The sequence below is a fragment of the Benincasa hispida genome, chromosome 4 (genome assembly GCF_027475165.1).
Source record: "Benincasa hispida cultivar pf3 chromosome 4, pf3_genome.v1.1, whole genome shotgun sequence".
Classification (NCBI taxonomy): Eukaryota; Viridiplantae; Streptophyta; class Magnoliopsida; order Cucurbitales; family Cucurbitaceae; genus Benincasa; species Benincasa hispida.
The window spans coordinates 25087494-25156393 of record NC_143481.1 but is presented as its reverse complement, the minus strand read 5'-3'; the positions used below and the strand labels follow the sequence as shown (position 1 = coordinate 25156393).

The 68900-nt window shown below is 36.0% G+C and overlaps 3 protein-coding genes across 17 annotated transcripts; all 3 read left to right on the top strand.

The window, feature by feature from the left end:
• Positions 1-8391: 8391 nt before the first annotated feature.
• Positions 8392-17092, top strand: LOC120076024 (Cyclophilin-like peptidyl-prolyl cis-trans isomerase family protein). Of its 6 annotated transcripts, none has more exons than XM_039029804.2 (15): positions 8392-8505; positions 9738-9864; positions 10098-10152; positions 10487-10575; positions 10884-10908; positions 11959-11997; positions 12513-12582; positions 12937-13054; positions 13231-13358; positions 13522-13882; positions 14759-14877; positions 15009-15204; positions 15294-16061; positions 16173-16241; positions 16474-17092. In XM_039029804.2, exons 2-15 carry the CDS (start codon positions 9833-9835, stop codon positions 16781-16783), a joined length of 2379 nt encoding a protein of 792 aa, XP_038885732.1. In that variant the 5' UTR covers positions 8392-8505; positions 9738-9832; the 3' UTR covers positions 16784-17092. The 6 variants fall into 6 exon arrangements, with proteins under 6 accessions (XP_038885732.1, XP_038885730.1, XP_038885733.1 ...); XM_039029802.2 differs by having other exon boundaries at positions 12504-12582; XM_039029803.2 differs by having other exon boundaries at positions 8453-8611; positions 12504-12582.
• A 16389-nt stretch (positions 17093-33481) lies between these two features.
• On the top strand, positions 33482-39823 carry LOC120076360 (uncharacterized). 10 transcript variants are annotated; one of them, XM_039030169.2, is made up of 12 exons: positions 33539-33801; positions 33893-33948; positions 34481-34578; positions 34701-34815; positions 34903-34968; positions 35653-35689; positions 35856-35925; positions 36560-36664; positions 37851-38001; positions 38128-38210; positions 39221-39314; positions 39399-39823. In XM_039030169.2, exons 3-12 carry the CDS (start codon positions 34548-34550, stop codon positions 39493-39495), a joined length of 849 nt encoding a protein of 282 aa, XP_038886097.1. In that variant the 5' UTR covers positions 33539-33801; positions 33893-33948; positions 34481-34547; the 3' UTR covers positions 39496-39823. The 10 variants fall into 10 exon arrangements, with proteins under 10 accessions (XP_038886098.1, XP_090169053.1, XP_090169056.1 ...); XM_039030170.2 differs by lacking the exon at positions 33893-33948 and having other exon boundaries at positions 33482-33801; XM_090312928.1 differs by lacking the exon at positions 34903-34968.
• A 19466-nt stretch (positions 39824-59289) lies between these two features.
• LOC150036597 (uncharacterized) lies at positions 59290-59985 on the top strand. Its single transcript, XM_090313184.1, has 2 exons — positions 59290-59648; positions 59847-59985. Exons 1-2 carry the CDS (start codon positions 59290-59292, stop codon positions 59983-59985), a joined length of 498 nt encoding a protein of 165 aa, XP_090169310.1.
• Positions 59986-68900: the final 8915 nt, after the last annotated feature.

Below are 68900 nucleotides of genomic sequence, written 5' to 3'. Positions count from 1 at the left end.
ATGCAAGGTTGGTGGAATGAACGCATCAACGCATATCTCGGGAAAATTAAAAGATGATGTTGACATTTCACCTACCATGCCGTTAACAGCAGAGATTCAGATTCGGAAAGGAATAAACGCGCCGCGAATGTCAAAACCAGAGCAGTCCATTAATGTCGTCGATGATCCAGGCTCTATATAAAGAAGCGATGAGTAGAAATTCAACTTATCTAGAAGATTTCGCCTGAGGTTCGCCTTAGAGCGGATCCAGGGTTTATCCCTGCGATCTAGACAAATACGTGAGAAGAAGCTTAAAAGTTCTCCACCTTTTTCATCCATTCCGAGTGACGACCGGAGCCTTCGATCGGAGCTAGATCTCAAGAGAGTCAGTTCCTCCGCCCATCCATGGCACCACCGGCAGCCTTGATGCACATCTGCTGGAAGCAAGTCATTGCTTCCAGCTGGTCATTCCATTTTCTCTTCTTTTCTTATATTGTATTATATTACATTTTGTGATTAAGGAATTAATACATGACGTGTTCAATGCATTTCTGTGTTTCCTTCGACTTCATCTCCATCTTCTTTACTTAGCATCTTTAACTTTCATTGTATCACTTAGTGAGATTACTAAAGTATCGCATACTTAATCATGTGGATTAGAGATATGAAGCATGTAGCAAACCACCGAGAGGTGTGCGTTGTGCGTGTGTGTGAGAAAACCTTATTTGCTTAGTGTGAAGCTATAGGAACGCCTGTCTATAGGCTAACGCAATGCTTGTCTATGAGTAAAGTCAGCAACAACCAACTACCCGGGAGGGTAAGTGGTTGGTCGCATTAAGCAATGTAAGCTATTGTTCACTAAAGATAGGAATGATCTTATGTCAGCAAAGTTTATGCGGTTACCTTGTCTTATGAGCGCTTCATTTATCATTTAGGCATACTTGAGAGAGTAGTCTAAAATCCAAATCTAAGACTCGAGAGAACGGATTGGAATGCATAGGAAAGAATGGGGAACTTAGAGATAAGCTCCGTTTGCTATCACACAGCGTATGCACCCTACGGATAGGATATTACATGCGTCCAGGAAGTAGGATACGGTGGTATGCAGCCATCACGCTCATGTGGCGAGAGCACGTGAGCAGGTTATGGAGGTTTAGGCTGGCATAGGCTTCTCGGCACTATCACATATAAATCGTATACGTCCTAGAGTTAGGCTCAGTGTGTGTAGCATGATCGCATAACTTCCGTTGACTAAGGTTGCCCTTGCGATCACTCTTAAGCGTTGCAATGAAGATATATCCACATGTTATCTATTTTCCCATTCATTTGTTTCATGTCAAGAGTTGTCGTGTATCTACCTCTCTTTCATATTCTCATTGCGTTGTCTGTTACTTAGGAGTAGGAGTAGTGTTAGCATAGAACCCTCCCATCTATTCTTTTATTCAACCGCCTGCACATTACCGCATTCATCTAGGTACAAGTCCCTGTGTTTGACCTTGGATCACCCGAGAAACTTGCATTCACGTTATACTTGGCGTGAGCGCAAGAAAACTTGTTACAGGGCGGATGGTCATCGCATACATTTGTTAATGCAAGTCATTCCAACGCATGACCACGACCCATGATAATCAACGCCTACTTTAAGAACATGCATCACATATTGCGTCCACGGAATTTTAGTTGTTGAGTAATTGACATCTAATTTCTCGTCATCAATAGAAAGTAGTAAATAGTGTAGCAAACAAAGAGAGAGAGAGAGAGTGTGTGTGTGTGTGTGAGAGAGAGAGAGAGGGGGGGGGGGGAGAGGGAGAGAGAGTGTGTGAGAGAAATGGGTGAAAAATAGTAAATTCTATAGCGAATAAGATTTTGAAAATAGTATTTACTATACTTAATTATAAGTTATAAATAGTACACACCACTATTATATTTGGTGCACCAAACATGAAGTGGATTATAATGGCCCACTTTACCATCTCATCCGATAGATTGTGCATCAAAAGGACGTGATTGTCACGAAGATAGCTTCGGAGCACAACGTTGCTGATCCATTTACGAAGGCTCTCACGGCTACAGTGTTTGAGAGTCATCTGCAAAGTATGGGTCTATAGGACAAACCACGGCTAGACTAGGACAAGTGGGAGATATTGTACTAGGCGTGTTATGCCCTAGGTTATTGTTTTGTGTACTTGTAGTTTGATTATCTTATACACCCTACTAGCTTTAGGACAATTGGGAGATTGTTGGGGTTGATGCACTAAATCTTGTAGGGTTCTATAGTTCGTAAATCTTGTATAAACAAACATTTATCTGATTAATAATATTTGATATTTTTATTCACTTTGTATATGAAATATATGATATTTTAGTTGCATTAACCACAAACTAATAAATTAACATCCAAGGTTATCGTTGTAACTTAAACATGTATGTGGAGACATACAGGTGGATCATGTTTAAGTGATAACATAAATGTTCTGTAGTATATAAATAAGGCTAGGTACCTTATCCTTGTGACACTACGAGTATGGCCTGCTTTGTAGGTGTTACAAATGTTGTAAAGTGCTACAAATGATCTGATCCTAATCATTCATGTATTAGACATGTGAACGGGGATATTCTATACAGAGGAGTTTGTATGAGACCGGACCACAAAATGTTTAGTCTCATTATATAACGTCGTTCATAATAAAGATTTTTCATTTCACGAGGATGATCATAGGTAACATGACCTTAATCCCGAGTGAGCTGTAAACTCCTGCCTACGAGGGCGACCCTTTGATTTGTATGGGTGAGAGTAGATCACCGACTCAACAAGCCTACTATTGGATTCGTCTGATTGGGGAACTGGGAACTCATCTACACACGATGGAGTTTACTCCTTCCCCAAAGCAAGGGTAAGTAGATAAATTGCTTCCATAAGGGCTGATTCTAGGTCTTGACCAATGTGACACCACACTCTCTCTTTGGCTAGAGAGGGGTTTAGTCATATTGGGACTATGGTCTATTGTTCTTAGAGGGATCAGTGGTATTTAAGAAGTTAGATGTAACTATTGGGGCAAAACGGTAATTTGACCCAGGTGTACTTACAAGCAATTTGTGAATGGTCATCGTACTGTTGATTGGTTATATCAAATGGACACAAAAATATATTTGTAGTGCGAAGAGTGCAGTTGTCGGTCGTTAGTTAAGTGTCCGACAGTTAACAGATGGTGGATAGTGTAATTAAAAAGTTTAATTAATTATTCACGTACCATTAAAGCTTAAGTTACAGGTCCATAAGGTCTCCTTGGTAGCTCAAAATGATTTAGTTGAGAATTAGTTTTTGGGTTAATTTGAAACGTTCAAATTAATAAGAGGGAATTTAATTATATGATATAATTCAATTAATTCAATTATATATGATATAATTGACATATTATATTTGATACATTATAGTTAATTGGAGGAATAAATATTTGAATGTGATTCAAATATATTATCTATGAATGAGATTCATAGTTGTTAAATTTAATATAAATATGATTTATATTAAATGCCATAAAATAAAGAAAAAAAACTATATTTTATATTGTATATGATGCAATATTAAAACTATAGGTTATAAATATGATATGTTAAATTGGTTTTCATATTTATTTATAATTATTCTATTTTTTTCTCTCTGACCACCTTAGTGGGAAGTTAAGCAGTTTTTATGGCAAAATAAAATAAAATAAAATTTTATTTTATTATTCCAGATCAAGTGTGTGTTACACGATAGAGAGTTACATGAATAGTGGAGAGCCTATGCGATAGACTTGATTCACTACATGATTGGAGAGTTCTTTCTATGTGATAGCTTGTGCTCTTCTCTTCAATCGTTTTCCTCGTCCAAACTCCAAAACACCCTCCTAACCAAAATAACCAGAGCCCACTACTCCTGTGTTCTCACCCTGAGAATACCAAGGTAACTAAGTGGTAGTGTCCTCTCCCTTTGATTCGAGTTCTTGCTTCTGTGTTGAAGTGTTCGTGCTTGTTCGAAGTGTTTGAGTTGGTTCGAGGGACTAACGCGAATAATAGTTCTTCAAAGGTATAATCTCTCGAACTTTGTTTCTTATTTCAAAAGCATGTTGTAATTTATGTTTTGATGCATAATATGTATTGTTTACTATAAATGTTTGTTTCAATCGAAATGAAATTTGGACGATCTGCTTCCGCTCATAGGTTCTTTGTAAAATGAATTCCTTAAGAAATAAGTCACATGCTACTTTCTAACGCTATTTACTAGGTAACTCGATCTTAATCCTAAGCTAACTATGAACTCTTATTTATTCGGTATAATCTTTAGATTTGCATAGGTGAGGATTGGCTCAATGTCGCGGGTCTAATAAGCCTCCCATTTTAGGGGTAAAACCCAATAGATAGTTGGGGACATAGGGTGCAATAAAGAATTCACGCCTATACGATTCAGGGATAGAAGAAAGGTTATTCTCTTAACTACTGAATCCAGGTCTTGAAAAATGGGCCCCACCCTCCCATTGGTCAAAGAGAAATCTGGTTTAGTGATTGGATCACAAACCAATTATTCATTAGAGGATCAATGGAACTTAAGCAGCAAGATGTAATATCGGGGGTAAAACAACATATTCACCTAACAGTTATTACAAACAACCTGTGAAGGGTTGAATTGAAATAAGGGTTTGAATTTGAATAGTTCAAAATTCAAATCAGGGTTTGAATAATTATATTTAAGATAATTAACATTTAATTTATTGAAATTCAATGAAATTTGAAAGTTTATAATATTTCAATAATGATTTAAATATCAATTATATGAATAAGATTCATGATTAAAATTGGGTGTATGATTAATTTAATATTAAATATTAAATTAAGTGCGTTTAATAATATAAAATAATTTAATATTTGATATTAAATTATTTAATTAATTAAAAATCAAATTATTTTTCAATTTCAATTCAATTTAAGAAATTGAATTTTGATGTTTTAGGTTTAACTAATTATGAATTAATTAAATCGAATTTTAGTTAATTTTGGTATTAATTAAAATTTGAAATTGAAAATACAAAAATTTGAGACTTGGTTTGAGTGGGTTTTTACCCACATTCTACACCAACCAGGAGGTATTCCTCCCAAATTTAAACACAAATTCCACTTCTTCATCAAGTTGCTGCTGACATTTGAGCTGAGTTTGAGTGCTTGCATGCACTCTGTGTATTAAAGCTCTAAAATTGAATATTGAAAGTGTGAATTGTTGAGTACTTTAGAATACTGTTGCAAAAATTTATCTTGACCAAAAATCCACACAGACACCCTTCATAAATTCACTATAATTGGAGTTCCACCACTCAAATTTTAGGCTGAGAATAATAGAGAAGATCTCTTGGTGGTTCACTATTGAATCGGAGCTGGAATCACGTGAAGAGTAGCTCGAAGTTGGGAGAATTCATCAAAGGTATGTTATTAAGAAACCCTCTTCTTAAATTTATGTTTACAAATTAAATGTAACTAGAGTGCTTATTGATTCTATTTGCTTCGTTGCATGCTAGTATATCCTATCAATGTTGAGTACAACATTTTTTTTTTAGTTTTGACCTTGGGTTCCATTATACTGGTGGATGCAAAAATTCTATCACTTCTTCTTTTGTTTGACGTTTGGCATGGTAATTTAGCACGTATCGTTTTCCTATAGTTATTGGAATTAAGTCATGTAGGTCAGGGGTAGGTGTCTTCGATATGCGATATCCGAGACTCTTTCTCAAGTAGGTATAAGATATCCAGTATGCGATGCGAGATGCGCTTTCCGAATCTCTCCTTTTAATGATATACGAAGTATCGGATTTCACTAAGTCTATTCGTAGGAAATTTCGAACCAGACCATTTGTAGTTACTTCAACAAAGGAAGCACGCACTTCTTCGATAGAAGAGCTTTTTTTGTCTCGGTCCCAATCTCCCTTCCCCCTTTCCCCATTCTACCGTCCAAAACAAGGTCGTATGGAGTATAGCCAAGTGGTAAGGCATCGGTTTTTGGTACCGGCATGCAAAGGTTCGAATCCTTTTACTCCAGATTATGAACACCTGATCGAATCTGTCAAGAACGAGCTGACGACGACAGGGGAAGCGGCTGACTGCTGTCCCTGAGCCCTGCTTGTAGCAAGCCAAAAGTGTGACTTGAACCTACTTTTCTAAGAGAAGATCTCGAAGGGAAAAACAGACGACAGAAAGTAATCCCTTCCAACCAGCCAACCCACGGAGTTGAACACAAACCCTTTTTAGTCACGACCAGGAGATTGATAGAAAAACCTTGCCCTTCCTTTATAGTACTTAATGGGATACGATCAACATCAACGATAGCACCCAGAGGATACTAAACCTTGAAGGGAATCCCCTTTCTTCTATTCGGCCAGGGAAGTTGGTCAATCTTTAGCCAAAAGGCGGGGAAATAGGTAATCTAGCTTTAATTTGAAGTACTATGAACCAAACAGTTTACTAAAACTGTTAAAGTGTTGGGGCTCACATCGCTTCGGCCTATCTAGAGCACTACTTGGTGTGGGGGAGGACGGTCAAAATGGTCGGCCCATCAATTATCAATTGCAAGCAGCCAAGCTACGACAGTAACTGTCGTTTCAGTAATCTATGAGTCTTTTCGAAAATGTTCAAAGTCAAAAGCCAACCTCGACAATTTCGATCCCTGGTAAATAACTCATAATAAGTCCCCGCCAGTCCCATGTCTAGCCGGAGGACAGACTCTTCGTATCAGAATGGAGTTCTGGTAAGGGGGGTGGGACCTTACCTTCCCTGCCAATTGCTAAGAGGAATTAGTGAAAGAAAGAAAAAAAAAAGAAAGGCTATTGTGTATCAAATGATCATATGTATATATTTCATCACATATCAACATATAACAAATCTACCGAGGTAATGTATTAATAATCCCGAGTTGGCCAACAATGAACATTCCATATTGTCCATATCATCTTGGGGATAATTTATTGTTTGTGCAGTTTATTAACATATAGACACCTGTACATATTATTTCGTTTATATATCATAATACGTTATGAAATTAAATATCAGTACATATTTGTCAATTCCTTTGTATATAGCAATTAAACATCTATATAGTATGCAACAAATAAGCATCAGAACAGTTCCACTAACACTTATATAAGATAACATATGGCAAGTTAACTTCATAATAGCCCTATGATATTAAAAAGCCTTTCTATATATTCTTCATCATATTCATTTGTGAATTTATTTGATGAAGAGGTACAAAACAACATGTTTACTATCTAAATGTCTATACATAGTTAATAAACATCAACCGATACATCCCCTTTAATTAATTTTATGTATATATTTCGTCAAATATCAGTCTATAATAAACACACTGAGATAGTGTAATGAACATGAGCTGGCAAACAATAAATATTCCACATGATTTTCTATATATACTTCAGGAAAAGCTTTGGTTGTGCAATCTATTATTAACAAACACCAGTACATTTTATTTCGTTTATATATCCTAATAAACATTTCTATAGTGCTATGACAGTCTACCTGACGTCTATTCCTTTATATATGGCAAATATAGATAAATGAAAATTTCGAATTATTGTAATATCATAAAGAAGTAGTCATGTTCCACAATATATAGTAATATCATAAAGGGATGTGCCATAGAGAAATAGTTATGGAATATACCTCTTTTGATAGGAAATATATTGTATATTGAAGTCGATTGCTTCGTCTCCTTAATTTGGCCGTTGATTACAGTAGGTTGCCGCTTTCGTTTATGTCGATAGTGGAGGTCCAAAATAAACATTCGTTGGTTGTTGATATCTCGATAAAAGATGAAAACGTTGGTCGTGAATTCTCCGTTGGCCTACTGGTTAAATGTTGGTAGTCAAATGAAGAAGAATGGTCACCGAATATGGAAGAAAAACTCTCCGTCTGCTGTTGATATGCCGTTGACCTTGTCGTTAATTGTCGATCGCTGAACGAAGAAGAAGGAAGAAGAAGCCCTCGTACGTCGTCGATTGAAAGTGAAAGGAGGTGAGGGAGAAAGTGAAAAGACATGGAGAGAAGTTTCATTGGAAATAGGAAAATTTTGAAAAGAAATTAAAATCATTAATCACATTCAAACCGTTTTTTAATATATATGTGTGTGAGTGGAAGGATTTATTTGTAAATAGTCTATTATATTTGTGTAAAATCTAGGATAAATAGGTATTTTTTTGTATAAAAAAAAAGAATTTTGTAGACATATTATATGGGTCTCATTTTAAGGTCCAACTCCTTTATGTTTACTAGAATGGGCTGACAAAGGACCAATGACCCACTTCATAAGCCCAAAAGCAATGGAATCCGTTAAAGCCGAATCCATTAAAAATAGAGGAACTCTCAAGTCAAGTCCAGTGAGCATCTTAATTCTCTCATATATATTAACCTACACATACGTTCATCTCTCCTTAGGCTTCACTCTCATCTGGGGTTCACTTTATTCCGTGGTTCTGCGTTTTTCAGGTGACATTAGGGTTCCAACACTTAAATCTGTAACTCGTCGACATTTGTTTGCAATTCATCTTTGATCTGTGTTTCTCTTACTATCTTCAACTATCTTTCACTTCAGGTGGGATGACTTTACTGTTTGCCTCTTTAATTTTAGTTTCGTGACGCTGCTTATGCATCGGAATATATACTTGAACTCTATTTCGCTGAAGTTCATCTTCTATTTAGTTTGAGCGATTAGTACTGGTTATCTGCATGCTTTCTTCGTATCGTAGAATATAAAATATATTTAGGGTTTAAGGATTTGCAACCAATTGTTTAATAATTTACTTTACTGCGGATATCCAGTTTCCTTATACTGTAAATCAAATTCTCGGTTGATTCTGCTTCTTGCGCACCCACCTAGGTGAGCGTATAGAATATTTTTGTTCAAGTATTGCGTCGTTTTCACGTTGACGAACGACTGCTGTTTATTTGCTTCATGGTTTAACTAAGTGTTATCAATGTTTCTCTCCTCCCTTTGAGTTTAAGGTTATGTGATGAATTCTTGTGGGTTCGTCCCGTTTTCTTTCAGTTATCCATCTTGATCCACTTTTAAAACTCATTTATTCTTCCTGCTGTTGATTTCAACCATTGTTTTTTTTTTTTTTTTGTTTTTTTTTTCAATTGATTTACGATGGAAATTTACCATAGCGATTTCACACCAGGGTTTTATGGAAAGCTAATTCTAGCTGATTTGCCATGGTTCGGTAATTTAGTATATCATCGTGGAAGTGCAAACGATGTCTGCTCATTTACTTGTTTTCGTGATGAGAATATCCATGTACATGGATTAAGGAAAAAAATAATTGGGAAATAAATGAGTATGGAAAGTAAGTATGTAATGAAGTACTTCAAAGTTCAACCCACTCTTAAACCCTGTTTTGGTTTTTGAACTTTAAATGTCTATTTTATTTTGGTCCTTTAAACTACCGGATACTCTATTGGAACTGTGCATGATAATCTATTTAGTTTGTGGTTGCTGTCAGAAAGGTATGGGCCATATGGCTCATTGAGAATCTGGTCCACCTGGGCTTCCTTTCTTTTTACCTCTCCATTTCTAGCAGCCACCCCTTTCTCTCTTCTTTAGTGTATTCCAATTTTTCATCTTTTATTGTCATTATCTGTTTATCTTTCTCTTCCTCCATTTATTCTGATCCATTTGTCAATTAGAATGGTAGTGACTTGTATTCAACTTTTCAAATCAGGTCTATGATCGTAGTGCAAATTTGAAGCTGAAGGAAGTTAAGGAAGAAAATGACAAAGAAGAAGAGCCCTTTGGTTTTTCTGGACGTTTCAATTGATGGAGACCCCAGGGAAAAAATGGTTTTTGAGGTATTTACCCATTTATACATGCCAAATGCATGGATTAAGTACTTTGAACCATTGGTTGTGTGATACTCATTGCAGCCTTTGTTTTTTTTTTTTTTTTTGGTTTTTAATTTTTTTAGAAACAATTTCATTGTTCGTATAAAATTATAAAAAGGGGTTCCCTTTTTTTCAGTATGGTTATATTTTTACAACATTAGATATTTAATTTTTTTCTTTATTGTGCATGATCTGTTCAGCTGTTCTATGACGTTGCTCCAAAAACGGCTGAGAATTTTCGCGCACTGTGTACAGGTAAATCCTATGCCTAATATCAATTATTTTTTAATGGAAATGCCATATTCCATTCGGCATATCCTTTAAACCATTAATAATGATCAGACTGCAGGATATATAATGTTGGTAGTGTACAGGCCATATCATCTTATTCATATATAATAATTTTACAGAACTATGTTTGTTTAGCAATATCCCTTTCTTTTGAACCTCTGATTTGTTATTTGAGTACTAATGTTGGTGGTGCTATCTTTGCGTAAAATTTAATTAAGTTTTAATTATTATCGTGAACAGCATGCCTTTCTCGGTTATAACTATTTATGTAATTTTTGATATTTTATTTTAATTTCAGGAGAGAAAGGAATTGGCCCCAAAACTGGAAGACCACTACATTATAAGGGATCATTTTTTCATCGGATTATTGGAGGTTCTATGGCACAGGTATGTTGTCTTCATCGGGATGGCCATTTCCCCTAAATGTAACAGATTTTATATTGGCTTGTATGCCGTGTTTTCTAGTTGAATGTGCCTTAGAAGTGGTCTGTCTTTTAGTCAGTTACCCTTGTTTATGCTGTAGGCTACAGGGCTGATGGTCAAGAATCCTTTTCTTGTGATGTAGTTTTAAGGTTGTACTTGTTAAGTTGTCCATCATAATTTTTACTTAGTTCTCATCGATGCCCAAGTAATTTGTAGACATCTTATATTTTTCCTTCAATATGAATTAATGGTTCTTTTCTGTATCTTTCCAGGCTGGAGATTTCGTCAAACGAGATGGTACGTATTTTCTTTGGCCTGTTTATTTTTCTCATTTTATTGTCTGTTGAAGTCATATTTACTGCTCTTTCATTTTACACTTATTCTAATGGCACAGCAGTGAACTTGACTTTGTAATTGGGTAGAGATGCACTTGCAATCTTTGTAATTGGTAATTCTTGTTTTAGTTTTATTTTATTTTTTTTCTAGTTGTGCTTGCTAGGGGAGTAAAATAAATAAGTATTCATGCACAATGGGTGCTTCCTATGTTTGGTTGAAACACCTATTAGTGTTTATTTCCACTCCATCTCTTTGGCTTAGAGATTAAGGATTCAGATTAATGTAGGATAGTTTCATCTCTTCAAAAGGAGAAAAGGGTGATTTGGGAGAATTCTGTTAGGGTCTTTTGCTGGAATTTGTGGCATGAAAGAAACAGAAGAAATTTTGACAATAAGGATCTCCTCTTTTATAGTTTTTTTTAATGCTATAGTTAACATGGTTGTGACTTGGTGTAGAGGATTTCTCTTATTTAACCACTATAGCTTTAATACTGTTCCTCCCATTTGGAAAAGTCTGTGTGTGTATTGATAAAACCTTGATTTGATCTTATTTTTTGAGAAACCTTGTTGAAGATTGTATCAAGTAAATGTGAAGTTCTGGACATCTGATAACTACTTCTTCCGAGGTGGAGTTGCAATCATTTTGGTTTCCTAGAAAAGTTGTTTGAATTTTGCTATTCTATAGTTCTTAGAACATTGGCCCTAAACCCTATAGTTATTTATTATTATTATTATTTTGGATTGATAGCTGCCCTTGATTTGATTTGATTTGATTTTTTTGAGAAACCTTGTTTGAAGATTGTATCAAGTAAATGTGCAGTGCTGGACATCTGATAACTACATCTTCCTTGGTGGAGCTACAAGCAGTGTGGTTTCTTTGAAAAGTTGTTTGAATGTTGTCTTTGCTATTCTATAGAAGTTGTAGAATGTTGACCGGTGGTTGGTACCAACTTGTAGATAGGTTTTTGCATGATGATGAAAGTTAATTCTTCACTGCTCTTAACTTACACAGGTACTGTTGGAGAGAGCATATACGGTGGAAAGTTTCCAGGTGAATTTTGCATTTTCTAAACATTATTTTTATGTTTTTCAGGATGAAGTTTAAATATGATCTCATTTAGTTTGTATTACCGTTGTGTGATTATTAAGTGCATGGTTTGGTAAGAGACAAGAAATCTGTTGTTTGTTGAAATGGGCATTGAGTTTTTCATTATCTCGCCACAATGAATAATCTTCAAATTTTCAGAGTTAGGCAAACATCGTCTTTTTAGCTTAAGTAAAATATACGTTTTTTGTTTTTCAAGTTTTGTTACAATATGAGGAGTATGCAAGTAATTTTTGGTTGCTATGGATTTCTGTTACTGTTTCTTTTCATCCTTTGATTTATTTGATTTATTTATTTTTTATTTTTTTACTTTGCTTGTGTGGTTGCTTTATAATGGAATGGGTCTGCTAATGAAAATCTTGGTGACTGTGTTGATTTCTGTGGAATTGTTTATCTATAAAGTTCATTTAGATTCATTTCATTCTCATGATAAGAATATTTTGTTAACTAAGAAAATGCAGGTCACGGAGCCCCACTTCTTGTTTTCCATGAGGTTCTTCCCCTACATTGATAGGTTTCCTTTTCATCCAAGTATATTACTACTTTATATTCTTTTAAAGACATTTTACTGAAAGAACTTCTACATGTGATACCAATCTTGTTTTGGTACTCTTGTTTCTTAACATGATATGATCTTAATTCATCTGTTGTAATTTTATGGGATAGGTCTGCAGTGTCTGGCGCTATGTTTGTATTGTCACCATTACTGCATGGCTTTCTTCAAGTGTACATCTCATACTTAGTATATAGATTTTCAGATGCATCCTTTTGTTTAGATATTGTTTTCTGCACGACTGATTGTAGTTTCACGAGCTATTGAAAAAGTGTTCATGTGTATACTATTTTGGTAAAATCGAGGGTAACAAATGTTTGAGATTGGTACAGATGAACTTCCTCGGCTAAAACACGATGGACCTGGTCTTCTATCAATGGCAATTGCTGACCGTGACACTTTAGGCTCCCATTTTCTTATCACATTTAAGGCTAATAATCATCTCGACAGGTTTGTTAATGTAGTATTGTGGGAATTTCATCCAATTGTGAATATTTATCTTTGTTCCTCATACATTTATTTTTGATACTATCGTGTATATTCTATGGATTTGACTTGGAAGTTTGGTGTATTGCAAAGTTAGTATATTATTTACGTTGACTTGAGCTCCGGTACTGCTCTTTTAGGAAGCATATAGTATTTGGAAAGCTTGTCCAAGGTTTTGACGTACTGAAAAAAATGGAAAGAGTGGATGTTGAAGATGGCGTTCCAACTGTTACAGTGAAAATTGTCAATTGTGGCGAGTTTAATGAAGGTAGAAATCACCAAACATATTGATAACTTGTTATTTATTTTATTAATGTTAATTGTTTCTTGTGAGGTAATTTGTTGACCCTAAGCCCGTTCTTAAAGTTAGTTGACTGTTTGGTAGGCGTGTATCATTTATTTTTCAATTTTAAATATCATTTTGCATGCAGAAAAAAGAAAGATGAATAAAGTGAAAACAGGAAAGAATGCTTCAGATGATGATAGTCATGAAGAAAAGCGAAGAGGAAAGCAGAAAAAATCAAGGGAAAGGAAGAGGAGGAAGAAAAAATATGATACATCCGACTCAGATAGTTCTTCGGATTCAGAATTAGACTCCGACTCTGAGAGTGTTTCTGACACAGATTTGTCATCATCATCATCATCTTCTGAAAGTTCTTCCAGTGATGACAGGTCTCGAAAGAGAAAGAGGACATCTAAGAGAGGCAAATATAGGCGTGGGAGGAGAAAGGATAAGAGACGTGATCGAAAGAGACGGAGGCATGATAAGAAGTCAAAGAGAAAATCTAAAAGGTTCTTGATATTATGACTTAAAAAATTTATCTATATTATTTATTATTCTGATTCTTCATGAAAAATTGTTTTTCACATAATATTTTCCAACATAAACATTGAAGAATTTGCATAATTGGGGTGGGGCTTTTGAGCTGCATCATAACAGATGCAGCTTTAGTTGGCTATTAATTTAGGGTGAGTAACATGATGTTGCTCGTGAGTAAGGTTGAATATGCCTTTTCCAGCTATGGATCTACCTTGGGTTATGCAACAAACAACTTCGTTGATCCAATGAGATGTAGAAAAGTAAGAGTTTTCTCTAAGTTTGGATACTATCTTCCAGATTGCGAAAACAGACAAAATAGTGTAATTGGAAAAGGAAGGGTCTAATTGATTCCACCAAGCGTCTAGAATAAAAAGAAACCTCCCTCAGAACAACTCAAAGGAGTTTTCCTTACTAAAAAACACTATTTTTCTTCTCAAGCTATAGAGACTAGAAGAAAACCCTACCATAAGTGAGCCTCTTGAAATTGTTGCTCCGCAAATTTATTATTATTATTTTTTGATAGAAAATTGTAAATTTCGTCAAGTAAAAAAAATGGGCGTACAACACTTGAGGCTGGCCTTCAGCTCCCAGAATTACTTAGCTATAGGAAAGAAAAAGAAAAGGGGATATTGAGACCGGATTAGAAATTTAGAGTTGCTCTGTATGTCGAGACTTTCCTTTGAATTGGAAAGAGAAAATTAATTGGTGCTGGTTTGGGACGTCAATCTTGTGATGTCTTTGCTAGTGAACTTAAGAACTTCCAGTTTCCTCTGTAGATTAAGTTTCTTTCAATGCATTCCTATTCAAGATGGGCATTTTCTAATACTTAGTTTTTTTCTCTTCACAAGGGACTTGGACAGTCTTACGGATACCGAAAGTGATAGCAAGAGCAGAAACACCTCTGAGCAAGATGGCCTTGATGGTCAAGGGAAAGATGTAAACCGTAAAGGCTTGTCAGTGAAATCTGGTAATTTTTTTTCCCCTTCCATCATCGATTTTGGTAAATTATGATGATGGATGGTTTTTGATTTCATCTCTAATTTCTCCCAATTATTATTTGATTGCATGCATTATGCTGGCTTTTGTGATGTCCTGCAGCTGAAGATGTACCTCAAGCCTCAGATGCCCGCCACAGAAGGAGAGGAGAGGCAGATATGGTGGAAAATGATGTGGAGAGATCCCCCAAGGAGAATGGTGAGCGAAGGAGCAATGGCATTGCTGCTGTGGATTCTAAATCTGACAGAAGCTCAGAAAGACAACCTGATATTGTAGATGATCACCCTGGAAAATCTAGGTCCACTCTCCATTCTTGTCACACCTCAGTTATTCTTTGTGCTTAAAAATTGTTCCAGATCTGGTATTTTATTAAAAGTTGATGAGCAGGAGTCGAAGCATTAGTCCTAGAAGGACGTTGAGTAAGAGTATGAGTATTAGTCCCAGAAAGAGTCGCAGCAAGAGCCCTAGTGTTAGTCCAAAACGAAGAATGAGCAGGAGTCGAAGTGTTAGTGGAAGCCCGCCTCGAGCACCATTGAGGAGCAGGAGCATCAGTAGAAGTCCTGTTCGGAATGGTAGCAGGAGCATCAGTAGAAGTCCTGTTAGAAATGGTAGCAGAAGCCCAGGTAGAAGTATTAGCAGGAGCCCAGGTAGGGGAAGGAAAGGTAGGAGTATCAGTAGAAGCCCACTACGAAGCGGGCCTCAGAGAGGCATTAGCAGAAGCCCCGTGAGATCCTCCAATCCACAAAGAAGTCCAAGCAGGAGCCCGCCTAGAAGAGCCTCTAGAAAATCAATTAGTAGGAGTCCTGCAAGAGTTTCCAGAAGTATAAGCAGAAGTCCAGTGAGGTCCTCTCGTCAAAGTTTGAGCAGAAGCTCAGGTAGGGCACCTTCTAGGAGGAGTATCAGTCGAAGTCCTCGAGCACCAGTTAGGAGTCGAAGGAACTACTCTAGGAGTCTTACTCCCATCCGAAGGCCAAGGTCACCAGCATCTGATAGAGGGAGAAGTGCATCAAGAAGTGTTTCTCCAGAAGGGTCTCCAAAGCGCATCAGAAGGGGGCGTGGTTTTAGTGAGCGTTATTCATTTGCTCGAAGATACAGAACACCCTCTGCATCTCCTGTCAGGTCATACCGTTACAGTGGAAGAGTTGAACGTGACAGGTGAGTTTTTGATCAGCATTCAGTTTGTTTAATGTCACGCTCCCAGTTTTACATGCTTCTCAGTGAAGTGCGCAGATAACTGATCTTTTGAGTGCTTGCTTGTGTTACTAGATATTCAAATTACAGAAGATATTCTCCAAGGCGCTATAGAAGCCCTCCTAGAGGAAGATCTCCGCTAAGGTTTGTCATCTCTCCTATATTTCACTATTGAAGTTCTGATGTAAATCTATTCATGAACACTGGTGTTTCTTACCCATTTGATTCAAAACCCATCATATTTTCAATTTTGAGGCAATTGCTCATTGACACACGACCAACATAAAGGCTTAAATGTTTTAAACAATTACAAATGCTTATGGTCTTGCCAACAGGTTTTGATTTAATATTGCTCGGTAACTTCTCATTTATACAGATACAGAAACAGAAGCAGGACTCCTTCTGCATCCCGTAGTCCTCGTTACCGTAGTCGTCGTTATAGCCGTAGCAGAAGCCCGATTAGGAGCCGTTCCCCAGTCGAGGGATCCAGGTCTCGTTTGTCTCCTAGAGGAGGAAGGCGGAGATCTCCTTCAAGGAGCAGATCCCCATCAAAATCAAGGTCCCCTGCTGATTCACAATCCCCGAGAAGAACGAGCAGAGACAAGTCCAGATCACCTTCTGGTAGTCCACAGGGGAAGAAGGGTCTGGTTTCTTACGGTGATGGATCTCCAGATTCAGAGAGGTGATCATTGAAACTTGAAAGGAAGGTGTTCCAGCTCTCTCCTCTCCTTCCTTGGAAGGAAAAACAAAAACGAAACCTATATCATGATTTCGTGGAGACCCTCCAAAATGGATTCTAGCCTTTGTATTAAATCCGGCTTAGAGTTGTATCAGAGTATGCTTCCTAGGATATGTAGTGAATAATATTATCTTGGATCGTTTTTTATTTTTGGTATTCGGACAGTGTTTGTATGTTTGTAGGTCGTTAGCCAGTTTGGTGAGATATTCGATATCTTATGTTGATGATTAAAATTCGAAGATTCTAGTTGGCACAATATTGTTGCTTACTTCTAATTTTTTTTGTGCTATCCGAAGGGATTAATTTGAGTTCTCAAACTTATATATAGGTGTAGTAATTGTAACCATTTTATAAGTTTGAGGTTCAATTTTTATTGTTCGGGAGTTCAGTTTCTACCGTCCTTGTATGTTTGAGGGTCTAATCTTAACACATTGAGAAGTTTGAGGACTTAATTTTTATAATTAAAAATTAAATTTTTTGAGGTTGCAATCTGGAGGTAATTTTTGCAATGTTTCTTTTTCTCTGTTGAAAAAAAGGTTATTTCAAATTTGACTATGAAATTTTTAATAAATTTGTAATGTTTATGCTTTAGCTAAGGCATGTGTTTGTTTGCTTGCTTGGGTGTTATTTTGTCTGGCTTTGTTTCAATTGCCGGAATAATAGTTCTTGTTAAGTTACAAGTTTATTAGAAGGTGTTACTATGTATGTGTGGAATGACAAAGGATTGAAATTGTGATGCGTTTCTTAAATGGCTTGTAATTTGAGTTTTGTTTGGAAGAAGTCCCAAGTAAATTATTTCTTTTCCTTTTTTTTTGTAAATTTGAGTTTTTAAAATTTTACTTTTTCTTTGGATTCAATATTGAAAAAGTTCATGGTTTTACTTTAGTAGTGCGTCAACTTGAAGATGCCAAAATCATATGAAAACCTTAAAATGTATCCGACAAAAGGCATATGCACTAAATTTATATACATTACCTTTAGTTTAATTTCAATCCAAACCCTTGTATCATTTAAATATCTAAAATGTAATATAAAAATCAAGTAGTGGCGACAGCATCTATATTATATACAAATAAAAGGATTTGAAGGCGATTAACAGATCTGTTTTAGTCCCATCGTGTATTATTCCAAAGATCAAATACCAACTTAGTAATACCACAAAGGATTTTTTTAGTACCAAAGAGTTAACTTTTTTTTTTAAAAAGCAATATCTTTATTTCTTTATGTTTTAAAATATACATTTTTAACCAAAGTAAAAGTAATGCCTCATAACTTTAGTTTTGAAAAATAGCATAACTTATTTTATCAAATAGTCAATTTTCCATTATGAGAAATTTGACTTTTTGACTTGGAGATGACAAATTTCCCCCCAGTTGCACAAAAATGACATACTTTCTATTTGATTCATAAGGTGAAATAAACATATTTTATTTTTCATTTTTCACATAAATAACATATATATTCATTGAACACCCGTCAAATCAGAAAATACAGAAAAATCTTTTCATATCCAATATTTTTCTTGCTTGTTAGCAAGAATATTTTTTGGGTATAGCATGCAAATGATGGGAGTGCTAATGAATAGAACAAGAAAAATTGTATTCGAAATATTTTGGATTGGACTATTGATGTAATGAGAAGCATTAATTCTCACTACAAGATTTTTTCTTTTCTTTTCTTTTTTTTTTTTTTTTTCAAAAGGACAGAACAAGACGCCAATTTGGAAAAAAGTTCTCTCTCTTTTGTAAAGAACCTTCATTTTATCTTTTTAAAGTTGGAGCAATTGCTCTCTTTAAAAATTTGATTATAATGTTGACTTATTGGAATGTCCTCACTCCTCACAAGAATATAAAATTATATAATCGTATATAAAAGATTCTCTGAGCTGAAAGAAAATATATAGCTTTTTTATTTTCATTTTTACCCCAAGCAAATTCTTTAAATTAATTTTAGGAATATTTTTCATCCCTAAGTTTTATTGGATATAATTTCGATTCCTTCTTTAGATTTCAAAATATTATACATTTACTTCTTAATTTTTAATTTTATTTTAATTAGCTTATAGACTTTAAAATATTACAATTTTACACTCAAGATTTGAGTTTTATTTCAATTTAATCTTTAGATTTTAAGGTTTATATTTTTAATCTTGATTTTCACAAAATACAAGTCTTATGTCTTTAGTGTTAATGTTTATTAATTAACTTAAAGAAATTTAAAAAAAATTATAATTAACTAAGTTTCGTTATTTTTCATCACTATCAAACTTTTTAATTTCAAATTCACTTGATAATTATTTTTATTTAATTAATAGACATTAACGTTAATGAAAGAAATCAAGCACAATGAAAAATCGAGGTTAAAAGTATAAAGCTTGACACCTAAAGACCAAATTGAAACAAGACTTGAATCTCAAAAGTAAAATTATAACATCTTAAAATCTAATGACTAAATTGAAATTAGATTCAAAACTTAAAAATTAAACGTTTTGAAATTTAAGGGTCAAATAAAAATTAAATACAAAATTTAAGGACCAAATCCTTAATTTTAACATTTAAAGGGCCTTGTGTGTGTGACTATGCTCTGTTTGAAAAGAGGGGAAAAAAAAAAAGGGAAAAAAGGATATGATAATTCAGATAGTTGAAATTGATACAAAAATGTTGCAGAAGAATCTTTTCAAATTCAAGAAATCAAATGAGATCTCAAATTTTATTAGCTGTCTTGCATAGGCTTTCATTCTGTAATTGACCAATTTTTGTTTTTCCTTTTATCATTGGGGTTTATAAGGAAGTAGCTTTCTTTCAAAGTATACATATAATATATACGTGTTGCGTATTGAGTAACACTATAAAATGTGCATCAATTAATATGTCTATTTCAAATTTGGATAAAATCTCTCCCTTTGTGACATTTCAATTGGTAAAGTTTCTTTCAACGTTTTGCTTTTCAGTTTAAATTTTCCATTTTTGTATTACTTTTTTTTTGAAATGCGCACACACACACTTTAGTATAGATTCTTAAAATATTATGATTAGGACGGCAACGAAAAAATCGAAAATTCAAACCAATTTAAATCGATCAAATGGTTTGGTTTGACTTTTTAACATAAAATTGGACATATTTTTTTGTATTTAGAGAAAACAAAACAAAATATATTGGTTCAGATCTATTTTTTTAGAAAAACCAATCAAAACCGAACTGAAGCAATGATATATATATATATATATACCTTTGAAAGTGAACTATTCATTAGGTATTTTTTAGTATTTTAATTATTATGGTGCATGTGTATTGGATGTTTATATAAACCAATTATTATGGAGCGTGTATTTTTAATACATTTAGAAAAGTGGCAAGAAAAAAAACAAAAAATTGTCAAATTTAAATGTATAAGTAGAAATAGACTCAATTTTAATTTCTAGCAAAAAGGAGCGATTCAAAACAAAGTGAAAATAAAAACAAAAAAGTTTGGAGAAAAGGAGAAAAAGTAAAAAAACCGAGACCAAATCGAGAACCAAACCGATCCAAATAAAACAAATCCATTGATTTTGTTCTTTATTGGGCATTGGTTTGGATCCTTTTTTTTTATAAAACCGATTGGTTTGATTTGGTTCTTGATTGACTCCAAAACCCAACAAACCGAATCGACTATCATTCCTAATTATAATCTATACTATATATAAAAGGGAGTATGAGGAGAGAATTGTCCTTATATCTTTTAATAACTCATATTTTGTCCTTTGTCATAACTATTCAGCCGTAGTTACATGCAAAGTAGTATATTATTTAGACCATTAATACGAAGTATCACGATCTAATATTGGAAATATGTTTTGAATAAACAATCATGTCGTTTGCTTCATTATAACTATATGGGTTAACTTGATGTATCCTTTTCATGTATGAGTGTGATTTAGAGCATAAATATAAAACATCATAATATAAGATGTACATATTTTTAGATGAACAATCACGTTATTTACCCTTTTAAAATTTCATAAGTTTCTCTTCATTCATTAATTTGCATATTTTTGCACGTGTTATATATGATCTAGTTTAAATAAAAGTTGCAAATTTGTTACTAAGATTTCTTTTAATATAAATGTGAGGTGAAAATTTGAACTTCTTATCCTAATAGGTACAATTTATGTTTTAACAATTGTGTTATACACTTTTTAGAAAGTTATTAATGCCTGACCAATTAATAATGTGTTTTGGAATAACTTTGGAAAAATGGTTTTTCTATAAACACCTAAATAATAATGAAAGAAAAGTAATTTACCTTTGGAAAGTAATTTTTTAGTAAATAACTTCAACTGAATAACAAAGAAAGCCGCATCCTTATTATAATTTAAATTCTTGTCCAAGCAAAACACCATATCTTTTTGAAAAATTGTACCAATTATCTCATATTTCAATCATATATATATATACCATTTGAATTAAAAATTTATTCAATTTTAGTCGAATACTTTTAAATAATATCGAATTTTAGTTTTCTCCTTTCAATAAATCTTAAATCTAGTTCATATTCTTATTTATTGTTGATATTTACATTTTTTTTATCTATTGATACTTTTACTATAAATTTTAAAATAGAATAACATATTATATTTTCTTGTACGAATTATTATTGTTTTTAGCTTTTTTTTTTAAAAAAAAAATTCTAAAAGACTCAATTTAAGATTTATTAAAAGTATAGGATTATGATGCAACATTTAAAGGTTCAAATATTAAAATTGATCAAGTTTCAAAATAGAAACCAATAATATTTTAATCCACTTTTTTTTCTAAAAATTACTAAACAATCCCTACCTTTTTTTTCCCCTAAATTAAAAAAAAAAAAATCTTTTTTTAATAACTCGCAAGCAATAGTGCTAAAGAAGAATTGATAATTCGCAAAACCTATTTTTACTTATGCATTGAGGAAATGACACGTGTTTCGATAACATGATAGTTTCCTTTACCAAAAAAATTAATTCTAAAATTGAATTTTATTTTTTGGCCCAATAATAAAATAACGATCGATTCCAAAAAGAGGTTGCACTCATGAATTCTCTCGAAAAGAAGATACTTCTCATAAAATTTCATTCGAATTATATTTTAAATAAATAAAGTCCGTATATTCTAAAATTTTAAATATTGTGATTCGGAATTTAAATTAATATATGAAAGCTTTAATCAATTCATTCTTTAATTTTTAAATTATCGACAAATAAAAAATTAAACCAACTAACATCGAAATTATATGTATAACATAAAACGAACAATTATATGTATAACATAAAACTAACATGTAATTGTTAAGAAAATGATTGTAACTGAATAGCGTAAGATCACACCTAAAATAGATTAAGAATAATAATGAAGAAGAAGAAGAGAGAAAATAATACATAATGATTTTACAAAAAAAATTCTTAATTGTTTAAGATAAAAACCACAAGTAAATATAGAAGAATTTCATTATAAAAAATAAAAGTATAAACTTTCTTTAAAACTCCCTCTATTTTTTCTCCTACTTTGCTCACTTGGTTTGAGATTTTGTGATGATTTGACAATCATACGTCCCCATCTATCTATAGTCCAAAAAAAATTTGGTTATCAAGCAAATCCAATGACCCAAATTGTCTTCCAAGAAACTTCTCGACTAGTAAGAAAACTTGATAGAGAACCTTGGATATTATATAACAATAATAAGTCAAATTCAAATTTATTTATTCTTGTACTAAATTGCCAATTTCATTGTAGTTAGTATAGCTCAATTTACAAGTACTTATACTATCAACCTCAAGGTCTAAAGTTTGATTTCTTCAATAAAAAAAAAATACTAATTTTATTTTACAAAAGTAAAAAGCTTTTGTAGCATAGTAAGGATCAAAAGAAAAACCACATATGATAGAGTTCTCTAACTTTTTAAATTTATCTTATATTAGATTTTGAACTTTCGAAGTATTCATATTAGGGTCAAAGTAGCAATTTCAGTTTGTATCGTTGGTTGTTTAATTGGTAGACAAACGTGATCTCACACCATCACTTCTTTGAGTATTTTCGATGTGGCACAACTACTATTCTAATATTTTTCTAAATCCCAACAAATTCCACCATGATAAGATATTTAAAGAATCCACAACTCCTCTGATATCCATTGTCTTCATCACAACCATAATTCTAAACCAAGAGAACTATAACCTACTCTACCATAAAGAGCAGATCACTTGGAATGTTACCTTCCAAGATTTTTCTTTTTTTTTTTTTGTCACATAATGATTAACCCTGTTAAAATTTATGGTGCAACTTTCACCTACTTGACTAACCCAGAAGTTCTTCAACCATTAACATAATTTTCACCACACACCTTTCATAATTGCCAAATCAATACCCATGTGAAACCACTAACATCACATCATTTATCATGGTAAAGTGGATATATCATAAGGATGAATTTTGTCTTTTTCAAAGGGAGTCACTATCTTCTCTAACGAGAAAGACAATGTCAGCATTTGACCAGAGTCCTTTTGTCAAACCTATTCTATTTTTTATATACTCATACTGTTTGTGTTCCTAACAACCTATCTTCTACTTGAAGACTTTCTTCTTCGAATTTCTATTGGAATCACCCCTTTGACACCACTGGACCACCACCATCGCTTAACTATTCAGGAACACTATTGATCGATCTTTGTTTGTAGCCTTTGTGTAACCTAGATTTTATTGCACATCCTTGATTTGCACTTGTCACAAACCGAACTTGATCATTCCATCAAATTTCTCCACATAAAACTTTATTGGAATCATAAAGCTTAACATATGTGCTTCCCTCATAGCAAATCAACAAACAATGAACAACTCATACCATTCACAATATCATAGCATGTTTTAAGAATATTTTTTTTCTTTAACGTGGAAGCTTAAACAATATTGATATGAAAAAAAACTACATACTTAAAACTCTGATTCCACTTGTTGGGAAGAATCTCCCACTACTATTGTAGGAATAAACATAAAATAATCGAGAAACTAAAAGAAAACAACAAAACTAGGAAACATAAAATCTTACATGGAGAACTCCCAACCCGGAGAAAAGCCACGCCCGAATGAATTAGTTGGTACTAGAAATGTTAGAAAAAGTGAATGAAAAGAGTAATAAGAAATGAAAAGGATAGAGACACTTCTCAATCAGAAAACAAAGTTTCCTCACTCTGACATGAGAACAAAGAAAGTCACACGAGATCCTTGTAACTTTGCTTGCTGCTTGGGGAGCAAGTTCAAGACTAAAGAAAGCCAAAGCATTTTTTCCTTTTCACCTTGCCACATCATCACGACTTTGGCCACAAAACCTTATTAAAAGAGGAGAAAACAAGGTTTAGAGTCGATGAAGTAGCTCGACCAAGTTTACGAGGAAGAGGGGCAGAATCGAAGAATTATGAGTTCATGCCATGATAATCTATATGATCGATCAACCCTAGAGGACTCGATGGCTTAACAGTCTAGTGAATAAGCTGATTCAGAGAAATATTTGGTACTTATACTATATGTCAGTCTCATTAGAAAATAGTAGAGCTCAACATGGTAAACTTAGAGGGCACCCGCCTCCACTTCAGACGTGTCCTTGACAACTTGGTGGTTGTTCGGCCTTCACTTTTGAGGGTGGAAGTGCTTGGTCGCTGGTTTTCTGGGTGAATAGGTAACTAGGGAGAGGTGTCATCTTCAACCAACTATTTTTCTTTTCATATTTTGCAAGAGTCCAAGTAGGATGAGGCACCAAAGATTTTTAGTTGTGTCCAACTCGTATGGTTTTGGTTATATCTAGGGTTTTCCCGTGCTATTGTTCGTATTTCATCTACGATATCTACAGAATCGTCAAAAAAGAAACCCACAATGTGAAAACTTGTTACAATCACATAAAATAATTCTCTCCCTATCCCAATTACAAGAATACTCCATTTTTCTGATCCCAATTACAAGAATACTCTCTCTTCTTGATCTCAATTACAAGAATGCTCTCTGTAAATTTCCACACTACTCACATCCTTTTCCACTCTCAAACTAGAGAATAAAGAAAATTTAACGAGAAAATTAGCACATCTAAGCTTAAAATGTTTTTAATGGAGATAGTTGAAACCAAAGATTGAGACTCATTTTATTGTGTTTGGAGTCTATTACTTTTTTGATTCTTTTCGACATGAGATAACTACTTTTCTAATATTTTGTCAAAATAATCTAACAAAGTAATGCATATGAGAATGTTGGGTGAAAATTTATTATTATTATTTTTTTTAAAAAAAGAGGGAACCAACCATTGGTTGGAGAATCCCACATTGGAGAACATTGAAAAGGAAGTCTCCCTTTTATACTCAAACCTTGGGCTATGGGTTTGGGCCCCAAGGGGTACCCATGTTTTGGAAAGAGTGAAGAGATAGACCAATGTGAGTTTGGTGGACATTCGCACGTGTGCGTGATTATTTTTCTTTAATAAAATTATTATTATTATTATTTATCTCATTTATTTTTTAAAAAAGGAAAAAAAATTCCTAGTTGGTTGCATGGTCTTCCACGTACGTGTCTTTCGCACCCATCTTCCAGCCGCTCTTCGCACGTTCAGAGGTTGCCCGCGCTTCTCTTTTGCGATAGTTCAACTCTAAAGGCCTATAAAAGGCGTGTCCTTTAGCAATTCAGAACATAACATTTTCTTACACTTCCTTCCATTGCTCTCATCTACTTAATTTCTTTTCCAACTTTCGTTTTTTGAGCATTCAGTCAGAAGGGTGTGTGTTTTAGTCGGTAACGGTGCATTTTTAATCAGATGTTCTTTTTGGGCTGTTTTATCTAGGGACGATGTGGCAGTATTTTTGACCTGCTTGCACACTTGAGCAATGCGCGAAATGTCTTAAAGAGAGCGAGTTCCGCGACTCGGCCTATAACGAGCTTTTGTTTTATAGGTTTCGTTCTTTGCCCGACTGTCATTCCTAACCGTTTGCTGTTGTCTTGTTCGTCGTTTGAGGGTGTTGCAGTTTACAACAGTTTAAGATGATCTCTGCCATATCACTAATGGCTCTCACTAGCAACAACGATATTATGACATCCGACCTCAACCGTCCATTCCAGTTTGAAGGAGTGAACTTCAAACGGTGGAAGCAAAAGATGCTTTTTTTCTTACCGTTAAGAAAGTTGCTGACACATGTACTAGAGATAAGCCGATCGTCCCTTTAGAAGAACCAACTGAACAACAGATAAAAGAAGCTGCTGACTGGGAGGAGAAATATTTTCTATGTAAGAACTTTATATTAAATGGTTTGACTGATGATTTGTATGACTACTACAACACATGAAGATAGTGAAGGAGGTTTGGGATGCCCTGCAAAGAAGTATGACACCGAGGAGTCTGGGTCAAAGAAATATGTTGTCAGCCGTTATCTCAAGTTCCAGATGATGGATGACAAATCTGTGGATGGCTAGTCCTATGAACTACAGAAGATAACCCATGAGATAATTTCTGAAGGTATGCCTCTAGACGAACAATTCCAATTTGTTGTTATTATTGATTAATTGCTCTCTTTGTGGAAGGATTTTAAGAACATTTTGAGACATAAGACCAAGAAGTTTTCCTTGAAGAGTCTTATCACCCGGCTAAAGATTGAGGATGAAGCCCAGAAGTAGGACCAAATGGAAGAGGTGAACGCCGTATCTGAGAGACTTATCTTTGCTGCGATAAATCTGACAAAAAATCAAAGGGGACAAAGAGGAAAGGTCAGAACCATGGCTCCAACAATTAGAACCAACAGAAACTCCCTTAAGGAGAAACAGTACAGTTCCTTTGCTTTAATTGTAATAAACATGGATACATGACCAGGAGCTGTAGGAACAGGCGTCGTCCTGCTGGACAGGCGAACCTGACAGAAGAATTGTTAGTTGCCACCAAAGCTGGATTTACTCAAACCATAAGGGCAGACTTATACACCCTTACCAAAAATAATGTATTCGTAGGGAAAGGGTTTGCAACTGAGGGAATATTCAAATTAAATTTAGACTTTAATAAAATGAAATCTTCTGTGTATATGTTATGTTCTATGAATTTTTTGCATTCTAGACTCTATGAATAAGAATCTAACTAGTAACATGATTAGGTAAAAAATGACAAGAAAGATTTTGATAAATGCAAATATTGTAGTTAGGCTAAAATTATTAAAACTCCGCATAAATTTGTACTTAGGATTTTTTAGCCTCTATATTTAATTTATTATGATTTATGTGAATTTGATGGTATCTTGACTAGAAACAGTAAAATATATTTCGTTACGTTTATTGATGACTACTCTGATTTTACTTTTGTATATTTGATGAAAAACAAAAATGATACTTTTGATGCCTTCAAATTATTTGTTTCTGAAATAGAGAATCAATTTAATAAAAATGTTAAAAGACTTCGGAGTGATAGGGGAACTGAGTACGACTCGGACAGTTTTAATGAGTTCTTTAACTCACATGGAATAATACATGAAAAGATTGCACCTTACTCTCTTGAAATGAACAAAAAAGTCGAAAGGAAAAATAGAAACTTTAGCTGAGCTAGTAGTTGCTATTTCACTTAGTTCAGGAGTCATGTCTTATTGGTGGGGGTGAAACATCCTTACCGTGTGTTATGTCCTAAGTAGAACCCAAAGTCTAAAAACACAACTTCACCTTACGAAATTCTCAAGAATAAGAAACCAAACCTGTCTTATTTTAGAACATGGGGTTGTCTAGCCTTTGTAAGGATTCTAGACCCGAAAAGGAGAAAGCTAGCTAGTAGAGCTTATGAGTGTGTCTTTATAGGTTATGCCTTAAATAGTAAAGCCTATAAGTCCTATGATCTAGTACACCAAGTGATCATTGAGTCAAATGATGCCGACTTCTTTGAGGATAGATTTTCTTTTAAATCAAGGAATAATGAGGGCTCGAGATCCAGTGGTCTAACCCCAGTTAGAAATCCTACCTCTATAGAGGAAACTGACCCAGAACCTAGAAGAAGAAAAAGAATTAGAACCGCCAAGGATTTCGGAGATGACTTTTAGACCTATAATGTAGAAGAAGATCCTAAAGATCTAAAAGCTGCCTTGTCCTCCGGAGATGCCAACCTATGACAAGAAGCCATAAATGATGAGATGGACTCATTTGAGTCAAATAGGATTTGACACTTAGTAGATCTACTCCCAAGTTGCAAGGCAATAAGGTGCAAATGGATCTTAAGGAAGAAACTTAGACATGATGGAACCGTTGACAAGTTTAAAGGCAGGTTATTGGCAAAGGACTTTAGACAAAGAGAAAACATAGGCTTCTTTGTCACCTTCTCCCTGTCACTAGAATTACCTCAATCCGCTGTTTTCTCTCGCTGCCCTTTATAACCTCGTAGTATATCAGATGGATGTAAAGATCGCCTTCTTAAACGGTGAACTTGAAGAAGAAATTTACATGGAACAACTTGAAGGTTTTGTAGTCCATGGTCAAGAAATTAAGGTGTGTAAATTAGACAAATCTCTCTATGGACTGAAACAAGCTCCTAATCAATGACATGAAAATTTCTATGACCTAATCCTATCTAAAGGTTTCAAGGTTAATAAAAGTGACAAATGCATCTACTATAAGTTTGAAAATAATCTTTGCACTATCCTGTGTCTATATGTAGATACTTTGTTGATCTTTGGGTCGAACTTACACGTCATAAATGATGTAAAATCAATATTGAGTGCAAACTTCGACATGAAAGGCTTAGGAGAAGCTAGTGTAATCTTAGGCATAAAAGTGACTAGGTTTGAAAAGGGAATTTCTTTGGATCAATCTTACTATGTAGAAAAGATTCTAAAGAAATATATTTATTTTGAATGTAAACCAGCTTGTACTTCTTATGACCCTAGTGTTAAGTTGTTCAAGAACACTGGTAATAGTGTTAATCAATATGAGTATGCGAGCGTCATAGGCAGTCTTAGATATGCTGCTGACTGCATTAGGCTTGACATAACTTGTGCTGTAGGATTACTTTGCAGGCTTACAAGTAAAGCTAGTAAAGAGCATGGGAATGCTATATAAAGAGTTATGAGGTACTTGAAGAAAATCTAAAACCTAGGATTACATTATCAAAAGTTTTCTGCTGTCCTGGAAGGGTTCAACGATGCTAAATGAAACCCTCTTTCGGATGATTCCAAGGCTACAAGTGGCTATATCTTTAATATAGCAGGCGGAGCTGTCTCTTGGAAGTCCAAGAAACATACTATTTTAGCCCAATCTACGATGGAGTCAGAAATAATAGTACTAACAATAGCTAGTGAAGAAGCAGGCTGCCTTAAAAGTCTACTATCAGAGATTCCCTTATGGGAAAAGTCAGTACCGGCTATATTGATCAATTGCGATAGTACTGCAGCAATCGCAAAAGTTCAAACCATTACTATAATAGAAAGAGATGACAAATACGTCGTAAGCACAATACCATTAAAGAGTTTCTCACTGTTGGTGCAGTTAGATTGGATCTATGAAGCATAGACACATATATGGCTACACGATATGGATACGATCAATACGACGATTTGTCAATTTCTAAAAAACTAAGACACATATACGTCTAAAGATGCGTCATTTTTTTAATATATATATTTCTAAAAAACGAGGATACTGATATGTTGAAGATACATTTTCTTTTTCTTTAAAAAAATCTAGGATATAGATAAATTTAGCATATAAGTTAATAACAATAGCACAAAATAGAATACAAATACTGAAATACAATTAAAAAAGCAACATCTAAGATGTTGAAGTACAATAATTAATAAAATGCAATAGAAAAGTGACTCATATTGCAAAGAAGAAGAAGAAGAAGATTAGAGAGAGAAGTATGAATTTTGTGGAGACTCAAATGTGAAGATGGAGATTAGATGATTATAGTTTAGGGTTTGGTTTGTTATTTATTTTTTTCCTTTTAATTTTGGACTCGAGTAGTGAGCTTTTTAAATAGGTTTCCTAGTTTTAGATTGGGAAAGATTAGATGAGTTGCTTGTCTTTTTTCTTTTAAAAAAAATACGTGTAGAAATAGATACGTCAAATCGCGTGTCAGATACGTATCTGGAAAGTATCTGGAAGTATCGGTATCTGATACGTGTCTGATACGGATTCTTTGCCTCACATGAAGTATTTTGCTTCATAGAGTGGGTCATATACAGACTGATGAGGCAGATCCTTTGACGAAAGGACTGGCCAGAGGAAGGGTTTCAGAACCTTAGAAAGGATGAAACTCGAGCCTATAGAAAGATGAATCACTGTGAGGAAAACTCAACCTGTAGACTGAAGATCCCAAGAAACAGGTTCAACGGGTAATAACTGACCATAAGTGATATATAGTGAATCATGCTAAACTAAACACAGAGTTCCATTCCTATGGCTTAGAGTCTGAGCATGATATCTTGAAGCGTAAGAAAGGTTGAACTCAGTTTTTAATGAGATCTATACTTGATGACAAGTGGGGTACCTAATTACATGAGTACTCTTGATAGACTCACCTATGTGAATGTGGAAGTGTGAGCCGCTTCCTATGGAGTTTTTTTTAGGAAAACTCTCTAGAGCGTTCACTAAACCGAGATATACGTGCTAGGCCTTAAAGCACGTGCTTTCGAACCACACCCTAATGACATTCTGTGTGAGATGCTGTTAGAGATAGAGTTCAAAACCAAGGGTTACTCTAGCGTATTCTGAATCAACTACACTACGTAAAGATTCAAGTCATAAGACACCTTTGCTTATGCATAGTGTTGTATAGACTGAAACTGCTCGACAATTTTTTTTTTTTGTTTCTCTTATGTTTAAATTTTCAAGTGGGGGATTGTTGGGTGAAAATTTATCTTTTTTTTTTTTTTTTTTCAAAAATAAGAGAGAACCAACCATTGGTTGGAAAATCCCACATTGGAGAATTTTGAAAAGGAATTCTCGCCTTTGTACTCAAACCTTGGGCTATGGGTTTGGGTCCCAAGGGGTACCCATGTTTTGGCGGGAGTGAGGAGATAAACCAATGTGGGTTCGGTAGACATCTCACACACGAGTCGCCGTCGTCCGATCGGACGGGCGAGACGAGTGTGTGTATGATGATTCAGATTATACTAGAGTAACCCTTGGCTGCGTGGTCTTCCACACTCGTCTTTTGGCTCGCCTTCGCACGTTCAGAGATGCCCGCGCTTCTCTATCCCTACTTTCTTTTCCGGCTTTCGTTTTTTGAGCATTTAGTCAGAAGGATGTGTGTTCCAGTCATTAACAGTGCATTTCCGATCAGATTTTCTTTTTGGACTGTTTTATCCTGGGGACGACATGACAATACATGACAATATTTCTGACTTGCTTGCACACTTGGGCAGAGCCGTGAAACGTCTTAAAAAGAGCGAGCTTCGTGACTTAGCCTATAACGAGCTTTTGTTTTGCAGGTTCCGTTCTTTGTCCGATTGCTATTTTCTGATTGTTTACTACTATCCTATTCGTCGTTTGAGGGTCTTGCTGTTTACAATAGAGAATACTACTAACACTCACTTCACTCATCTAATTTCTAAACTAAGGCCTAGAGATTGCGAAGGGGACAAAAAATCATATGTTTTGAATCATTACATTTTCTTTAGAAAAAATCTCAAAATTCTAAACCATATTAATGAAAACATCATTACATGATTGAAAAGTACTTTCCCGAATGCCTTTTCTTTTCCCTCTTGATTAGATATTTACATTCAAAACACGTAATTATTAGAAATGTTTAGAGGATTTGGAGGAGGAAAAAAAGGTTGAAATTTAATAGGCCTATTGGATAATTTTCTAAATTCTACATTTAAATCTAACTTTGTCTTTGTTTTTTAAAGTATCTATTTTAATATCTTTTTTTCCAATCTTTGAACAGAAAACAATCATTTTTTTTTCTTTAGTAAGAGATAATGCGGCCTTGAGTACTTGTAGGAGCAGAAATATTAGCAATGGCCAAAATTGCAAATTCTTTTAATTCTTTGGACTGGTAGATAATTTAGAAGTTTATAAACTAAAATGTTTTTTTAGTTCACAAAAACAATATAGATCGCCTAAAATTTTAGAGAAAAAAAAATAATCTAAAAAATATAAACATAAACTAAGGTTATTTTTAAATATAGAAAAAAGAGTTAATTTATTTATAAATATAGCAAAATGTTACTATCATCATAGATGTCTATCGCAATCTATCAATGATAGACAATGACATTGTGCTATACTTACAATTTAAAATAATTACCCCATAAAATATGGTTAATAGTATTTTTTTCTATCTATTGGAGTATAAACATAAAATATAAATTTAGTGTTTTTTTGAGAAAATTATTTTAATTGGCAAAACTACTTAAAAATATTTACAAATAATAACAAAATATCAAATTGTGATAAACCGCGATAGACTATTATCTGTGTCTATCATAACACAAATAGATATAAATAGTAGTTTATAAAGATCTATCGAATATAGTAAAATATCACTATCATCACATTTATTCGAGTTTATTAAGTTTTCAATGATGCTCCTACATTCACAATGCTTATCAAGTCATCTAATATTTCTTTTAAAGATGAGGATTATATCAATCAATAAACCGTTGGCACAAGTACTCCATATCAGGTCCATTAATCCAAAATTTATTTTATAGGCAGAACCTTTTTACATTAATTTAAGAAATCAATAAACACCCAATAGTATCTAACATTAATTTTATAATTCAACCTTTTTTAAGAATATAATTCCATACGTAATGACATTGACAATGTCACTTTTACCTAACTTTAGAAGGTTAATTAAAACATTTATAAATTGATTTTTTTCGTATGTTTAATTAGTAAAGTGTAATACATTGAAATATGTATTGATTAATAATAATAATATTTCTTCATCTTATCTGACGAGACAGTCGTTTTACTAAAAAATGATAATGATTGGTTATTTGTTTTTGTAGACACCCAAAATTTTCATAAAGTGGACATTTAGATAACTGGGTTTATTTTGTAATAATGTAAGATGTTTGAGCATCTTGAGATTTTCGGACATCATAAATGCACTTATGGAGGAAATCTCGAGAGTTTTTGATGCTTTATTGAAACTTAGATTTTCAAACTAAGTACATCTCCTTTTTATTTTTTAACAATTTCTTTCATATATATATATATATATCACTCTTTTCTACTTCCATTTTATAATGAATATAAATATTGTGAACTATGTATTTCATTCTTTTTCGTTATATGGTAGTTTTTATTTTTTAAATAAATTATTATTTATTTCAATAAAAAAATCTTAAATTAATGTATATTATTTTTCTCAAATAATAAAATTATATTAATTAAAAAAACATTCGAATGAATGAAAACAAATATGTCATGTAATTTTAAATTATATTAAATAAATTATAAATACCGAACAAAAATCATACAAAACAAATCAGCTATATAAATATTCCCAAATATTTAAAAAAACGTTCTCTCAAAACAAACATAGTTATATAAAGATGTTAAACATCTATAATTTTGGATGTTTATTATGGTTGACATCTAAAGATTTCGGTTACCAACGTCGAAAGAAAAAATAAATTGCCCCTAATGAGTTATAAAATTACAGATTTTATACAGGGCCCTCAATAGAAAATCAAGCAAGATAGGTAGTAGAGTGAAAATGGAGGAAGTGCAAATAAGTAATTTCAAGAGGAAATCCATTGTAAGAGAGTAGCCGTTGTTTCTGGACTTTCTGGGCCACATTGGTTCCTTCGGCATTTGAAGTGGATATGAAAGAAACATCAGAAAAAGAAAAAGAAAAGTAAAGAAAGAAAGAAGAAGAAGAAGAAGAAGAAGAAGGGAAAGCAGTGTGAAGAGAAGACGAAGAAAAAGTTTTTACAAAAGAGAGTGAAACTGGAAAAGCGCTTATGCTTTTTGTTTGTTAAACAATTGCACCTCAAATTGGTATATATAAAATACCTTAAAGTAAACCCTCTTCACTTTCTCTTCTTCACATTCATATTTTAACCAAATTTAAACAAACCCATTATTCCAGATCTTTCCTACCATTTCTCGCCTTCATCAATGCTTGGCTGAACATTCAACTTTTGGGTCTGTAATTTGATGGCTGTCTTTTCAAATTTCTTTATGTATTGTATTGTATCGTATCGTATTGTATACCCTTTTCTTTTTTCCTTTATTTTTTCCCCTTTGGTTGAAAATTTTCATTAGTTGCTATATTCTTGTGTTGCTGTAGTTGAAGTGCTTTACCCTTGTGGCTTGTCCTGTGTTTACGGGCATAGATTCTTTTCCTCTCGCTCTCTTGCCCTCGTAATCCCTCTTTTTATTGCTCCCTCTTTGGCATTTATAAACTGAAGGGCTGTGTCAGCTCAGCTCGTTCGTTTTCTACATCGATGCTTTAATCTCTTGTGGATTCTTCTTTGCCCATAAAGAGTTCTTGCCTTTTTTCTTCCCCCACCCACCCTTTTATCTCTCCTTTTTTGAGATGCCCTTTCACTTTTTTAGTATTTTAGGACTGTGATATCAGGAGTAGCTAATGTAAAATTCATGGGTTTAACTTCCATTTTCTCCCTCCCAAGTGCATATAAATACAGTTGGTCAATTCTAAATCTCTTCATTGCAGGATCTAATTCCAACGTCCCAACTTGTGGCTTGTGTTGCTTTGCTTCCAACATTTTTGTGGAAAAACAATGAGCTATAACAGCTCTACTGTGGGTTCTGGTTTGTTCATTTTCTGTTCATTTTGTTTTATTGGTTTACCGTCCATAAAGATAAATTGCTTAGCTTACTTTCATTTATGCATCTGGGTTTTTCCCCCTCAACTTTTTGCTTCATTATGTCAGGTAGTAGAACTGGCAGGATGACCTTTGAGTTTGGGAGGACCCATGTGGTCAGGCCTAAAGGGAAGCATCAGGCAACTATTGTTTGGTTACATGGCCTGGGTGATAAGGGCTCAAGGTACTAATGGCTTGTCTTCTTTATGTTCTCCTCCCTGTTTGGCCAGTTTAATAGAGTTATTTTGTATTTCTGGTTACTTTGAATAAGGTTAAGAAGAAACGGGGTACTGATTGAGTATGAAACACTCACTTTGAACTCTATGGTACATTACATGTAAGTTACAAACTTTCCATTCTAATTTGTGGGTTATATCTGAGCAGAAGACTTTCTTTTTGTCTTCCATGCCAAAAGGAAAGAAATGGCTGAGTGAGAGAATGTCAGTGTCTTGTCCTATTTTCTTGTGTATGTTCATATATAGAAAGTTTGAAAAATTCTATATGCCTTTACTAGAGATTCTTATTCTGATTTTTTTATGGGGGAAGGTAATGGTACATAGCTTAAAAAAATATTGCTAGTTGGCATTTTTATGTCATATCTTTGATTCTAAGCTATATTGAGGTTTTGCCTCTATATGACAAATTGATGAATGGGGACCACATCATATTTTTTGTCCTTGAGAATTAGAAAAACCAAAATCAATTTAAAATAATGCTTATTATTATAATGTATAAGCCTAGCTGATATCAGACATTTACATCATTAAAGAAGGGATGGTTTCTTCATTATTGGGTAACCAACAAGAGTGTGGTCCCAGTTCCAAATGTTTGTGAATCTGTTTGGAGGCTGTTTTTGGTATTCTTTCCTCGTAATCTGCAAACTTCAGAAGTCCTTTCAGAATTGTTGTTATTGAATTTTAGAAAGCCTAGCTGCATAAGCATCTTTACCTAGTTAAAATGATGGAAGTTATGGCGTAACGAGGACATCTAATTTATTATTTAATTATTTTTAATTTTTCAGTTGGTCTCAGCTCTTGGAAACTCTTCCTCTACCAAACGTAAGGCTACTTATACATGGACCTAATACCATTCTTTCTCAAGATTCAAGAAAATCTAAATCCTAGTTTCACTATGTTCCAGCATGTAAACTTGTAGTAACCTTGATTATCATAAAGTTTTAGGTGTTTAATATGATCAACTAACAAGTTACAAATTCGGTTGCAGATTAAGTGGATTTGTCCCACTGCTCCTACTCGTCCTGTGGCATTATTTGGTGGATTTCCTTGCACTGCTTGTAAGATATTCATCTTGGAATCTGTAATTACTGATATGGTTGAAAAAAGCCTTGACTTTAACAAAACCTAGTTAGGAGGCATTAGGCTCTCGAGTTAAGGCTCTCGAGTTAGGCTTGAAGCCTAACTCAAGGTGAATCAGTGTCCTATGCCTCGTAAGTTGATTTTTTAACTCCAGGCTATGAATTCTTTAATCTCACAAGGTACATAAATCAATATTATATAATGGGTTAAAGGGTGTTTGGCTCACGAGTTAGGCTTGTGTAACTCAAGGTTAATAAGGCATCCTATTGGTAAGTTGATTTCTTTGCCCCAGGCTAGGAATTTTTTAATCTCACACGGAAGATAAACTCATATTATATATACTCAAGTTGATGAAACTCACCTTTCGTACTATGTGCTAGTGTTTACCAACTAGAGAACTCATATCAAACAGAAATTATTCAAATCTAGATTTTCTTAAATTTATTTTGTACAATTTAGAAATAGACTACCCAAATTTCATAAACAAAATTATTAAGATTGGGAGCCAAATATCCCTATTATATATAGTGTAAATGAGAAAAGTATATTTGTTCTTGGAATTAGTTCTTCTCAAATTTTAACATTATGAGGACCTCCCCTGTTTCGTATCAGGGTTTGATGTGGGAGATATTTCCGAAGATTCTCCTGATGATTTAGAAGGCTTGGATGCTGCAGCATCACATGTTGCTAATCTTTTGTCTACAGAACCTGCTGACAGTATGTTTCTTCTTGAAAAGCTTTTTAACTATCAACTATTATGTGGTTACCTGTTGAAACTGCTGATACTTAATATCTTCCCCTCATTATATCATCTCTCTCCCCCCTCCCTTTCCTTCAGCTGGCCTGCTGTTTGCCACTTAACTTATGCAACTATTATAGCATTAGTATAACGAGGAAAAAGTTGATTAGTTTAACCAACTTGGGTTGACCTAGTAGTAGTCAATAGGGCAAGTGGACAAAGTAAAGACTTTGGAAGAATGAGTTCAAGCCTTACATGGCTACCTGCTTAGGATATTAGGGAACTAATATTTGTATTGTAGGGTCAATTGGTTGCCCTGCGAGGTGATTAGTTAAGCTGCAGGTACACTAGTTTGGACACTCACAGAGATCTAAAATGATAATAATAGTAATTAGAGTCGTTAGTTTTCAACTCGATCGTGGCTAGGGAACTATTATAGTCACTAGTTTTGAACTTGGTCATCAGTATGATACTCTCCTGGTTTATCAACACATGAGAGATGGAATCTCTTATTAGATTATCCAATATTGTTGTGTCAAGGACTTAAACCGCAGTTCTCATTTTAAACCATTTAGGGGGCGTTTGGGGCAAGGAGTTGGTTATTATACTCTCAGGCTATTATAGTTGAGTTTTAAGAGTTTGTGTTTGGGATGTAGATTATTTTAGTTTGAGTTATAATAGTATGTGTTTGAGGTGTAAAGTATTTTAGTTTGAGAAGGAAATAAATGAATGTAAAATAGTAAAAACTGTAGCAAATAGTAAATACTGTAGCAAATGAGAGTTTTAAAATGGTATTTACTGTAACTAATTGGGGGTTTTGAAATAGTATTTACTGTAGCAAGAGGTAGTTATTATAATCTTATGATAATCTTGGCTCCAAACGCCCCCTCAGGATATATGGTTTCAAATCGAATCAATTCTGATTCATGAATTATATGTTGGTGGGTATAGATAGAGATTTCATCGACCATCTCATATCATTTTTACAGCTGATACTTAATGTTTGATGTACAAACTTGTTTTCTTCTCACTCTATTTCTGATTTACGCTAATTGGAGGACATTCTGTAACCCTCCATAATTCTTTTTCTCACTCGTTAAGATGTAGTTAGGTTGTTCTTTTCATTTTTCTCCAGTTTTAAGTAATTCTGCTATGATTCAACAGTTAAACTGGGTATTGGAGGCTTCAGTATGGGTGCTGCAACTGCTATTTACTCTGCGTCATGTCGTATTCTTGGACAATATGGAAATGGAAACCTATACCCCATTAACCTTAGTGCAGTTGTTGGGCTTAGTGGCTGGCTTCCCTGTTCAAGGTTTGACTTTTGTTGTGTGAATTATGAAGTGGCAGATGCACACAGTGCAGTCATTAGAAAGCCTACATAGGTGGTCTTTGTTGTTAATTACACTTCTTTTTTGTAATCAAACACTTTTTGCTGTAGATCTTTGAGGAACCAGATCAGTATGTCGCATGAAGCTGCAAGGCGTGCTGCGTCTCTGCCCATTTTACTCTGTCATGGTTCAGGTACTTGTATTCTTGTTATATGTTGACAGAAAGATAGGTACCCATAATGGATGCCTACTGAGCACTACATCCCAATTTCTGCTCCATTCATTTTTGGTCATCAAAAGTGCTTTATCACTGATTAGTCTGCAATCCTTTTCATCACTGTTTTTGCTAGATTGAGTAAAAGCATTAATAGTCTCTTGCGAGAGATGATTTCTCTCAGTTCCCTTAATCCTATTGACTGTTTATGGACGTGGTGTAGCATACTGATTTAGGCCCCGTTTGGTACATTTCGTTTTTGGTTTACTTTTTGAAAATTAAGCCTATTAACGCTCCTTCCACCTCTAAATTTCTTGATTTGTTGTGTACCCTTTACCAATATTTTTAAAAACCAAGCCAAAATTTGAAAATTAAAAAAAGAAGTTTTTAAGAAGTTTTCTTCGGATTGGGCTGCCCATGATTCACCATTTATCAATGAAATCGTTTCTTATAAGAAAAAAGAGAAGTTTCTCTTTTTGTAATTTGACTAAGAATTCAACTCCTGTAATTATTGTAAGAAATTGAGAGACAATAGATTTAATTTCCGAAACCCAAAATAAAAAAACGAAATGGTTACCAATCGATGCCATAATTTCTTGTCTTTCAGGCTGTAGCCATTATTACAAAAGACATTTGGGCTTCTGGTTTAAGTCTTTAGTTTATGCAAGTCATTTAGCCTTAGCAATCTCTCCGGCATTTTGGTGGCTTAACTCTTGCTAGAACTGTCTGTTGTTTACGCAAAAGTGTTAAGGGAATGATTTTTGAGATTGGTAATGATGGGTGCAAGACCTAAATTTTCTTCTCCTTCGACCAAAAATGGTACCTTTCTTTCCAAATGCCCATGCTTAAGTTTAGCTGTTATTATGTACATTTGAGTCAAGTTTGAACTGCTGCTGGGTTGAAATGTTCTATATCAGGTGAAGTTTGTTCAAGATAATACTCTTCATTACCATGAGAATCAACTTTATATTACATACTGTTGGTTACAGGTGACGATGTTGTTGCTTACAAACATGGGGAGAAATCTGCACATACTTTAAGTTCAGCTGGATTTAGAAATCTAACATTTAAAACCTATAATGAGTACGTTGGTATCTCGACTTTCTAGTGCTTCTCGTTTTGTATGTTTGATAATAAGTAACGAAAAGATGGGATCTTGCAATGCAGGCTGGGCCATTACACCATTCCTGAGGAGATGGATGTCGTTTGTAATTGGCTGACAGTAATTTTGGGGCTAGATGGCTTACGGTTGGTTGACCACTGAAGTCATTGCAGAGAAGCATGGAGATAAACAAGGAAGACCATTTTTAGGTTTGTAACAAGAATGGTAGAGATGGTCAAGCATAGGGGCGGCGGTGTGAATGGCCATAGTTATAAGTTCTTTAATTTTGGTTGCTTCGTTCGTAAAAAATAAACCATTGCCTTTCTGGTTTATGGTCTTTAGCAAATCTGATAGATATTGTCTACGTTTTCCTTTTTCTTCGTTTTTTTAGCCTAAGTTTGGGGGTATACGAATCTAAGAAATTTTTCAATGTTGTAATCTAATATAAACCTTTTCCAAATCTACATATTAACTACCTATTTACCACTAATCTTTTTGGAGAGATGCTAGATATCACAGTGAACTTGCAATTTTCTAGTCATAATTCTTGATCTTGCTTTAATCATCGCCATTTATTTCTTTTAGAACTTACAGCACCCCTTTCTATTTTCATTCTTACGATTTCCAGTTTATCTATAGCTTCGTTAATGAATGATTTATTTCAACCATTTAGATGTTTTAAAAAGTTCTTATAGAAAAAATAGATGTCATAAAAAGTTGAAATACGTTTGTTAGATCTCATAGAATGATCAAAAGAATTGCATTACATTGGTTGGAACATATTTACATCAATAAAAGAGTCCACAAATCAATCCAATGCACATTAACTAAAAAAACTGAATATCGAAAAACTCAAATAATATGCAACCTGTGTATATATGTCTATAATGTTGTTCCTCTATCATTGAATGGCTTTGGATTGGTGCACCACCAACACTCCAGTTGGGTCACCTTCCACTCAAGCCCTAGTAGCTGCTAGTCTTCGTAGATATCAAATCATTTTTGTCATATTCAAAATCACCCTGAAATACATCTTCAATCATTCAAAGTTAATTTAACGTTTAGTTTTACACTTTTAAATGCAATTCTCATATCATCAAATTAGTTTTGAATGATTAAAAACATATTTAAGAGTGATTTCCAAACATGTCTTTCATTTGTTGCATGGGGTGAGAGGCGGGAAGGGAGGAATTGACTTCAATACATATCTACGACTCCTCAACCTCTCCAAAGAATTATTCGTCCCAACCTCGTTTTGGTTACTATAAAGAGGAGGCAAAACTACCTTTTTCTCTGGAGAGCTTCCATCAATACAATTAATGGATGGCATGGTACCTGCCTGAATTAGGGGAGTGTCCGGTGAACGACGAAAAATAATAGAACTACCACTGATGCGTAGCTCGCCAATACGTGAAATGTTTGTACAACCCCTCGGCTTGGAAGGTATGTATGGAGTTGAAGAGGTTCCACCATTATCACAATTCATCTGTTGCCATTTAAAAGAATTTACATCTAATATGTCTGCCTTTGTTTTTACGAACACGTCACTGTAATCCGGAGAAGATAAGCTTGTAGAATCAAATTGGGGCGAGGGGAGACATCTTCTGGATATGAACCTGGATTTTGGGGAATCCTTTTCATGGCTACGTTAGGAAAAAGGAATTAGAAACAATCTAGATAGAAACTACCTTTTATAATAGTCACCATAATAATAGAGCCGCTAGATTATTAAAAAGAAAAAAAAGTTTAAATACTACTTTGGTCATATAGTTCATTTTAATCCATATATTTTCAAAATGTTCATTTTGATTCTGTATTTTCAACTTTGGTTCATTTTTATTCTTGAACTTCCAAAAAGTGATCATAAGAAAATAAAAATGAAAATGAATGGACCAAAATGAACCAACATTAAAAGTATAAGGGCCAAAATGAATATTTTGAAGTTAGAGGGACCAAAATGAACCAAAACAAAAAATACATGGGCTAAAGTAATTCAACCTTATAAAAAGTATCCTTGAACTTTTTTTTTTCCCCCAAATTATCCCTATTGTTTCAAAAGCTGTAATACTATCCTTACCCTTTCATAAAGGCTTCAAAATTGTCATTTGATATAGAAAAATCGTTTGAATATTGGACAAAAAAATTAATGTATCTAAATGGTGTTAATATTCATTGTTACATTATTACATGTCATTGACTCATTAATTTTTCTGTCCTACATTTAAAAAAATTTCTCCTTCAAAGATAGTTTTGGAAATATTTATGAGAGGTGAATGATATTATTGTAACTTTTAAAAGAATAGTAGTATTTTTTAAATTAAAGAAAAGAATAGAAGAGTTTTTTTTTTTTTTTTTTTTTTTTTTTTTTTTTTTTTTTTTTTTTTTTTTTTAATTCAGCCTAATAGAACCTTACTCTGAGTACTGAAATGATGGTGGTTGTGGAGTGAAGTTGTGTTGTTGACCATAAAACTCAGAATTTAAAACATCTTTCCTTAATGGTGTCGCATCATAGTCATCACTCAACCTGGCTACGAGCCTTCTTCCGACATCAGCTCGACCAGTTGCCACCTCTGGTGTCACATAATGTTATTTTTCATAGATTATACGCATAAGAAATTTAGACCAGCCAAAAGTAATCAAATTAACCCACCACTTTAATTATATCTATGGAAATGGAGAATGAAAGAATTCAAGAACACCATACCTTCTCTCGTCCCATGGACATTTTTGCAGTTGTTACATCGACATCTTTCCGTGCATCCAATATTAGCCTTCGATGATAATCATTATTAGAATGCATCGAAAGAGAGATTATAAAGGTAAATTACAAGTTTAGTTCTTAAAAATTTTATTTGATGGCAATTAGATCTCTTAACTTTTAAAGAGTATCAAATGCTCATCAATTTTAAATCTCAAGAATTTTGATTTTGTTTCTAATTAGCTTATGAGTTTTTTAATTTTGTGTATTCGATATCTAATAAACACAAAATTAAAAGGCTAATGTTTTATTAGACATCAATTTCAATTTTATATCTTATAAATTCTTTAATTTACAAAAATATTCAACATTCTCTAGATTTATTGGATATAAAATTAAAAGTTCAAAGATCTATTTGACATTTGTGGAGTTTAAGGTCCTATTAGACACAACCACAAAAGTTTGTGGACTAAATTTGCAATTGAATCTATTCATAATAGCATAGCGGTGGGTCATAAACCTGAAAGCATTCACAGTATTGTTTAGAGCACTTGGATTTCTTGCATTTGCACCCTTTTTTATGTCTAGCCAAGGATGGAGTCGATAGGCTTCCGTTCTGTGGAAAAGTCGATAATGAACACCAATATAAGAGTAATTAACTAATCGTACCCTATAATCGTACCACGCACATTATTTACTGGAAGCTCGTTACGGTCCTCAATAACCTTTGGAGCAAATGCAAATGGATCTCGAGATTCAATTTGATGCCTCGCCTCAAGAACAATACGTACATTCTCAGGTTTGTTAAAGCACACTTGACAAGAACAAGACTCAGAACAATACATTCCAGCGGCAAAACAATCACAATACCTGAGAATAAACAAGCCAATATTTACAATAATGAAATATAAGCAAAAATGGGAGAAAAAAAAAAAAAAACAAAGACTGACAATTTCAGGCATTCTATTTTTCTACAGTTGCAGCAACGTTTTGAATCATCGCCACTGTTGTTGACTGAGCTTTTCTTCCCGAATAAAAATTGTAATCCACTTGGCAGCTTAGAGAAAAGTAGAAAAGAGGAGAAAATTGAACCATGGGAAATGATTTATAAATTACCTTTTCCTTTTGGGAAGAAAAGTATTGATCTTCTCAAGATTAGAAGGTTGGTTGCACTCAAATTTTTTTGTATCATTTGGAGTTCTAAATTTCTCCGCTTTAAGGGCGTGGCAGGACTGCAATTTGATGGAACTTGTCAACGAGATGGCCTTGCCTTCATTTCCCAAGCCTGCAATGGGTCCATGATTCTTCATTACAATATCGATGATGTTATTTAGGTGCAACCCAATGCCTGAAGGGTTGGAAACTCCCAAGAGAGGATTGCTAATAGAATCAGGATATAGTAGTGTACGCAAGGAACGAGATGAATTGGCTGATACTCTGTTATTAAATGCTGCATTTAAGTTCAAAACAGAGAATTCTGGATCATATGATGTTGCTGCCACGTTACTTGTAAAATTTGAGGGAAAATTGTTTAGAGGAGCATTTGCAGAAGCTTCTTTGAACTCAAGGTAACGTTGACTCATTCCGTGAAGGGGTTGAGGAACTGACAGAGGCTGTTGCAACATTTGTCATCAGAGAAACTATCAGTTAAGGCTTGTTTCTATAACCAATTTCTTTTTCCCTTTTTTGTTTTTGAAAAGCCTACTTAATATCTCACCTTTTCTTTATCATAGTTTTGTTTTCATCTTTCTAAGTAAACCTTGGAATTTTTAATAAAATTCCAAAAGCTGTTTCGAATTTTGAAAATACTCTTAAAAAGTAGATAACAAAACCAATAAATCATATCAATGAGTAGAAACAAGGTTTATAAGCTTAATTTTTTTTTATAAAAAATATATGATTATCAATCCAAACTTAAATGGTTGAGAATTTATTAGTTTGAAAACCCTAGACCTTATAAATATTATGATACCACAACATGTGAACTGCATTAATAAAATCTATATAGATATGCTATATGTCCCATCTATCTAACGTAATATATCTAAATTATCATTGCATGCCATTTGCACTCAGGTTTCATAATTAGGAAATGTAACTTTCTGAGTTTAAAAAAGTATGATAAGAAACGATAAAACTAGTAAAGCATTGCATAGAAGATCCTTCAAATGACCAAATGACAAACAACAGCTAAAGCATTCACTAATTGCCATTACGGTACCAAAAATTTATTTATTTCTCTTTATTTTTTATTTTTGCTAGAGTAATAACTAGTGCTAACTTTATATTTGATTGATTCGTCTTTGGGGTGTTAAAAAACATAGAAAAAGTCTTTCTAAATGAAAATTTGTATACAAAGAAAAGCAGAATCAACATCTTAAAAAACTAAAAAGACAGTCATGCTTTTTCTTACGTCAAAAGTAATAAATTTGTTGAATTGAGCCCAAAAGAGAAGGTAATATTGTTCATACGCCAAGACTAAAGAAACATAACATATAAATTCACAGTAGAACATAGTGAAAGTGAGCCAAACGAGTAACTAGTGAATAACATACAACCATGCAAGAATGTTATTTTAACAAAGAGTCGTCATCCATTCTGATCTTTAATTAGATTTTTTGATTTAATATGAATATGCGTCATACAAAATAATGTCAATAAAATTGAAAGATGTATTTAACCTGAAAGGCTCACCCAAATTTTTCTTTGATATTGCATTCATGAAAACATTGAGGCCTAAAAGCCAAGCAATCCTGATGGATACTACATGAATTCTGCATTTTCAAGTGATCAAGATCAATTCACAGAAAATATAGAGAATTCAAAATAATCTTACGACATTAGAGATCCTATTCCTCAATTTTTATTTTGGGACGAGGAGCATAACAAAGCTTGGAGTATTCTTCAATATGGCATCTAGATTATCCTGATATGTTGAAGTTATCTTAAACATTTGTTTAACGAATGTATATAATTAACATATAGCCCTTTTCAAAATCCCCGAAAAATTTGTCTACAAGTTTCATAGTACAGAGTTCAGTTTGTGCAGAGACCTTACTGTTACATTCCTGTGATTCAGCAACTAATTCAGTATTAGATGATTGAGAATTGTGAGTCCTGGATTAAAAAAACATGATAATTTCATATCAATTGAAAAGCCAGAAATCAATGATGATACAACACCACTAATTTGTGATAGAATAAAAAAGAATGATGGTTTCAGCAACCAAGAACCTTTTCATAAGATTTGATTCAACATTTGGAGGAGAAAAGACAAAAGGAGAGGATTCAAGCCCAGAAGACCCTGGGGCTGCAAAATCACTCCTGCCAGGCTCTATTGGAAACAAGTTATTAACCGAGTCTGAAAAAGAATCCTGGTAACGAAATCAAAAGGAAGATTGAAGAAAAATTACCATGATAATCATTACTAGATTATGCACGAAAAAGGAATCATACATGCTAAGAAAGATTTTAAAATTATTAAAATCACTTGTTCAGTACAAAATCACTCCGAAATACGTCTTCAATCACTTTTAAATATAATTTTTGTATCATTACAGTTACTTTTGAATGATTAAAAACATGTTTTAGATTAATTTTGAAAATCTCAAAAATGATTTTAACCTAAACTACACATGATTAGCGAAAACTATGTGAAAATTTGACGAACACTGATGAAGTAGCAATATATAGAAACAGAAAGAAAATCATGATTACATTGAAAGAAGGAAGCTCAAAAAACAAAAGGAAGAATCAAGCGAATGCACACGATAGTACAAGTGAAGCGAAATGAGAAATCTTGTATAGAGAATTGAGAAAATGATACAAACTGAAGAGGATTGCGACGGAGAAATGGGAAAAGTTGGAGTGGCTCCGGAGACGGTGGTTAATGTGGAAGTAAGATGAGCAGTTTTAGAGGAATCCATAATGAAGAAAGATAAGTTTTGTATTTAACCTAACGCTAATTCTTATAATTGGTTATACAGAAATTTTGGTTGAATTATTGTGTCTAATAAGAAGAGGCAGGCGAGGCGCGAGTGTGAGCGTGAGCGTGATCGGAGAACGGGAAGAGATTTTTAAAAGAGAGCGGGAACTTTATCTGTCCACATTTGGGCCTCAGGGTTACTGATGGCCCATAAAGTGGCTTTTTTACGTATATGTGCGCTGCCGTTACAAATATTTACAAAATGACCAATTAATGTATATATGCTAAGATTCAATGGTTCCATCATGTCAAGGTAAACTTAACTAATTAAAGGGATATGTCATTGATTATAATTACAGTTGAATTGGAAAAAAAAATGCTAAGGAAATAATTAAAAAAAAAGAGTAGGAAATCACCACACGTTGATATCAGAAAATTTTGGTATATCAAAAAGGTTATTTATTGCATGTTGTGTAGCTTAAAACAAAACAAGATAGCTCGTGCACTCACAAAATGGGTTTTGGATGACAGCGTTTGAAGGAGCTGGGGTTGGAAACCTTATTGGAAGGTAGATTTAATTAAAGAAAAATATTATTTTGGTGTTTAAGGTTTAGATTTAGTTTCTATTTGGTCCTTATTAAAGATGCAAAAATTGACCCGACCCATCTCGAACAGGTTCGATTTTAAAACAAAACGAAAAGGACCCAAACAAAACCGAACGATTCGGATCGGTTCGATTTGGTCCAATATTTGCCCGAACTCACCATAAAATTAGGTTAGGATTTTTAACATTTCCTCTTTTTGTTTTTGCCGTTACAACCTCCTTCCCTCCAAATGAAACCCATCTCTCTCTTCACAATCTTGAATCTACTTATTGAACCCCTACCCCCGGGGGGGGGCCCCCAAAAAAAAAAAAAAAAAAATCTAAGAAAAAGAAGATCCAGGTTTGAGAAAAAAAGGGAAAAGGATTATATGTTCCTTTCTAGTAACAAAACTAGTATGTGCCAACCCGAAATATTAGGACATAAGATGAATTTTGCTGAATAGTTCATGTTTTTGTGACTTGAGTTACTTCATCCCATCCATAGAAACCTTTTACTATCAACTCAACTCTATTATCAAGTCTACTTCTCATGCTAGTGGTGACCCTAGGAGATCTAATTTACTTCAACACATATATAACTTTTTATACTCTGAATTGATTTTTTTTTTTTTTCGTTTTTAATGTTACTAGTTTCTATTTCTAATTTGCGCCCCAAGTCCAGATCTCATGAACTTTGATAAACTTTCAATTGTTTACCTTTTCACTGATAAAGCTTCACCCTTCTCTTTTTGTTGTGTTTCTGACAACTATCGCTTACCAATTTTATCACATAAAATATTATTTTCTTCAAGAAGAAGCTTATCAAACATTCATACGCTAGATTGTCTCTACCTATTCTTTTATTTTGAGAAGAAGATTCTTATACTAACACTGAGTTCCACGACCAACAACCTAAAAACTACCCTTTCGACCAACACATACCAAGGTCCAACCCAAATTCTAGATTAGAAAGTAAAATCAGACTTAGTACCTGTAATCTCAAAACATTAATTCCCCCTTTCTTCTCAAAACAATAAAACATTTCCTAAAACTTTTATTTTCTTCACTCTTATCTTTGGTAAGACCAATAAATCCAATATGCTCTTTTCCATGTTCCTAGTGAAACATATCTGTGACTACTTGTACCCTTTCGTACTCTACAATCAAATTCTTAAATTCCGCCTTTAGCAAGGTATTCTTCATAAGTTGTTATTGCTTTTAACTCCAAATATTTATCCTTCCTCTTGGGTCAATTAATTAAACTTGAGTTTTTCATTGCAAGAAACAAATATGCAACATCCAAGTACCTTAAGGACAACAATTTTCAACGACTCCCCCCCCCATAGAAACCTTTTACTATCAACTCAACTCTATTATCAAGTCTACTTCTCATGCTAGTGGTGACCCTAGGAGATCTAATTTACTTCAACACATATATAACTTTTTATACTCTGAATTGATTTTTTTTTTTTTTCGTTTTTAATGTTACTAGTTTCTATTTCTAATTTGCGCCCCAAGTCCAGATCTCATGAACTTTGATAAACTTTCAATTGTTTACCTTTTCACTGATAAAGCTTCACCCTTCTCTTTTTGTTGTGTTTCTGACAACTATCGCTTACCAATTTTATCACATAAAATATTATTTTCTTCAAGAAGAAGCTTATCAAACATTCATACGCTAGATTGTCTCTACCTATTCTTTTATTTTGAGAAGAAGATTCTTATACTAACACTGAGTTCCACGACCAACAACCTAAAAACTACCCTTTCGACCAACACATACCAAGGTCCAACCCAAATTCTAGATTAGAAAGTAAAATCAGACTTAGTACCTGTAATCTCAAAACATTAATTCCCCCTTTCTTCTCAAAACAATAAAACATTTCCTAAAACTTTTATTTTCTTCACTCTTATCTTTGGTAAGACCAATAAATCCAATATGCTCTTTTCCATGTTCCTAGCGAAACATATCTGTGACTACTTGTACCCTTTCGTACTCTACAATCAAATTCTTAAATTCCGCCTTTAGCAAGGTATTCTTCATAAGTTGTTATTGCTTTTAACTCCAAATATTTATCCTTCCTCTTGGGTCAATTAATTAAACTTGAGTTTTTCATTGCAAGAAACAAATATGCAACATCCAAGTACCTTAAGGACAACAATTTTCAACGACTCCCCCCCCCATAAAATGTTATTTTCAACCATCTTAGCTTTCTTGCCAAAATCATTTTATCGAGGTCCTATATGGAGTTCTTCATATTATCATTTATACACCTATTAAGTTTCCCCCCTCCCTTTTTTAGGCACGTTACATGAAGAAACAAAACACAATACCTTAATCAATCCACGAATCTTCAGTACCACAAAAGTGATAATGACTTATTAATCATTTCAAAATTTCTCTTGGAAACATTTGAATTTAATATCTAGTAACTTTTAATAAAACTAGTCTCCTTCTTTTTCTTATCTACAAAGAAATTTAGTCTCGTACTATGTACGTGACTTGTTGTGATGAAGTTTTTTTTTTTTTTTTTTTTTTGTAATTTCACTAATCCTATTCCCCATTATAAAACGTAACATTGTTCCTTAATGAATTCTCAACTTGACTACTTTATTCAATGGCTTAAACAAATACATCCTCTAATATTTTCACTGTCATTTCACAATGCTACATAATTTTATCAGGCTTTAAGATCTTTGAGTTGAAATATCCATTTTTTTTCCTAGTAGTCCCTTCATAAGGTAAAATAGTGTCAAATGACTTTTAACATCCATCAATTTCTCAATAAGTCATAATTGAATAACCAACTCATATTAACTTCTATAAAGGCACCAAGCATGTAGTAGAACATAGCTTGTGGTATTAAACCGAACAAATACTTTCATATAAGACTTTTGATAACACTTTTACTGCTTGTACATACCTAACGACGACGAAGAATCCGTTGATGAGTCATAGGAACATTCTACACTTACGAAGTATGTCAGTCTACAAAACCTAAAAACTTAGACTCTGATACCAACTGTAACGACTCGACTTTCTAACATCTACTGGGAGGACATTACTACATGTGTAATGACTCGACCCCCTAGAACTCAAGCTAGGCCTTTACTAAACACATGCATGCATAGAACTTAAAACGACATCCTTTATATAGTAAAATAAATGCTAAATAAATAAGGTAGCTTAAAATATTTTCATTAAATTCAAATAATAAATTCAAATGATAGAGTACCCAAAACTCATAAATGGAAATAAATAAGTCTGAAAACAAATCTCAATAGTAAGTTCCAAATATCAAAACTGAAAGTGAATAAAAACATAAAAAAATATTAAAACATGAGCTGAAGCTTTAAAACTGATCCTAGTGGCTCGATCATGGATTCCTCTTGTCATTCGCCAGTGCGTCCTTGCCCTTACCTGAAACATAAACATGAGAAAAGGTGAGTATAAAATACTCAGTAAGTAACCCCACTACTGAGGTTAGGTTAGTCATCATGTCCTCTAGATGCTTACCTCTGGTGGAACGTAAGCACTCTCCTAGTCCTCACGGGACACATACATACATGAATAATTGAATTTCATCCTACTGTAGTTAAGTATATCCACTACCTCTAGTAAGTCCCGTAGGACTCACAACCTCTAGTGAACCTCGAAGAAGACTGTTGAAGGATAAAATTTTGGACCAATCATAAGTTGCCACGTCGTTTACTAAATTAATGACGAAATTCTAAATCATTAAATTTGGGCCCAATTAGGAGTTGACATATGTCCCGAATTGAAGTTGAAGACAAATTTCGATGACACCACGTAGTTTTATCATGACCATTGAATCAGATAAGATTAATTTGGCCCAATTTGATATTATTATTTGGGTTAAAGTCAAACTAAGCCCCAAAATAGATCGAATTTGACCTAAATGTCAAATCAGGCCTAAATCCAATTAATTGAGCCCAAAGGCTAGACCCATGGACCAACCAAGCCTAAGCCCATGAAGCCCATCAGAGAGCCCTATAAATAGAGACACTCTTCTCATTTCAAGGGGCAGCATTTTCTACATTCAGAGAGCTCGAAAAGAATTTATCAATAAGCAAAAGACTCCCAAGACTCCTAAAGTTGCACTCCTAGAAGATAGAAGACCCTTGAAGACACAAAGACGCTTCCAAGACTTCTACTTCAAGCTTCCAAGACTTCTACTTCAAGAACATTTGGTGCTTTTCGTCTTTAAGTCAAGCACATTCACCCAACTAAGAGAGAATCAAAGGATCAAGTATTAGAGATCGAACCACATCGCATCAAATCAACTTCAACATCAACACCAACTCAAGTTCAACTCCACGAAACACGTTTCTTTGGAAACCTCGTGTGAACAAATTGGCACGCTTGGTGAGACCTCTCTACCTCTCATCTCTTTCTCAGCATCCAAACAAGCCAAATGGCACCTAAGAAGATGGCATCCAAAGCTTCCTCCACAAACGGCTCGTACATGGGACCTGTCACCCGCAACCGCTCAAGAGAAGTCACGCAGGAGCAAGACCAGAGCTCCTTTATCGCTCACAGCATCTTGAGGCAAATGATGGAATCCCCACAAAGCGGGGTTGTCATCAAGGAAAACCCCTTGTTTGACAACTCTACTTCCACCTTCAGCAAGTTTAAAAGGGATTCATAACCAGATGTGATTTCTGTCATGATGGCAGATGTGACGGCGGAAGTGGCCATGGCAGAAATGGAAAGGAAGATTAATTTTTTGATGAAAGCTGTTGAGGAGCGAGATCATGAGATTGCTGCCCTGAAAGAACAAATGCAGTCTCGAGAGACTACTAAATCAAGCTAAGCACCCACGATCAAAGCAACTGACAAGGGGAAGACCGTGCTACAAGAAAACCAATTGCAACAGTCAGCCTCGGTGGCCTCTCTGTCTGTCCAACAACCACAAGACATGATCATGACCTCCATAAGAGCTCAATACAGAGGGTCGGCTCAAACTTCCTTCATGTATTCCAAGACATACACCTAGAGGATCGACAATCTGAGAATGCCTGCAGGGTATCAAACCCCAAAGTTCCAACAATTCGACGGAAAGAGCAACCCAAAGTAACATATCGCCCACTTCGTAGAAACATGCGAGAATGCGGGAACAAAGGGATATCTAATAGTCAAGCAGTTTGTCAGAACCCTTAAAGGAAATGCTTTTGACTGGTACACAGATTTAGAGCCTGAGGTGATTGACAACTGGGAGCAACTTAAAAGAGAATTTTTGAATCGCTTCTATAGCACTAGGCACACCGTCAGCATGATGGAGCTGACAAACACCAAACAACGAAAAGGGGAGTCGGTCGTTGACTATATCAACCGATGGAGAGCTTTGAGTTTGGATTGCAAAAATCGACTCACTGAATTATCTGCTGTAGAAATGTGCACGCAGGGTATGCACTGGGAACTCCTCTATATCCTGCAGGGAATAAAGCCCCGTACCTTTAAAGAATTGGCGACCCACGCTCACGACATGGAGTTAAGTATCGCCAACAGGGAACGAAGGACTTCCTGAGCCACGAACCGAAGAAAGACATGAAGAAGGTGAAGGGCGCCGAGAAAATTGTGAAAGGTGCCACAAAAGAATCAATGGTCGTTAATACAACCCCATTTAAGTTCTCCTCAAAAAGGAAAGAGAAGAAGATAGAAAAGAAAGACGAAGGAGGCGAAAGACGTCGCCTAACCCTGAAGAAGCGACAGGAAAAAGTCTACCCGTTTCTCGACTCTGACGTTGCAGATATGAACAACTACTAGAGAACCACCTTATCCAGCTACCATAATGTAAACGACCAGAACAGGCCGACAAAGTGGATGATCCCAACTACTGCAAGTATCACACGGTCGTTAGACACCCAGTCGAAAAATGTTTTGTATTGAAGGAATTGATCCTCAAATTGGCCCGTGAGAGGAAAATAAAGCTGGATCTAGACGAGGTGGTGCAAAGGAATCATGCTGTGGTGACGGTAACTCCAAGCGTGGCGGCACCAATCATATATTATAAAGAGGGAGAGCTCGGTCCAGTTTGGGACCTTCAAACCTGTGGTAGTGTGGTTTCAGTAGGAGGTCCAAACTACAGATCCTTAAAACGGAGGAAAGCGCACTGACGATGACGATAAGAAGTCTGAATCCTTATGGCGTGCCGTAAGAAGGAAAGACTAAACTTTATCCAAAAAGAGCTACGCTCTCATAAAAGCTATGAGCGAGGGAGCAAGACACAAAAAAGGAAGGGTAGAAAGAAGGCTTGGAGGCCCAAGGCTAGTGACGAGAGAGACGAGGATGTTCCTCGTCCCAGATGACAGATGAAGTTAGTAGATTTCCTCCTGAAGAACTTCTGAAATTGGGGTTCAGAGGAAATGCCAGAGGCTACTGCATGTCATGCTGGCAGTACCATGGAAGAAGAAGATACCATTCCAGGCCCATTGAATTTGATAGAAGAACCAAAGGGTTCGTCACCATTCAACATAGACGACCTGCTATCACTTCCGTGAGAAGCTAAGACGACCCTCATTGAGGCACTATTAGAATCCAATGCCTCTAGTGCATCGATCTCCGCAGCACGTGCTTATGCCTCGTGTTGCACATCCATAGGCTTCTCAGACAAAAATCTGCTACTGGGATCCAAATTGCATAATAGGCCTTTGTACGTCTCGGGATACATTTGAGAACAGAGAGTGGGTCGAATCCTCATTGACAACGGATCTGTCGTCAATATAATGCCTAAGATGACTATGAAACAGTTGGGCATACTCATGGAAGAGCTATCAAACAGCAAATTAGTAATTCAGGGTTTCAATCAAGGCAACCAAAGGACGATAGGCATGATACGCTTGGAGCTCCTCATTGGCGATCTGAAGGCCGACGCGCTGTTTCATGTGATAGACTCAAAGACCACCTACAAGCTGCTATTGGGATGGCCTTGGATTCATGGGAATGGTGTGATTACATCGACACTACATCAGTGTTTCAAGTTGTACCAAGAGGGATTAAGAAGGTTGAAGCAGATTCTAATCCGTAATCTGAGGCCGAGTCTCACTTCGTAGATGCAAAATTTTACCTAAAGAGCAAGAATTCCGGTGAGACTATGCCGACAGAGAACTTGCTGGCAAAAAAAAGCAGGTGGATCCTGGTCGAGGTTGCCAATAGACACAAAGAAAAGGGTAGGTAGCAAGGTACAAGCCTCTAGCCCAAAAGATAGTAGAACATCCCTCGGTGTTGGAGAAACACTCATGGTGAGGGGCGAAAAAGCCTCAAAACCTCCGACTCTGCACTATGTCCCTTTGTCGAGACGAAAAAAGGGTGAGTCACCTTTTACGGAATGCTCAAAAGGTTTGCAGGTCAGCAACATAGAAATTCTAAAGAAGAGTTTTGTCACACCCGTCATGTCGATAACGAGGCAGGAAGTCCACAAGCCGGAGGCGGAAGTGACGAGTTTAAAGTTGCCCGAGAGGCGAACTGAAGACGGATTCGATCCCAAGGCTTACAAGCTGTTGGCGAAGGCGAGCTATGACTTCACAGCTCACACTGAGTTCAAAAGTTTGAAGATTTATGAGCAACCCCGACTCTCATCGACCCAAAAGAAGCTTTTGCAAGAAGGACACGCTATGCCCACATCGAGGGTGGGGCTCGGATATGAGCCGTTAGAGCCAATCCACATAATCAGAAAGGCGAAGGGGAAAGTGGCCAACAACAATCATATCACTGTAGAAGAAGTCGATGATATAGGAGAAAAGAAGGGCAAAGATAAAAGAGCTTCAGCCTTCGACTGTATTAGATCGTCTACCGCACGTGCCTTGGTCTTCGAGAGATTAAGCATGACAGAAGTAGAAAGAGGTAGCCCACATACTATTCCCAGAGCTACTCTACGCTCAATCTTTTGAAGGTTGTCTCTGCCGAATGAAGAAAATAAGGAAATCATCTATCAATCACTGGTGGTGGTGCGACCGTCAACCTTTAAAATATTAGGCGCAGTTCCAAAGGAGAGCAAAGGAAAACCCCCCGCTCCCATTTTTGATCGCCTGAAGCATGGGAGGGCTGAAGATCCCCTCGACCAATATGTCCCTAGTAAGACAAAGGGGAAGGGAAAACCCTGTGCTGACGCCCCTAAAATGACTATAAGAAAGAGGTGGCCGATACCTCGAGCGTCCATTTGGCGATGAATCGACCTTAAAAACGCTAAAGGGTCATGAACCAGAAGGCATCAGAAGAGGCAAGAAGTGATGGAGAAATCCATAGTACTGTCCCCTCACGCATGAAGAGAAAGACTTTCATTACTCTAAGCACAAGTAAGGGCTCGCTCAAAGTAAAGAAGCGCGATGTCGTTTTCACCAATCCTCAGAATGGAAATTTAGAGCAGAAGGAAGGCGAAACTTCGTGCCAGCACATCACCATGATCGAAGAATCCGAAAAGGGTATGATCGAAGAGGAAGTGAAGGACGCTTCGCAAGGTCTAGAGGACGGTGGTCAATCCACGGTGGACGAGTTAAAAGAGGTGAATCTGGGCACTATAGAAGAACTGCATACGACTTTCATCAGTGCGTCCCTCTCGGAAGGGGAAGAGGATGAATACATGAGTTTGTTCACCGAATACAGGGATGTTTTCGCCTGGTCATACAAAGAGATGCTGGGACTAGATCCAAAAGTAGCAGTCCACCATCTCGCGATCAAACAGGTGTGTCGACCCGTTAAGCAGGCTCAACGACACTTTCGGCCATAACTTATCCCCCAGATTGAGGTTGAGGTCAATAAGCTGATTGAGGCCAGGTTCATTCGCGAAGTTAAATATCCAACATAGATAGCCAACATTATCTCAGTTAGAAAAAAGAATAGGCAGCTTCGTGTTTGTGTAGACTTTCGCGACCTAAATAGCGCATGCCCGAAAGACAATTTTCCATTGCCCATCACAGAGATCATGGTCGATGGGACAACGGGACATGAGGCCTTATCCTTCATGGATGGATCTTCTGGGTATAACTAGATACGAATGGCCCACGCAGATGAGAAAATGACGATATTTCGAACCCCAAAAGGGATATATTGTTACAAGGTAATGCCCTTTGGGTTGAAGAACGCCGACGCTACTTATCAACGTGCCATGCAGAAGGTGTTTAATGATATGTTGCACAAACACGTGGAGTGCTATGTGGATGACCTTGTGGTCAAGACCAAGTGACGACAAGACCATTTGAAAGATCTAAGAACCGTGTTCGATTGCCTGCGAAAGTACCTGTTAAAGATGAATCCCCTCAAATGCGCATTCGGCGTAACTTCAGGAAAGTTTTTGGGCTTCGTTGTGAGACATCGAGGGATAGAGATAAACCAATACAAGATTGATGCCATTTAGAAGATTCCAAGGCTAAGGAATCTACATGAGTTGAGAAGTTTACAAGGACGCTTGGCTTACATCCGGAGGTTTATTTCTAATCTGGCAGGGCGGTGTCAACCCTTTCAAAGACTAATAAGAAAGGGAGAGAAATTCGAATGGGATAAGGCCTGCCAGAATGCTTTCGATAGCATAAAGAGGTACCTGGTCAGCCTTCCCATCTTAGGAGCCCCAGTAGCGGGCAAGCCATTGATACTATACATTGGAGCGCAAGAGAGATCACTGGGGGCACTATTGGCACAAGAAAGAGAAAAGGGAAAAGAACGCGCTCTCTATTACTTGAGTAGGACCTTGAATGGAGCCGAGAGCAATTGTTCCCCTATAGAGAATATGTGCCTTGTGCTCTTCTTCAACAAAGATAAGTTGAGACACTACATGCAGGCCTTCACAGTCCGCTTAATTGCGAAAGCCGATCCCATCAAGTACGTCCTGTCCAGGCCGATCATCTCGGGACGTTTAGCCAAGTGGGCAATCATGCTTCAACAGTACGACAATTTTTATGTATTGCAAAGGGCAGTTAAAGGGCAGACACTGGCTGACTTCCTGGCAGATCACTCAGTTCCATTGGATTGGGAGTTAAGTGAAGACTTGCCCGATGATGAAGTTCTCTTTGCAGCAACCTCAGGGCTGTGGGACATGTTCTTTGACGGTGCACCACGGAAAAGTGGTGCTTATGTTGGAATTATACTTGGTTTCAGCGCAAGGAAACTTGTGACACGTACTACTTCATCACATACTACGAGAATATCAACATCAACACATATACTTAGTCGTAGTATCGCATAAAATTCTCTTTATCGCAAATCACTTGAGCGCATATACAACACATCATTCATTTCATTCACAAACCATGCGTTAGAGTTAAATAAAGAAAAAGAGATTAAATTTATGTCATCAAGTTTATGGAAACATGAACTTGAATCATTTTCATCATCAGTAGTGTGTATTGTTTTCGTTAATGCGTTACTTATGTGATACATGCGACCGATTTTTATCAATGAATAAAGAATGGTGGTTTATACAGGAATATAAATTGCGATGAAATAAAATTGCGTTGATAAGTAAAATCCTAAACTAAGATGATACAAGATACAAGTTACATGATACATGATACTGAGGTCGAGAACTTACTGTGAAGTTGTATAAAGAATCAATGTATGTGATGGCAAGTCTTTATGAATGAAGCAGAAAGAGAAAGAGTAAATAGTAAAAATATCGCAAGTTTTTCAATTGTGTTAAAGACACAACTAAGGTTCTGCTTTCTCTTGGCGTACACCTCTCGGTGATCGGCCGCGTCCCCATATCTCTATGGTGAAACAGGGATGAATGTGATGAACGCAAGGTTGTTTCCATCTCTGGAAATACTTCTTGCTTTAGTTAACGCATTCTTCCAACCTTCTCTTGATAGGCAGAATAACATCTTCACTTCTGCTCTCACAGGTGAAGATGCCATCGAGCATGCTTTAGCTAAACTTAATTATTTCCTTAGCAAAAATTAACTAACTCGCTTAATTCTTGCTATTTACCTAGGGGATTAAGAGCACATCATGGAGAAAATGGATTATGGATGTACGGAAAGAGACAGAGAGATGATAATGGTGACTATCATAACATTTAATTCTAAAATTAAGTGTTTGATACATGTTGTGAATGAAAGATTAGAGAAGATGAATACAGATGATGAAATATAGATTAGAAACAAATACGGAAAGAGTGTCAACGTCTTGACACAGATCCCGAACGGAGATTGTGCTTGCTAGCGTGTGGAAATGGTGGAGAGGAAAGCTTCCCTCTCAGGCTTGCTTTCCCGGTTGAATTGACCTTCGCACAGAGCTTCAACTACTGAAATTGGAAGAATTCTTTGCTCAGAGACTCACTTCTCGGCCTTGTCTCGTGGTTCTCCCGGATCTACTCTGGACAATCGCTTCAGACCAGACTCTCTCTCAGAATCAGTATATGCACGTCTCTATGTATACATGAATGTACTAGTATCTGTATCTGTATATCTTTCAGCGAATTTGAAGAAGCTATTTATAGGCGAGGCCTTAGCTCTTTGAATTTTTGGTCCCCACTGTATAGTTATGGTAGTTCCTGAAATGGCGGAATGGAAAATTCCTTCTATTACATAATCAATCCGTCAGAAATGCACAACTAAAAGCTGTACACTTGCCAGAATCCTCCGTAAATGCGTTGTTCTTCACATCTTCGATCGATCGCCGCTTGCGGTGTTATTTTTGATTATCGCATGCGGTTGAAATTGCATTGATCGTTAAAGCTCTTGATCGATTGTCGCATGCGCCATCATTGCATTAATCATCTTTTCGTTCTTGATTGATGGGCGTAATGCGACGTAGATGCGTTGTTTATCTTGTCTTCGAGCCATGAACGCATGCGATGACTAATTTCCTGCAAAACAAAAACTGAAACATTCTATTCTACCATCGCAATGGTGTTAGTGGGTATATTTACGACATTTTATAATTTTTGCATTTCTTAGCCAATTTATATATTATCGATGCAACTTTTCTTTTTTTTTTTTAGCTGCAATATCTAAATAAAACAGTATAAATAACTTGTATTTCTATAAGTTATCAGGGGGCAGGTATCGTCCTCATTTCGCCAGAAAAGCAGATGCTGCCTTATAGCTTCGCACTTGCCGAGTTATGCTCAAACAACGTTGCTGAATACCAAGCCTTGATAATTGGTCTCCAAATGACCTTAGAGATTGAAGTAGCTTGTATAGAGATCTTCGGTGACTCAAAGTTGATAATCAATCAACTCTTATGCCAGTACGAGGTGAAGCATGATGACTTGAAACCCTACTTCACTTACGATCGCCAGTTGATGGAAAAGTTCGAAAGCGTGATGTTGGAACATGTCTTGAGGACGGAGAACAAAAAAGCAGATGCCTTGGAAAACCTAGCCACTTCCTTAATGGACTTGGATAATGTGCCCTTAATATATCGCTTTGGCGAGATAGGTTATACCTCTGGTTGGGACTGTATATGGGGAAACGAATGCGATATCAGTCTACCTAACCAACGAGGAAGACTAGCCGCAACCCATAATAGGTTACCTTGAGCATGGAAGGCTCTCGAATGACCCCCGTCGTAAAACCGAGGTTTGCAGGAGGGCCACACATTTCATTTACTACAAAGGGGTTCTATACCGTCGATCCCTTGAAAGAATTTTCCTTCGATGCCTCAGTAAAGAAGAGTCAGCGAAGGCTTTGGAGGAAGCACACTCAGGCGTATGCGGCGCGCATCAAGCTGGACCAAAGCTACAATTCTAGCTGAAAAGAATGGGTTACTATTGGCCAGGAATGATCTAGGACTCAATGGATTATGCAAAGAAGTGTGAAACTTGTCTATATCACGCGAATTTCATTCATCAACCGCTCGAGCCTCTACATCCGACCATAGCCTCGTGGCCTTTTGAAGCATGGGGGCTTGATCTAGTCGGCCCTATAACACCTAAGTCATTAGCAGGGCACACCTACATCCTCGCAGCCACTGACTACTTCTCAAGATGGGCTGAGGCTATTGCTCTAAGGGAAGCTAAGAAAGAAAACGTGGTGGATTTTATCCGCACTCATATCATTTATCGGTACGATATTCCCCATTGGATAGTAACGGACAACGGGAGACAATTCTCCAACAGTTTGATGGACAGATTGTTTGAAAAATTCAAATTCAAGTAGTACAAGTCATCCATATATAATATCACCACAAATGGGTTGGCCGAGGCATTTAACAAGACATTGTGCAACCTGCTGAAGAAAATTGTTTCCAAGTCGAAGAGAGATTGGTAGGAAAAGATCAGTGAAGCATTATGGGCTTATCGCACCACTCACTGTACCCCTACAGGAGTCACCCCGTACTCTCTCGTTTATAGGGTAGAAGCTGTCCTTTCTTTGAAAAGAGAAATTCCATCGCTAAGAATGGCGGTGCAAGAAGGGCTGACTACAGAGGACAATGCCAAACTGCGGCTCCAAGAGTTGAAAGCCCTGGATGAAAAACGGTTGGAAGCTTAACAAGCGTTGGAATGTTACCAAGCGCGAATGTCTAAATCCTTTGATAAGCATGTAAATCCTCAGTCCTTTCAAATCGGTGATCTAGTGCTCGCCGTAAGAAGACCAATTATCATGACAAGACATACGGGGAATAAGTTTACACCTAAATGGCATGGGTCCTACATCGTCAAAGAAGTCTACACAAACGAAGTGTACAAGATAGTTGCTCAAGATGGGCTAAGAATTGGCCCAATCAACGACAAGTTTCTCAAGAAGTTTTATGCTTAACAAATGTAAAAAAAAAAAAAAAAAACCTTTGTTTGAACTACGTTATGACTTGATCCCTGTCATTATAAACTGTATGTAGGCAACTTAAAAAAATTTAAGTTCAGTCACGTGATTAAAAAATATATATATATGCATGTACTTGAGTCCAAAAAAAAAAAAAAAAAAAGAAAGATAAATAAACAAATAAGAGAAGCAGAAATTTAAAGGAGGCTACAAGGCGCCAGAGAACATCACTAAGAAAATGACAAAAAAAAAACTTCCATATAATAGATTTCAGCACTACAATAATCGAATCCAGTAGCTCAAAAAAAAAAAAAAAAAAAAACTCCTAGGCTACTGTCTACTGAGGTACGCCTAATCCAATAAAACAAGCAATGTCAAGTCAAGGTACCCAGTGGTAGTTCCTTAGCTCATGCTGCATGGCTTCCAACACATGACGTAGGACATCCAAAGGTTTGACGTCCTTTTCAGAAAGGATTGGGGTGGTCTCGATCTCATTTATCGCCCCCCACATCTCTGAGGCCTCAAGCTTATGCCGAGTCAAAAGGCCTTCGCTCTCAGAAATCAGTCGCGATATTTCGACCTGTTCGGCCTTGATGGCCTCCAACCTGGCTAACAGTTTCTCTTCTTCTTGTAAGGCCCGAGAGTCACGTTCAAGTAGCGCCTTTCATTTAGCAAAAGTACTACTCTCATCGTACAATATCTTCTCTAGATCAGACTTAGCCTCCTCCAGATGTTGCTCCTTACTTGTCTGAGTTAACTGAGAGGAATAAGATAACTAGAACTGATTATAATTCTCCACGTTTCGGAAATACTCATTGACAAGTTTTCTGAGAGGAGGGAGGTTGGCACCACAATTGTCGGAAATGGCTCAGAATATCTCATGCGTTTCTTTCTCCAGACTAAGAACCTTCTCGAAAGGAGTACGCATGATCTTCTTGTGCATAGTATCCCACATGGTCGAGGCTGCGTGGCATCGAACGTCGGAAACCATAGTGGCAGCACAGAACTCGGAAACCTTGGCCGGGGGTGGTCCCTTATTTACTCGCCTCGGGCTCACTATTACTTGAACTTGCCAAGACCCTCGGCGCCTTTGGACTTGCCAAGACCCTCGGTGCCTGTCCGGGTCGGAGAACCCTTCCTGCCGCAGGCACCAAGGGGAAACTAGTTTCCTTGGCTACGAAATCTAAAGTCTCGATGTTCCTAGTGACCACCGCCTCCTTGACATGAGGGATGTCGCCGAGATCCACTGGCAGCGCTTCGGAGGTACCAACTCCCTTAATGGAAAAAGAGCCCACCAAAGATTCTTCACTTCGTGATGCTTCAAGTCCTTGAAGAGAGAGGTTCATGGGTGACTACAAAAAGGGGAGACTAAATGTAAACCGTACAGTAAAAAAAAGATGAGATGAGCTGACTTATATATATATATATATATATGAAGGGACGACATACCAGTAGGTTGAGAGCGTTAGAAGCCACCGGATCATTCTGAACCCTCTCAAGAAAATCGGCATCCGATGCCCTGTACTTTTTGGAGGGTCGCTTCCAATAATGATCGCCGGTACTACTATTACTGTCCTCCTCAATCGGTTTGGAAACGTTTTTTTGTGCGATCACTGCCACCTTCTCAGTCAGGCGAAGTGGCTTCCCCCCATGGTTGATCCCTCTACCTTTGGGTAGTCTTGGTGGCGCTGAGGGAGGAATAGCACTGGTCACTAACAAATGACAATTCTCTTCGAAGTAGTTCCCGTTTTTTGTTAACCATCAATCCTTGAACCATGGGGTAACATGAGTGTGCAGATCCAACTTACAGGTCGGCAGGAATACCTGAGACAAGGGCTCGCGTCTCGTGCATACTCTTCAGTAATGTAAAACGTTCTTTGACGTAGGGGCGAGAGGTATTCCCCTTATATCATTCAGAATATCTTGATGAAAGCCGAATTGTCGGCCGAAGCGAAAGAGACTATATGACTTAGTTCAAACATTCCCACACTGGGAGGATAAGTAGCCTAATCGCATGTTGGAGAAATAACTGGACTTCAGAAAAGATAGGTCTCTACCGTCAGTTAGGCATTCATGGCTGCTCCTTTTCAGAATGCTTACGTGCCATTGAATACTGGCTCCGCTATGGATCAATTCCTGTGCCTCGTGATGCGTTATTTTATTGAATGGAAATACGGATGATATGCATTGATGGATTGCATTGTGCACTCATGTTTTCCCAACGAAATTCAAGTGTAAAATCCCCTGAGTTTCCTGGTAAGTCCAGAGTCGAACACAGGGACTTGTGAAAATAGATTGCGTTGGTAATTTTGATGAAAACTTTGTGGTAGCCAGGTAAATAAATGAAGTATTTGGTTTGTTGTTTGCGTTTATGAAAAAGAAATAAATAAATGTGATGGATTTGAGAAAGACAGTTGCGATGATAGATGCAATGAGTATGCGGTGAATGGGTTGAGAAGATCTTTAGCTAGCGTTACTCGAGAATGCGTCAGACTATGCGATCATTTTACAACCATGCACAGCAATTCATTTCCCAATGTAAATGCGATGCTCCTAAGTCTAGGACGCATGTGTTGAATGCAAAGTGTCCATAGAGCTTATCCCTAAGTCTCTACTCTTGTCCTATGCATTGATGCAAATGCATGAAAGCAAGGTGACCGCATACAATCATATCTTATCACTAAGATGCATGCGATGCGTTAATAACAAATAGTGCTCATTCCTAAGTGCCTATCTCTCGTTTATGTGTTCTAATCTGGTTCTTTCAAACCTAGATTCTAACTTGACCTTCTTAAATCTAGATCCTGTCCTTAGGTTACCCTCCCGAGTATCTCTAATGGACGAATGAAGCATACATAAACAAGATAATTGCAAAGAATGAAGATTCCATAGTTGTGCTAGCTAAATGCTTCTCAACCCATTCAACTAATTTAGCTACTCATGCGTGAATCACAAAGAGTGAACAGATATAGAGAAAGAAATTCCATTCTTATAAATGAGTTGAGTACAAAATGCCAATGGAAGTTTAAGGTAGAGAGCCTGGTAGCAATTCCTTGCTGACCGAGGCTTTTTACACTAAAATCTCTATTCTGATCTAAAGTTATTCCCGTTTCTGCAAGCGTCGGCCCCTTCTTTGTCTTTGGAGCTTCCGACGCTCTCCCAAGCTTACCAGAACGATCTACCGACACAACTTTCTCCCTCGCGTCCGCTTTAAGATGAAAGAGAACTAAAAACGAAGACGTGCGAACTGGGACAAGAGATTGTAAAAGTGGTGAACGTGGTGAACCCCTTCTCTGAAGGATGCCCTTGGTATTTATAGAGCATCCATGGTGAAAGGCGGCTTCTCTCTCCTGGTTGTACAGATGGGACAACTTTAATTCTTGACTGATGCGCCGGATAATTGTCACCAGTAAAGCTGAATGTACTTTGTGACCGTTATCAGCTGTCAACTTAATTTGGATCCGACTATCATCAGCTTTTTGTCCCATCGCTCTTAATTATCCTTTCACTCGGATGCGCCCATCATGTTGCGCTGACCAAGTTGCGACGATCCTTCTCGGGTAAATGTGTGCGAGTACGATCAACGCAAAGCCTTACGGTGAAGTTGCACTCGACCAATGAATTCCTATGATCGCAATCTTTGCATTGTGTTAACGCATATTCTGCACAAAAATATAAAGATCAACTATTCTAATGCCTTTGACGCATGCGACCGCAATATTATAGAATTTATGCTTAATGGACGCAATTTAACATATTTCATCAATGCAATCCCTTATTGTTTAAGAACTTAGCACTATGATAACGTGCATTTTTGCCCGTTATCACCTCGTACTCGTCGAAGTAAATCGAGCCACCTTTGCAAGAAAAGCAAGCCATCTTGAGACCTCGAACAACTGCAGGAACAGGGTAATGCATATTGAAGTAATGGGCCAGCCAACTACGGACATAATGCATGGGGAAGTGAAAGTCCATACGTCCAACCGGGTTCGAAGCCTTTGCTATCAGCCCTAGGCCATGATAGATGTTGGCCAAGCGAGACTATAAACATCCCGTGAGCCATCACTAACCATTCTGAAGACCCCGGGGCGAAGGTAACCTCCCTTCTGGGGAAATACAAAAAGACATAACCAGCAAGATAGAAAGGCGACCAGATAGGTTTTTTCCTTCAACTCGTCTTCTACCTCTAGCTCCACGAATAACATGTTTTCCCTGCTCGATCGAGCTCGAAATGTGATATGCGTATCGCTAGGATTTTGCATGGACCAGGACCGAGAGGCTTTCTTTTGCTTCTGTGTAACAGGCTTGTCATATTTGTGAGGCCCTAGGAACCAAAAAGAGATCCAGGAGCTAATAGACATTGAGGAGTCATGCTTCGAGGGAGTCATGTGATTTTCTCTCTGCGAGCACACTATCGAAAAATACGCCTGAAAAGGGTGTTCACACGTTTTGGCAAGTACCTCTCTTTGTCGCAGTGACCGGTTAGCTCTTTGAGGGAAGGAACCACTTCCTCATAAAAGCTTCGTTTGACCGGAAGGCCCTCGAGCAACCAGAGGTCCCATAAAGAAATTGATGCTTCGCTTGCCATGGTATGAAGAGTATTGGTTGAAGGGCACCAGGCTTCATAGAAAGCTCGAACTATGTCACCATTACGATCATATGTGTACAAGGAGGCCATCACTGCACCAAGAAAACTAATGTCACGAAGGAATCGCTTGTTTTGACCTTCTATAACCTCAAGCCACTCCCAGTAACAGTCAATGAAGCCGAATTCTCTAGGGACTTTCATCTTGACGGTCCAGCGGACCTGACCCTCAATTATGTGACGTCTAAGAGTTAGCACTCAATATGGATTAGGGGTCTCCTCATGAATAGAAGATCGCAGGATCCATGCATGCTCTCCTGGGGTCAAGGGTGCTTCCGTCGACAATTTGGAAAGGATTATGTTGTCATCTAGACTTAGCTAGCGATCAGCGAAAGGACCAGCTAATGATTTTGCCACAGGAAGGCTAAGTCCTTCCTTCATGGGCTGACTCTGATCTTTAAGAATCACGAGATGCCTCTCATTAGATAAAACATGCTCGGCGAAGTGAACCATTGTTCTGCAAAAAAAAAAAAAATGTCATAGGGGGATAAGCTTCAACTATTAAAAAAAAAACCCTATCCTCCGTGACAATTTGCTAAAAAAAGGGAACTAGGGGAACCATAGTAGACCCTTCTAAGATCGAATGGGAGAGTTGCAAGCCTTTGCGGGGCCCCTCCCATGAAGACCAGGAAGCACGAGCGACGCACAAGGCAGACCTTTCCAAGATCCTCCCTAGGGTGATTGAATGGGAGAGTTATAAACCTTTGCAGGGCCCCTCCCATGACGATCAGGATGCATGAACACGAGGAAGAACAGGGATACAATAGACAGACCATGCCAGGGTCATCCTTATATGACCCAAAGAGTCGGTTACACAACCAGACATTTCTATAAAAAAAAAAATTTACGAAACAAAGCTTATGAGAGGAGAAACCCACTCTTTAAGAGAGATAAAAAAAATGATTGTGCTCCCTTGAGTTGCGCTTCAACTTCTACAAAAAAGCAAGGGGAGCAAATTAGTAAACCTACAAAAAAAAATAGTAAAGAGGCAAGTGAGTAGAAAAAAATTAAAAAAAAAAAAGAAAGAAAAAACAGAGAGAAAAAAAAGAGAAAAAAAATCTTAAAAAAGGGGGAATAAAAAGAAACATGTGAAAAGAAAAAAAAAGAAGGGAAAAAGAAAAGAAAAGAAAAGAAAAAAAAGAGAGAAAAAGAGGAAAAAAAAAACAGAAAAGAAAAAGAAAGCAAAAAGAGAAGGGAAAAAATATATTGTTTAAAGAAAAAAAATAAACGTGAAAAAGAAAAAAAAATAATAAAATATATATACAAAAAGATAAAAAAAAGGGGCAATTTCTTCTCCACCGTAATCCACCACCATCTTCTCTCTCCATCTCAACTATCAGTCTCTTTCTCTTTCAAATTACCGTTTTCTCCCTCTCCTCCTTAGTAACTTCCACCCATCAATGGCTAAAACAACGATACAAATCCTGCTAGGGCGTTTCGGTGGATCTTATGTTCCAGTGAGAAAGAAAATAATTGCAGGCAGAAGATCATGAAGGAGATGATTTATTAATCAAGATGGCAGTAGGGGACGAAATCGATTCGGACAACACAACAACAACTCACACTGTCCAACCTTGGCGAGATCCTACTCCTTATCCCGATGAGGTGTTACACGATTTTTAGCATAGCTTATGTGGACGTCGAGGGTGGAGAAGTATAACATTAAGTGTGCAACACACAACACATAAAAATTAGAGGTGAACTCCTCCAACCAGTCAATACCTTCTGGACAACTGCTAGATGACTCCAAAAGCGTGTTGAGTACCTCGTTTTGCCTGGTATGTAGCATCCCACACTTATTTATTTATTTATTAATAATGTAAAACTTTTCCCTTTTCAGTAATTGTCCTTAGTTGAAAGACATGTTTGGAATTTCGAATTTAAAGTATAAGTGCAAGGATTTAAGTATTGTCGTGGAATTTATTCAAAAAATTTTTCAATTTGGAAAAAAAGGTTATGACAGGAATTAATTATTTTTGGAAAAAGGAAAGGAATTAAATAGTATAAAGTGGGTTAAGGAAAAAAAAATCTAATTCAAGTTATACTATTTTCCTTTTATTATTATTATTATTATTATTATTGTTATTATTATTATTATTTTATTACTTTTTATAAAGTTTGAGGAGATTCTAATTCAAATTTTATTCTAGATTCAAGCCAGCCAAATCGGGTGGTGAGAGAGATAGATGTCAAATTCATCCCAAATTAAAATTTGGCCATATCCCAAATTTTATCAAAATTCAAATGATTAACTTTGATATTGAATTATGAATAAAATGTCAAGTTAAAATTTCGCCATATTCCACCTTTTATCCCAAATTTGAGTTAAACTTATGTACTGAATTCATAGTTTGACTTACACATCATTTGAGGTTAAATTCAAGAAAAAATATATTTGAATTCCGATCACAACTTCATCTTTTTCGAAATTCACCCACCCATAAGCGTGCATAAATCTCGAAAGGGGCATTTGTTGAAGGATAAAATTTTGGACCAATCACAAGTTGCCACGTCGTTTACTAAATTAATGATGAAATTCTAAATCATTGAATTTGGCCTAATTAGGAGTTGACATATGTATCGAATTAAAGTTAAAGACAAATTTCGATGACATTACGTGGTTTTGTCATGACCATTGAATCAGATAATTGGACTCAATTTGATATTATTATTTGGGTCAAAGTCCAACTAAGCCCAAAAATAGGTCGAATTTGACTCAAATATCAAATCAGGCCTAAATCCAATTAATTGGTCCCAAAGACCAAACCCATGGACCAACCAAACCCAAACCCATGGGCTAACCAGACCCAAGCCCATGAAGCCCATCAGAGAGCCCTATAAATAGAGACACTCTTCTCATTTCAAGGGACAACATTTTCTCCTGAAGCCCTCTTAGAAGACAAAAGACCCTTGAAGACACAAAGACTTTTCCAAGACTTCTACTTCAAGCTAGCTTCCAAGACTTCTACTTCAAGAACGTTCGATGCTTTTCTTCTTCAAGTCAAGCACATTCACCCAACTAAGAGAGAATCAGAGGATCAAGTATTAGAGATCGAACCACATCGCATCAAATCAACATCAACACCAACTCAAGTTCAACTCCACAAAACACATTTCTCTGGAAACCTCGTGTGAACAAAGACACCATCTCTAGTGAATCCAGAAGAAAACACAACCTCTAGTGAATCTCGAAGGAAAGCACTACCTCTAGTGAATCTCGAAGGAAAGCACTACCTCTAGTGAATCCCGAAGGAAACACAACCTCTAGTGAATCTCGAAGGAAAGCACTACCTCTAGTGAATCCCGAAGGAAACACAACCTCTGGTGAATCTCAAAGGAAAGCACCACTTCTAGAGAATCCCGAAGAAAACACAACCTCTGGTGGATCTCGAAGGAAACACAACCTCTGGTGGATCTCGAAGGAAACCACCAACTCTAGTTAATCCTGAAGAACACACAACCTCTGGTGAATCCTGAAGGAAAGCACCACCTCTAGTAAATCTCAAAGGAAACACAACCTCGGGTGGATCCCGAAGGAAACCATCACCTCTAGTGAATCCTGAAGGACACACAACCTCTAGTGGGTATCTAACTAATCAGTGAGGACATTATCACGATCCCAACATCAGTATCATAAGATGATTCTATAACATACATATGCATCTCATCATCATGGTTTTATAACATACATATACATCTCGTCATCCTAGTCCCATAACATACATATACATCTCATCATCATGGTTCTATAACATACATATACATCTCATCATCATGTTTTTATAACACACATATAGATTTTGTCATCATACCTCTATAACATACATATACATCTCATCATCCTTAGATTCAGCAGGATCTCCCAGAATAATAATATACCCAAATGATGCTAGCATTCAAACATCTCTATGCGCATCTAGTCTTTTAAACCTTCATGCCAGCAAGGCATACATAAACGTCAAACCATCAATATATCCTCAATAAATTATAATTATCAATA

Bases quoted from the DNA above. Each gene is read 5' to 3' on its own strand.
- LOC120076024 (XM_039029802.2), top strand. From the start codon at position 9,833: ATGGAGACCCCAGGGAAAAAATGGTTTTTGAG. The intron at 10,576-10,883 runs GTATGTTGTCTT...GTATCTTTCCAG, and splicing joins TTGGAGGTTCTATGGCACAG to GCTGGAGATTTCGTCAAACG. The intron at 13,055-13,230 runs GTTTGTTAATGT...CTGCTCTTTTAG, and splicing joins GCTAATAATCATCTCGACAG to GAAGCATATAGTATTTGGAA.
- LOC120076360 (XM_039030170.2), top strand. From the start codon at position 34,548: ATGAGCTATAACAGCTCTACTGTGGGTTCTG. The intron at 34,816-34,902 runs GTACTAATGGCT...ACTTTGAATAAG, and splicing joins CTGGGTGATAAGGGCTCAAG to GTTAAGAAGAAACGGGGTAC. The intron at 38,211-39,220 runs GTACTTGTATTC...TGTTGGTTACAG, and splicing joins TTTACTCTGTCATGGTTCAG to GTGACGATGTTGTTGCTTAC.
- LOC150036597 (XM_090313184.1), top strand. From the start codon at position 59,290: ATGGATTATGCAAAGAAGTGTGAAACTTGTCTATATCACGCGAATTTC. The intron at 59,649-59,846 runs GTAGTACAAGTC...TCTCGTTTATAG, and splicing joins TTTGAAAAATTCAAATTCAA to GGTAGAAGCTGTCCTTTCTT.